Below are 71910 nucleotides of genomic sequence, written 5' to 3' on the forward strand. Positions count from 1 at the left end.
GGGGCGGCGCCATGCAGGGACAGCAGGCAGCGGGGGCGGCGCCATGCAGGGACAGCAGGCAGCGGGGGCGGCGCCATGCAGGGACAGCAGGCAGCGGGGGCGGCGCCATGCAGGGACAGCAGGCAGCGGGGGCGGCGCCATGCAGGGACAGCAGGCAGCGGGGGCGGCGCCATGCAGGGACAGCGGGGGCGGCGCCATGCAGGGACGGCGCCATGCAGGGACAGCAGGCAGCGGGGGCGGCGCCATGCAGGGACAGCAGGCAGCGGGGGCGGCGCCATGCAGGGACAGCAGGCAGCGGGGGCGTCGCCATGCAGGGACAGCAGGCAGCGGGGGCGGCGCCATGCAGGGACAGCAGGCAGCGGGGGCGGCGCCATGCAGGGACAGCAGGCAGCGGGGGCGGCGCCATGCAGGGACAGCAGGCAGCGGAGGCGGCGCCATGCAGGGACAGCAGGCAGCGGGCGCGGCGCCATGCAGGGACAGCAGGCAGCGGGCGCGGCGCCATGCAGGGACAGCAGGCAGCGGGGGCGGCGCCATGCAGGGACAGCAGGCAGCGGGGGCGGCGCCATGCAGGGACAGCAGGCAGCGGGGGCGGCGACATGCAGGGACAGCAGGCAGTGGGGGCGGCGCCATGGAGGGACAGCAGGCAGTGGGCGCGGCGCCATGCTCTGTGGTGGTGATACAGATGGCGGGAAGCGCCATGACCGTGAGGGTGGCACATGCTGCGGTACCTTTGCTCAGGTTGAGTTTATCAGACAGCTTCAGCTGCAGCAGTTCTTGTCTCAGGGACCCTGTGGTGGAGGATGGGGGGACACAGGAGGTCACAGCGAAAGCATGAACCCACAGACCCCCGCAATACAGAAGTGCACAACCCTGGAAGGTGACCCCCTAACACCACCTACCACAGCTCTCCACGTGCCGCCAGGAGGGGGCGGGGGGCTTCTGCTGTCGGGAGAGGAGGGGGGGCTTCTGCTGTCAGGAGAGGGGGGGCGGGGGTCTTCTGCTGTCAGGAGAGGGGGGGGTCTTCTGCTGTCAGGAGAGGGGGGGTGGGGGGGCTTCTGCTGTCAGGAGAGGGGGGGTGGGGGGGCTTCTGCTGTCAGGAGAGGGGGGGTGGGGGGGCTTCTGCTGTCAGGAGAGGGGGGGTGGGGGGGCTTCTGCTGTCAGGAGAGGGGGGGTGGGGGGGCTTCTGCTGTCAGGAGAGGGGGGTGGGGGGGCTTCTGCTGTCAGGAGAGGGGGGGTGGGGGGGCTTCTGCTGTCAGGAGAGGGGGGGTGGGGGGGCTTCTGCTGTCAGGAGAGGGGGGGTGGGGGGGCTTCTGCTGTCAGGAGAGGGGGGGTGGGGGGGCTTCTGCTGTCAGGAGAGGGGGGGGTGGGGGGGCTTCTGCTGTCAGGAGAGGGGGGGTGGGGGGGCATCTGCTGTCAGGGTCATTGAGGGTCTCGCAGTCTCCGGTAACAGCTGTTATCAGTGAAGCAGTCGCAGCCTCGGTGCCGCTCCCTCCCTCCCCGCACAGACGCCCCGTGTTCTTACCGCGGCTGGCGCTGCCCTTTTTGGCGGCCGCTGCACTCCTCCGGGCCCGCGGCATGGTTCTGAGCAGCAGCTGTTAGAGTGTGCCACTCTAGACCGGGGTTCGACCTCCGCACAGGCTGCTGGGAAGTGTAGTTTTCTGAATACCAGCTGCATTCACCGACCCACCACAAGAACCACAGCTCCCGGCAGCACCTGGGACTGTGATCTCCGGCGCGCCGCACTGAGCGCCGAGCATGCTGGGAACTGTAGTTGATATTCGACAGAAGTAACTACATCTACCAGAGTGCAACGCGGCACCGCGGACCGTCTCTTAGCAACCAAGGGCGGGAAAACCTATCGGAGATGGGGAAAAACAAACGTTCTGAGGAGGAGGAACGTCCATCCTGAAGAGCAGGAACGTCCATCCTGAAGAGCAGGAACGTCCTGAAGAGGAGGAGGAACGTCCTGTCCATCCTGAAGAGGAGGAAAATCCCATCCGTCCTGAAGAGGGGGAGGAACGTCCTGTCCGTCCTGAAGAGGAGCAGGAACATCCTGAAGAGGAGGAGGAACGTCCTGTCCATCCTGAAGAGGAGGAGGAACGTCCTGTCCGTCCTGAAGAGGGGGAGGAACGTCCTGTCCGTCCTGAAGAGGGGGAGGAACGTCCTGTCCGTCCTGAAGAGGGGGAGGAACGTCCTGTCCGTCCTGAAGAGGGGGAGGAACGTCCTGTCCGCCCTGAAGAGGGGGAAGAACGTCCTGTCCGTCCTGAAGAGGGGGAAGAACGTCCTGTCCGTCCTGAAGAGGAGGAGGAACGTCCTGAAGAGGAGGAGGAACGTCCTGTCTGTCCTGAAGAGGAGGAGGAACGTCCTGTCCGTCCTGAAGAAGAGGAGGAGGAACGTCATGTTCGTCCTAAAGAGGAGGAACGTCCTGTCCGTCCTGAAGAGGAGGAGGAACGTCCTGTCCGTCCTGAAGAGGAGGAGGAACGTCCTGTCCGTCCTGAAGAGGAGGAGGAACGTCCTGTCCGTCCTGAAGAGGAGGAGGAACGTCCTGTCCGTCCTGAAGAGGAGGAGGAATGTCCTGTCAGTCCTGAAGAGGAGGAGGAACTTCCTGTCCGTCCTGAAGAGGGGGAGGAACGTCCTGTCCGTCCTGAAGAAGAGGAGGAGGAACGTACTGTTCGTCCTAAAGAGGAGGAACGTCCTGTCCGTCCTGAAGAGGGGGAGGAACGTCCTATCCGTCCTGAAGAGGAGGAGGAACGTCCTGTCCGTCCTGAAGAAGAGGAGGAGGAACGTACTGTTCGTCCTAAAGAGGAGGAACGTCCTGTCCGTCCTGAAGAGGAGGAGGAACGTCCTATCCGTCTTGAAGAGGAGGAGGAACGTCCTGTCCGTCCTGAAGAGGAGGAGGAACGTCCTGTCCGTCCTGAAGAGGAGGAACATCCTGTCCGTCCTGAAGAGGAGGAACGTCCTGTCCGTCCTGAAGAGGAGGAACGTCCTGTCCGTCCTGAAGAGGAGGAACGTCCTGTCCGTCCTGAAGAGGAGGAACGTCCTGTCCGTCCTGAAGAGGAGGAGGAACGTCCTGTCCGTCCTGAAGAGGAGGAGGAACGTCCTGTCCGTCCTGAAGAGGAGGAGGAACGTCCTGTCCGTCCTGAAGAGGAGGAGGAACGTCCTGTCCGTCCTGAAGAGGAGGAGGAACGTCCTGTCCGTCCTGAAGAGGAGGAGGAACGTCCTGTCCGTCCTGAAGAGGAGGAGGAACGTCCTGTCCGTCCTGAAGAGGAGGAGGAACGTCCTGTCCGTCCTGAAGAGGAGGAGGAACGTCCTGTCCGTCCTGAAGAGGAGGAGGAACTTCCTGTCCGTCCTGAAGAGGGGGAGGAACGTCCTGTCCGTCCTGAAGAGGGGGAGGAACGTCCTGTCCGTCCTGAAGAGGGGGAGGAACGTCCTGTCCATCCTGAAGAGGAGGAGGAACGTCCTGAAGAGGAGGAGGAACGTCCTGTCAGTCCTGAAGAGGAGGAGGAACGTCCTGTCCGTCCTGAAGAGGAGGAGGAACGTCCTGTCCGTCCTGAAGAGGAGGAGGAACGTCCTGTCCGTCCTGAAGAGGAGGAGGAACGTCCTGTCCGTCCTGAAGAGGAGGAGGAACGTCCTGTCCGTCCTGAAGAGGAGGAGGAACGTCCTGTCCGTCCTGAAGAGGAGGAGGAACTTCCTGTCCGTCCTGAAGAGGGGGAGGAACGTCCTGTCCGTCCTGAAGAGGGGGAGGAACGTCCTGTCCGTCCTGAAGAGGGGGAGGAACGTCCTGTCCATCCTGAAGAGGAGGAGGAACGTCCTGAAGAGGAGGAGGAACGTCCTGTCAGTCCTGAAGAGGAGGAGGAACTTCCTGTCCGTCCTGAAGAGGGGGAGGAACGTCCTGTCCGTCCTGAAGAGGGGGAGGAACGTCCTGTCCGTCCTGAAGAGGGGGAGGAACGTCCTGTCCGTCCTGAAGAGGGGGAGGAACGTCCTGTCCGTCCTGAAGAGGGGGAGGAACGTCCTGTCCGTCCTGAAGAGGGGGAGGAACGTCCTGTCCGTCCTGAAGAGGGGGAGGAACGTCCTGTCCGTCCTGAAGAGGGGGAGGAACGTCCTGTCCGTCCTGAAGAGGGGGAGGAACGTCCTGTCCGTCCTGAAGGGGAGGAGGAACGTCCTGTCCGTCCTGAAGAGGAGGAGGAACGTCATGTCCGTCCTGAAGAAGAGGAGGAACGTCCTGTCCGTCCTGAAGAGGAGGAGGAACTTCCTGTCCGTCCTGAAGAGGGGGAGGAACGTCCTGTCCGTCCTGAAGAGGAGGAGGAACGTCCTGTCCGTCCTGAAGAGGAGGAGGAACGTCATGTCCGTCCTGAAGAAGAGGAGGAACGTCCTGTCCGTCCTGAAGAGGAGGAGGAACTTCCTGTCCGTCCTGAAGAGGGGGAGGAACGTCCTGTCCGTCCTGAAGAGGGGGAGGAACGTCCTGTCCATCCTGAAGAGGAGGAGGAACGTCCTGAAGAGGAGGAGGAACGTCCTGTCAGTCCTGAAGAGGAGGAGGAACTTCCTGTCCGTCCTGAAGAGGGGGAGGAACGTCCTGTCCGTCCTGAAGAGGGGGAGGAACGTCCTGTCCGTCCTGAAGAGGGGGAGGAACGTCCTGTCCGTCCTGAAGAGGGGGAGGAACGTCCTGTCCGTCCTGAAGAGGGGGAGGAACGTCCTGTCCGTCCTGAAGAGGGGGAGGAACGTCCTGTCCGTCCTGAAGAGGGGGAGGAACGTCCTGTCCGTCCTGAAGAGGGGGAGGAACGTCCTGTCCGTCCTGAAGAGGGGGAGGAACGTCCTGTCCGTCCTGAAGAGGGGGAGGAACGTCCTGTCCGTCCTGAAGAGGGGGAGGAACGTCCTGTCCGTCCTGAAGAGGGGGAGGAACGTCCTGTCCGTCCTGAAGAGGGGGAGGAACGTCCTGTCCGTCCTGAAGGGGAGGAGGAACGTCCTGTCCGTCCTGAAGAGGAGGAGGAACGTCCTGTCCGTCCTGAAGAGGAGGAGGAACGTCCTGTCCGTCCTGAAGAGGAGGAGGAACGTCCTGTCCGTCCTGAAGAGGAGGAGGAGGAACGTCCTGTCCGTCCTGAAGAGGAGGAGGAACGTCCTGTCCGTCCTGAAGAGGAGGAGGAACGTCCTGTCCGTCCTGAAGAAGAGGAGGAACGTCCTGTCCGTCCTGAAGTGGAGGAGGAGGAACGTCCTGTCCGTCCTGAAGAGGAGGAGGAATGTCCTGTCCATCCCGTGTTATATAATTTACTTCTTTGTGTCGTTATTATAGAATACGTATGTTTGTGAACTGTTTGGCTCTGGATTCTCTGAGGTGTTGGATGTTGCTGTGTCCGCCATAATGACTGACTGGAAACGCTGTAACAAACAAACACCGTAACTGATCAAACGCTGCTGTTTGTTGTCAGTGAATGGAATGACGCTGGAAGCCTGCCCTGACCTAGTGCCGCTTACACAGCTGAGGCTTTGTAACAGTGTATCAGGCTCAGCCCACAGTTACTGGTGGATATGCCAAGAATCTGTCCGGACTTGCACAGTGATGTGGCTGCTGTAACCTATGGTCCTATCTGCCCTGCTGCGCCGTAACTGGACTTTATCTGCCCCGCCGCACCGTGTCTGGACCTTATCTGCCCTGCCGTGTCGTATATGGACCGTATCTGTCCCACCATGCTGTATCTATACCGTATCTGCCCTGCCGTGTCGTATATGGACCGTATCTGTCCCACCATGCTGTATCTAGACCGTATCTGCCCTGCCGTATCCTATCTGCACCGTATCTGCCCTGCCGTATCTGGACCGTATCTACCCTGCTGTATCGTATCTGGACCGCTGTGCCTTAGCTAGACTCTATCTGGACTGCTGTGCCTTATCTAGACCCTATCTGGACTGCTGTGCCTTAATCTGGACTGTATCTGCCGTGCCGTATCTGGACCGACATGCCTTATCTGGACCCTATCTGCCCCACTGTGCCTTATCTGGACTGTATCTGCCCCGCCGTGCCGTATCTGGACCACTGTGCCTTATCTGGACCCTACCTGCCCCGGCGTGCTTTATCTGGACTGTATCTGGACCGCTGTGCCATATCTAGACTGCCGTGCCTTATCTGGACTGTATCTGCCCCGCCGTGCCGTATCTTGACCGTGTCATGCAGCGTCTCCTTGCTGTAGCCTATGGCCGCGTCCTTTGGTCCCATCTGTAACCTCCTCTTTGGGTTGAGTGGACCTGGTGAGGAGCCGTCATCACGTCCAGGTTGCCCAGAAGATCTGATGTGGCCGGAGGCGTTGGTCGTCTTGTCCCAGACTCTGTCATTTCAGCCGCCGGTAACGTGACCTCCATTATATTTGACGCTAATAAACCGATCCTATTGAGGGAATAATAGACAAATCTGACAGAATCCTGTTAACAAATTACAGCACTGCCGGGGGATTAACATGTAGGAAAATAAATAATCTTTATTGGCAGAGTGTGGCTCTGGGGGGCATCGGGGGCGATTGTACTGGGTGTTACATGGGCTATGAATGCGCTTCCTGCTAGTATTGATGGAAATCCGCAATGTCATGCCGGGGTATTTGGAACACGTCGCTTCGCTGCTGTGATGCTGGTTTCTTCTTGCAGCCGATCCAAACTTCAGAATTGCCTGTTGCATTTGAAAACCTTGTTAAAAAGCCAAATGTATTTCCATTGAAAATTTTGTTGGTTTTTTCAGCCTCAGAAAAAGCTGCTCTTAGGATGGCCTCTGTGTTTTCTCACGCAGTTTTTGGTGTAGATTTTAGTGCCAAATCTCCATTATCGATGATTTCGTATCCTCTTTACGTTTCCTATGGATGTCAGCCTCGCACCTGTAGCTCTCGTTTTGCCGCTTTTTCAGGTGTAAAAAGAAGCTGCTCTTTAGTTTGTTTTTTTCGCACTGAATGATGAGTACTAAACCCCAAAACACGAGAGATACTGAAATCTACACCACAAACCGCACCAGAAAACTTAGTGGACATTTTTTATTTATAGGATTGTAAGTCTATAAAATCCACACTGAAAACCTGTGAACATGTCGTTAAAACACAGATTTATTTTTGCCATTCAACATCATTTAGGAGGAAAGTGATGAAAGTAAGAAGAGCTGTAAATAAGAGTCTGAATCTCGTCTCAGTGAGCGCGGCCTCCTCTCGGTTGATCTGTGTCACCCCGACATCTTTATGATTCACTGGTGTGTATCCTGATCACCACTAGGTGGCACTCTTATACTACAGTCCCATTGGCCACGGATGATGGGTCACCGCTGTGTGTTGCGGTTTCCTCGGTTTTCATTTATTGGTGGCGTTCTGCCTGTTTCACATAGAGGAGCTCATTACTGAGCAGTGAAGATGAGAGCGGCTGGAAGAAGCTCAGGTGCCCAGTGTTTACCACCATGATGCCCGCCACTCGGCAAACTGTATGCCAGTAAATCTCATTCTCCGCAGGACATCCGATGGTCGCACTGACCCCATTCTGTGGTCCCTACTTTCATCACATTCTGCTCATATTTGACACTCAGTCACGTCTTACACAACGGAGGATTACGACACGTCTAAAACAAGCAGAGGATTTCACCATGGAGTCATGTTTTGCACTTGTGACCCCCGGCGATGTATTTGTGGTGTAGATATATGGTCAGCTGCCTTTTATGTTGCTTTTCCTTTTATCTATTTCATTTCTCTTGCAGAAACAAATGGAAAATAAAATTCCCTGTGGCCGCAGTGATGACGTTGAATTCGGCCGCTCACATCCCGGCGATCATCCGGAAGCGCCTGTGTTCGGTTATCACATTTTGTCATTTACAATATTGTAACCAATAAACTAAAGATGTGCTGATAGGGAATTTACATTGTGAGCCCCATCGGGACAGCGATGATAATATGTGCAAACTGTAAAGCGCTGCGGAATATGTTGGCGCTATATAAAGCGATTATTATTATGTGCCGACCTGCCTCATCTGGGACATGCACTCTAGTAGTGAAGCGTTGTTCTGCTGCGATGATGGATGGCAGAAGTGAACGGAGCGGCCCCATGAGCGCTTCTTAGGGCCCCTGTGTGGCTTCTTGTATCAGGCACCGCTTGTCAGAAGACCACATGTAGCTCGGTTTTATGGTCCTTTCTTGGGAGGCAGATTTGCTGCAGTAATGTCACATTTCTCTCGGTGGGATTTGTAGAAAGTATTATAGTCGGGCTTGTTAGTAGCTGATCGGTCTGATTTTCCGCTCCTTCATCTTTGTGCTCGTTTTCAATCACGCCTCGTGTTGCTTGTATATGATAGATCACTTCTTTGTTTATGTGTGTGGTTATGAAATCACAGCCTGGACTTATAAATCCTAATTAATCTGTTTTCTTTTCTTCTCTTGGTCACTAGACCTCGATGCTACCGACAGAAGATTACATGAGCGTCACAGGGAAAAGGAGCAATGTCACGGGTAAGTCGTAGAAATCAGATCTTGCCATATGGTGTAGAGACGCGAGTCAGCACTCAGATCCACATCTGTCACACACGCAGTATATCTGTGCACACCATTGTTCACACCACCAGTCTTACATCCTGCGACACTACACATGGAAGCGGGGCGTCGTAATCACATGGATTAATAGTCGTTCTTTACCTTTGGGCTTGAAGATGCGTCCACACGGATCTCATCCCGCTACTCTGACGGACGACTTCTGCAGTGACGACGACGCACCGCAGGACCTCATCCTCGTGGCTGGTCCTGAAATCTGCAGTTTCTGTGTGGACAAGTCTGTAAGGTCACAACCTTGGATAGGATCTTGATGATCATCTTTACCCAGTGATCAGTGAAATATTAGTCGGCAGTTGCCATGTCTCACAAGACGGCACACCGAAGCCAAGGAGCCATGACTAGACGTGAACATTGACGAGAAGGAGCAGATCATTCCCGGGGCCGTGTCTGCCCTATATTTCGGCAGCACATGTGTAATGTGTCTGTTGTCACCCCCCGCACATGTCATGGCTCCGAGCCGCTCTCTTCTGCCTGTCTGACCGTACCACACGCACATACATGTTCCTTGGAAGACGGTCTCTACGTGTCCGGTCCAGAGCGCCCTTTGATGTGAACGTGGATGACTCAGACTTACTCTGGATCCAGACTTTTGTCTCTGATCTGCCTCCAGCTCTTTCTTCTGACATGTGCGGACTTTGTGGGCTCCAGACATCCGTGAAGGAGACATGAAAGCTCTCAGCTATAAAATATTCTCTGAAATCTATCATTAAAGAGCACTGAATGTTATCACCAAAGCCCTACCTCCAATATCTGCCATTGTACCCGCTACGTATAGGAGTGCTGATACTTGTAGTTCTGGAACAGGTGAGCACAAGCTTCTGACCTTTAGTGAAAGGGCATTACCTGACCTAAGTATGTGGATGACCAGCTCCTTGCAGACTCGTAGTGCATGCTGTGACTTGTGGTTCCCTTGCACAGGACAAGTAACAGCTCTGAAGACTATAACGGCTCCGGGCCGTATGTTTATCTGATCACAACATATCATCATAGTACAGGAGATGCTACGGCCTCAGGCACGACGCCTGGAAAGGGAAGCAATAAGCAGTAGCCACATAATGTAGTGATGGGTATCTGCAGTGATCCACGTTTGTGGCGGTGACAGAGAAACAAGTCAGAAAAAGCCGAGCATGGGGAGAAGTGTCCGCGGTGCGGCTGCCCTCTGGATCCTCGGCAGCAGTGGACTGATGAGTCTCCTCCCTGTTTCCATCTTTCTCCAATGATGGTTTTTCTTAGAAGGGTTATCTTCTATCCATAGTGTAAGGCAGTGTTCTCCAAGTCTGCTCCTCAAGAGCCACCAACAGGTCATGTTTTCAGGATTTCCTTAGTATTGCTCAGGTGATAATTGCATCACCTGGACAGGCCAGCATTCAATGACTTGTGCAATACTAAGAAAATCCTCAAAACATGACCTGTTGGTGGCTCGAGGACCGGAGTTGGGGAACACTGGTGTAAGGAATAACGTACTAATCACTGGGAATCAATCGCTTGGACCCCAGCGATCCCAAGAAGGTCAGAGCCCCCTGTGAAAGGAACGGAGGTCTACCTTTGCTGCATTCAGACAAGGCTGTGTGAGCCCCTCTCTCGGGATTGCTGGTGGTCCCAGCTGTCAGACCCGGACTGATCACTAGGCTAGTTATCCCTTACACTATGGGTAGAGGATAAGTTTCAATTTTGAGATATCCCAGCAAACTCCACTGCATTTCAGGGGAAAGCACGGCTTATTGCTACAAGGCCTCCTGTCGCCATTTCATGCTCCCTTGGTTCCCTTTATGGGGAATTCCTGCACAGAAACACTTTACAGAATAAATTATATTTGTAGAGAGACTGTAAAGTTGTGGTCTCCGGCAGCCCGAAGCATCGCACGATTCATCTGAAGAGCCCAGAAGTCAGAGCTGGGCCTCCCACTATCCACAGACGGTCCACAATAATCCACACGGCTCTAAATAATTGCTTTTATTGTGTTAACTTAATAGTTCATTTTCTGTCTCCAGTTCGCACAATATTATCCAGTACTTCTCCAACCGTGCCAGTCACCAGCCGGGCTGGACTCTTAGACCTGTAGCAGCAGAAAGGGTTAATTTATATTTAAAGATATTTACACTAATAAAAATAATCTGTCAGTACTGGGGAGGGGTCTGCCGAGGGGATGGGGGGTCTCGCTAATCTCACTGAACGCCGAGGAGTTGTGTGAAATGTAGCGGACCATGCAGTATATACTGTGCCGTGTCACTGAGCGAAGTCGCCGCTGCCAGATAAATCATTGTATTTTACAATAAAGAGTTATAGGCGGCGGCGTCTCCAGCACGAATTGTAACAACGGTGATGGACAGCTGTGTGCTGGGACGAATGCAGACAACCCTCATCATTGTATAGGACGAGCAGAGACGGAGCCCGTGTAACAGTCCTGATACCCCGGGAGCACAAGGATGGTCCCTGGCCCACAGAGAAGCCGCCGGCCACTATCCAGGAGAACAAACTTCCACCTCTTTGTTCTCTTCTCATCACTTTTTCACATCAACAATGGACACGTCTTAAGTTTTCTTCAAATTTTTGATTTGGGAGAAATTTGCTGTAATCCAAGTACGGAGATGTGAGATAACCTGAGATGGGTTCTGTGACGTTAGAAAGGTCTTTCACGATGGAGGCAGTGGAAATCGTGTGTCTCATGGATAATTTTCAGCGAGCTTCCACTTTGTCCTGTCTTGTCCCATTGTCCAGGCAGTGAGGGTCCGAGCACGGTCAGTGGTGGCAGGTATGTCATGCATCAGTTTACTTTGCGGTGTCCATCATGTTGGTGCTAATTTTTGGATTGGATTTTGCACCATGAATGGTTTGGGATTCTCTCTACAGAATAGTGGATTTCCCTAATAAACTTAGCTGTCGTTCACCTGCGGTCCTTTCACATGGGGTCTGTATTCCACAAGTGCCATCCAGTTCGGGGCCACAGCCCTTCGTCTGCATACTCAGTAACATTGCGGCTTGCTGTCGTAGGATCATTGGAGTGCTAATAAATAGGGGGATCTGGAGGGTAACCCAAGGGTTGAGCTCGTATAGGACATATTTTGTATTCCCACCTTGACCAGCAGTTATGAGGCGATGCAGCCTGTACACATCCATCGCTCCGCATTACAGTGATACAGGCCACCCTCCACCCCTCACAGGGTACCCCCTACCAGCTCTGGCACCATGTACAGTTTAGAGGTTCATAGGTCCATGAGATGTCACCATCTAACTTGGGGCACTTCTGGGTCCGCGTTCAGCCCTTTGGTGTTCATGCGTCCTGCGACTCCGCACTTTAATCTTTTCCTCCAGGTGCTTCCATTTTTGTGCTTTTGCTTTCATACTGAGGGGAGGTAGAGGCCTTCCGGGGCCCTTTAAGCCTGGTGGTATCTGTGGTGCACCCTGGGGCTCGGGAGGGTGGGATGTGTGGCCCCTACGAGCCCATAGCTCCTCACACATTTGCTCTCCTTTGGAGCCTGGCTGCTGAACGAGACGCATAAAGTCATGATACCATCTCATTTGTGATCCACGGTGAGCACCCAGCGACTCCTCGGCCCGAGAAGGTGGAATGACCTCGAGATCCAGCTGAAGAAGAAGCTGTGTAAACCCATGCTCTGAGGAATGGCAGAGATAACTCCCAGCATCACGCCTCATTACACTACGCAGCAGGACGCCACGCTCCGTCTTTATAACTCGCTCATCAAACTGCACCTGGAAAGAAACCGAAAATTACTTTTATGGAAAGGAACAAACGGAGCGGCAGAGATGGGTCCTGTGGGCTGACCCCTCATATAGATGTGACTGCATCATGAGACAGAAGTAAAACTAGTGCAACGTACATAAAGCAGAGGTATATAACATTGTATGTAGATTATATCATCATATGAGGACTATGGAGAAAGCAACGGGCTGTGGTGGCCGGAGACAACCAGGACGTGGAGCCACGGATCGCACTGAAGGCTTCATCAATCTACTTACTTGGCAAGGGAAATATGAAGGATGGGGGTTCCTACCTCTTTTCTTGGCGTTTCGGGTGCCTTTTGGTGGATCCATGTCACTTGAGCCCGTAAAGATTTGGGGAGACACTCGAGGAAGACTGTGCTCCCCTCCACGCCGTACAGGCGCTTCTTCTGGATGCTGAGCCTCTGCTGCTCTGTATGGAGAAATTGTGATGAAAGAACGGGAATCTATCACAACGTCATCACATACAGTAGTAATAATACTGCAGGATGGCCGAGCCCAAGTGGTGACCCCCAGAGCCAGTGTGGTGGCACATGGAGACATCCGCCCTGTGTACAGGCTCAGCCCATGGCTGTCTATAGATGTGGGATAACGACTCCCAAGTCATCTCCCAGAAATGCTGAAATCAGGCGACACTTAACCTGCATACGGGGCGAATAGAGAGGTGCGTAAAACTCACCTCCAGAACACAGCGAATTGGGGTCCCCATTCCTGACGTCCTGACGGCGAGACCTCCTGCGTGAGACATGATGAATACATGGTTGTGATGGTGGCTCATCTGCCCTGGCAGTACTAGTTGCTATATGGGTATGTTAGGGTTGCATTATTAGTCTGGGGGGTGGTATAGTTTTGGCTTCAGTCTTTACCTCTTGGTGTTGGGCAGATAACGGGTGCAGCTGGTGCCGTCCCAGGCACAATATGGATCCCTGGCCAAGCAGCACTCGGCACAAGCCTTCCCGTAGATCCCACAGCGATGTAGGGGCACCTGGGAGACGCCGCTCGCTGACCCCACATATAGTTGTTGCTGTGGAGAAGGTAAAAGCAATGTGAAGACGGGAGAACCACACATTGACCAAGAGAACTGCAAACGGCGAAATCCTTCTTACCCGCTTAGATGAGAGCTGCATGCTGGTGACGGGGGACGCGTTCTGCACCAAGGGAGGAAGAGGCAACCATGTCAGGAACAACCAAACACGTCTTTACCCCCAAAACATCTAGTCACTATGTCTGCATTACATTATAACCAATAACATCTGTCATTAGAGCACCACCAATAAGAGGGGCCCCCAAACTTGTGTGCTTGCATCAGACCACCTGGAACCCTTGTGTCTTTACCTTGAAGACCTGAAGCTCCTCCAGCACCAGCTCTTCCCTCTCGTTCCAGCTCTGTTTAGGCACAGAAATCACTTTCAGTACGGTGCCCACATCTAGCAGAGCGAGAAATCACAGTGTGAGAGGTAGAGGCACCAGGGGACATTACTGACATAACGAGGCGGCGGCCGGAGCTTTCACCTGTGCCGATGAACATGACGTCATATTCTCCATCAGCTGCCGTCACTCTGTCCACAGCAAGCTGGGTGGAGGTGAAGTCGGCATGACTGTGCAGGAAGATCGGCTTCCCAGTGCCAGGAGTTACAGGGTTAAACATGAGCGGGTGATTCCGTGCAAACTGCAGCACATCGTCTGGAAAGTTCTTAGTGGATTCAAAACTTCCGAATGTTTTACTAGGACACTAGAAACAGCGGAGACCATTGAACACGGCGCTGCAAAACCTGCGACCCAGAAACCATCAGTCTCCCTCTGATCACTTACCATCCCTGGGCGAGGATAGGGCACCCTGCCCTGATAGGACACCCACTGGTAGTTCGGCCCTTCCTTGTGTGCAAAGGGCCCCAGGAAAGCTCTGCGGACATCATTCATGGTGTAGACACAGATGGCAGAACCTCGAAATACTGAACTGAGGGCAAAAAGCGGAACATAACTCGGGAGCAGTAATATGTGTACACAGCGACTGCACCAGCAGAATAGTGAGTGCAGCTCTGGAGGATAATACAGGAGGTAACTCCAGATCAGTAATGTAATGTATGTACACAGCGACTGCACCAGCAGAATAGTGAGTGCAGCTCTGGAGGATAATACAGGAGGTAACTCCAGATCAGTAATGTAATGTATGTACACAGCGACTGCACCAGCAGAATAGTGAGTGCAGCTCTGGAGGATAATACAGGAGGTAGCTCCAGATCAGTAATGTAATGTATGTACACAGTGACTGCACCAGCAGAATAGTGAGTGCAGCTCTGGAGGATAATACAGGAGGTAGCTCCAGATCAGTAATGTAATGTATGTACACAGTGACTGCACCAGCAGAATAGTGAGTGCAGCTCCGGAGTATAATACAGGATGTAACTCAGGATCAGTAATGTAATGTATGTACACAGTGACTGCACCAGCAGAATAGTGAGTGCAGCTCTGGAGTATAATACAGGATGTAACTCAGGATCAGTAATGTAATGTATGTACACAGTGACTGCACCAGCAGAATAGTGAGTGCAGCTCCGGAGTATAATACAGGATGTAACTCAGGATCAGTAATGTAATGTATGTACACAGTGACTGCACCAGCAGAATAGTGAGTGCAGCTCCGGAGTATAATACAGGATGTAACTCAGGATCAGTAATGTAATGTATGTACACAGTGACTGCACCAGCAGAATAGCGAGTGCAGCTCTGGAGTATAATAAAGGAGGTAGCTCCAGATCAGTGATGTATGTACACAGGATCTGGGTAATATCTGACCCTTCCTGGGGGTTGCGGCCTCTTACCTGGCGGTGGAGAACAGGGCATATATCAGTGGGTTCCTCCTGTCCCGTGTTGGCAGCAGGAATACGTCCTCTGTAGGAGATGAGCACAAGCCTCAGTCATTCCTATGATTTTGGGCTGGTTTCAGATTATTGTGCAGCAATATTAATGTCGCAGTGAATAATCCCTGTACTACGGAGGATGGGTGTTTACACCAAGTATATTTTTTGCCTTTCTCGTGTCGTCTTCACATTGTGAATCTATGTAACATCTGTGATTGCCGCTTCACAGCTTTAGCTACTTCTTTCCATGTCCTTTATGACTATCCAGACACTACAAGTCCCAGCAACATGCCCTTGTCCGGTGAGCGGGGTTGTGATCTGTTGCAGTCATTGCAGGCGATGCCTCGTGTTTAGTCCTGGTTATATTCTTACATTATTTATGGAGCACATATAAGTAATGTTTAACCTCGGCGCCATAAAAGCCGTCAGCCGCGTCCTCACGACCTCGTATTACATAGTTACTGCCAACAAACCCTGAACAACAACTCACTCAGCTCGTCAAAGTAAGTGTCGCCCCCTGCCTCCTTCCCGGGCACACTGCACACGAGGCGCGCCTTCAGGAACGTGGTCCATTTATTCACAAGGGTCCGCTGGCCACCCATGTCGTTCTGTAAGATACAATGGACCCCAATCGATGACTGCTACATTAGACGGAGCGGGGTGACGAGACGGCAGGTTACAGATTAGCCATAGGTTACTATCTAGTAATTACCCGACAGATCTGCCCTATCCGGGCGTAGGACTGCTTCACCCCTCCCAGGGCCTCCACCGGTGTCTCCCGAAAAAAGAAGTAGATTTTATCATCGTCTGGGTTCTCACTCTCCGGAATCCAGAAAACTTTTACAAACTTTGGTTCTAGAAGGAGATAGTTAGACAGGGCGTCTTACAGAAGAGTATGGTGACATGTAGTAATCACCTGATCGCTCCCAGACAGGCACTTGGCACTCAGTGAGTAAGAGCCTCTCCAGCACCCACTCCACAGTGAGGCGCTCTCCACCACTGCGTCCTCCACATTCCACTCCACAGTGAGGCGCTCTCCACCACTGCGTCCTCCACATTCCACTCCACAGTGAGGCGCTCTCCACCACTGCATCCTCCACATTCCACTCCACAGTGAGGCGCTCTCCACCACTGCGTCCTCCACATTCCACTGCACAGTGAGGCGCTCTCCACCACTGCGTCCTCCACATTCCACTCCACAGTGAGGCGCTCTCCACCACTGCATCCTCCACATTCCACTCCACAGTGAGGCGCTCTCCACCACTGCGTCCTCCACATTCCACTGCACAGTGAGGCACTCTCCACCACTGCGTCCTCCACATTCCACTGCACAGTGAGGCGCTCTCCACCACTGCGTCCTCCACATTCCACTGCACAGTGAGGCGCTCTCCACCACTGCGTCCTCCACATTCCACTGCACAGTGAGGCGCTCTCCACCACTGCGTCCTCCACATTCCACTCCACAGTGAGGCGCTCTCCACCACTGCGTCCTCCACATTCCACTGCACAGTGAGGCGATCTCCACTGCGTCCTCCACATTCCACTGCACCACCGCCCCTAGATCTACCCTGGGCCACACCGCCCTCCAGGAGATGACAGCTCACCGTTCAGCCAGCGCGAGTCGTGCTGCTCCGTGCGCAGAGGTGGTCTGCGGCCCAGGCTCCTGAAGATGGTGAAATCTCGCCCCATAAGATCAGTGGCCACCCCAGAATACAGCTCATCTCCTATAGGGACCAAGAGTGGGGAAGAAACGGTTAAATCAGCTGAGATTCCTAGGAATGCAGAAAAGATTAATGCACCGACATGTTATCATCAATATATAGGGAATACAGTGCAGAGTATATATATTATAGTAATGTGCTACATGTATATAGCGGATACAGTGCGGTGTATATATTATAATAATGTACTACATGTATATAGGTGATACAGTGCAGAGAATGTGTATATTATATCTATATGCTGTGTACATTTGTACTTTATATATACGCTGCACTGTATCTATATCTGTGTGTATTGTAGCGGAGCCACATAGGACAGAGTCCTAGCTCTGTGGGAGTTTATCAGATGCACCTGCCCATCTTTTTGCTAGAACCAGGGCCTGTGGTCACTAGATGTCAGTCTGCTGGATGATACAAGGTTAAGTGTGTTGAAGCTGGTGAGTGACCAGCCAAAATGTGAGCTTTAGCTGGGAGATGTGGCGGGGTCACCCTGAATGGAGACTGCACGGGTCAGCTAGGAAAGCTGAGCAGTCTGAGTGGAAGCTGCAGCCTGTTCAGTGTGAACTGTGCCCGGAGTTGAACACTTCTGTTTGGTAGTGAAGGTGAAACCGATACTGGGGGGTCGGCCTCTTCTGCGTATGAAGTCTGCTCCTGGAGAAAGGACTGTACTGTGTTCGGGTGAGCTGCACTGATGTATACAGGAGCTTCTCACAAAACTAGAATATCATCAAAAAGTGAATTTATTTCAGTTCTTCAATACAAAAAGTGAATCTTGTACATTCTATAGAGTCATTACACACAGTGATCTATTTCACGTGTTTATTTCTGTTAATGTTGATGATTATGGCTTACAGCCAATGAAAACCCAAAAGTCATTATCTCAGTAAATTAGAATACTTTATAACACCAGCTTGAAAAATGATTGTAAAATCTGAAATGTTCCCTACTGAAATGTATGATCAGTAAATGTCCTCAGTCAGGTACGGACTGGGACTGAAATTCAGCCCTGGCATTTGAAATCACACAGGCCCATGCTGTCACTGTCCCCAACCACTAGATGGAATATATTACTAATATTACCATGGATGGTGGAGGAAAGCAAGATTTACTACAAGACCAATATTTCTAATGATGCCAGAGGCCTGCTGTAGTAATTGACAGAGTCACGTATTTGTGCTTCATCACAACTCTTAACAGTATGGGGGTCTTGAGAACAACGATTCTGTTAACAACATAGTAGACAAGGCAGCCCACGACCAGACAGGCCCTTCTGGCATTTGCCAGATGGCCAGTCCGGCCCTGCCCTCAGTACTTGGTCGGGATCCTTGTGCATCAGTTACTGCATCAATGCGGCGTGGCATGGAGGCGATCAGCCTGTGGCACTGCTGAGGGGTTATGGAAGCCCAGGTTACTTTGATAGCAGCCTTCAGCTCGTCTGCATTGTAGGGTCTGGTGTCTCATCTTCCTCTTGACAATACTCCATAGATTCTCTATGGGGTTAAGATCAGGCGAGTTTGCTGCCAATCAAGCCCAGTGATGCTGTTGTTTTTACACCAGGTATTGGTACTTTTGGCAGTGTGGACAGGGCCAAGTCCTGCTGGAGAATGACATTTCCATCTCCAAAAAGCTTGTTGGCAGAGGGAAGCATGAAGTGCTCTACAATGTCCTGGTAGACGGCTGAGCTGACTTTGGTCTTGATAAAACACAGTGGACCTACACCAGCAGATGACATGGCTCCCCAAACCATCACTGATTGTGGAGACTTCACACTAGACCTCCAGCAGCTTGGATTGTGGCCTCTCCACTCTTCCTCCAGACTCTGGGACCTTGATTTCCAAGGTCTAGTGTGAAGTCTCCACAATCCGTGATGGTTTGGGGAGCCATGTCATCTGCTGGTGTAGGTCCACTGTGTTTTATCAAGAGCAAAGTCAGTGCAGCCGTCTACCAGGACATTAGAGAGCACTTCATGCTTCCCTCTGCCGACAAGCTTTTTGGAGATGGAAACGTAATTGTCCAGCAGGACTCAGAGCCCAGGAACAGTATCACTGGGCTTGATTGGCAGCAAACTCGCCTGACCTTAACCCCATAGAGAATCTATAGAGTATTGTCAGAGGAAGATGAGACACCAGACCCAACAATGCAGATGAGCTGAAGGCTGATATCAAAGCAACCTGGGCCTCCATAACCCCCCAGCAGTGCCACAGGCTGATCGCCTCCATGCCACGCCGCATTGATGCAGTAATTGATGACAAAGGAGCCGCGACCAAGTACTGAGGGCATTTACTGATCATACATTTCAGTAGGGAACATTTCAGATTTTACAATCATTTTTCAAGCTGGTGTTATAAAGTATTCTAATTTACTGAGATAAGACTTTTGGGTTTTCATTGGCTGTAAGCCATAATCATCAACATTAACAGAAATAAACACGTGGAATAGATCACTCTGTGTGTAATGACTATAGAATATAGGAGATTCACTTTTTGATGATACTCTCATTTTGTGAGAAGCTCCTGTATATCTGCTGCTGGATGAACTGGTGTTTTGCTGTTTTCTTTGTTCCCAGAAGAGACTGGTTTTCTGTTTTGTTTTTGGCTTTGAATTCCTCGTAGTTTTATGAAAGCAATAAGCTGCACCTGTGTGAACACTGCCTAATGCCTACCTGACAGCGTGAATTGCTCCTATATATATTTCGGCAGCGGGGGTTGTGCCGGGTGTATATAGCCATACGCTGGGTGTATATAGTAGCATGGTGCAGGGTATACGGACGTATACTGGCTGTAGACAAGGGACGCACCTCGTTGCTGCATGTAGCCGAGTCGGCGTGTGTATTTTGGGGTGATCACACCGTATGTGGCCCTCCTGCTGGGGTCGGTGGGGGACGGGGGATCGTCCTGTGAGATGTGGTCCGCAGTGTGTGCACCGTGTGGGGCTTTATAGAACATCACAGATCATAAATGAAGTTTCTTAGGAGTCAGAATCATTTCTTCTCACCCACAAGTATGGCGGCTGCGGCATGTTTGGGGTCATACGGGCAGCGTCCCTTCCCGTCCTCCAGCCTCTTGGTGTCCAGCTTAAACACGGCGTCCTGCAGAAAAGACGCCGCACGTTACCGGTGTCCTCGTAGCTGCACAGAACGGCGGTGCGGCCGTAGTCGTCATTTGTCTCATTTCTTTCTGGTGTTATTGCTACAAATGAATGCGGCTACCAAAGTCCTGGAGTGACAAGTCTGCGTCTCTTCATTACAGGCGCTGCCTCCACAAATATGGCTACTTACATCGGCTCGCTGTCCCACGTGCAGGAAGCCACAGACCGGGTGAAACGCGCCCGTCCCACAGGTGAACAGGTGAGTGCGGTTATATAGCTGCAGGACTTTCACATAGTTCATACATTCCAGCTGCAAGAGGAGAAATGGAATGAGGCTGCAATGTCGCAACTTGTAGAAAATGACAATTTACAGCCCTGAGAGCCAGCTGGTGCCATATAGAGCGAGCCGTCCCTCCCCCGCGTCTTACAGATCACCGGCATAACTCACAAGGAAAGGACCCCACTGATTAAGAGGAGGGGGAGTCACACCGTCACTGGAATGCACTAAATCACAGACACCCCCCATACCTGACCTTCAATGCTCATCCCCTGCAGGGAATGCAGGATGCTGGGGGCTTGTCTCCATGCTAAGTACTACCTCTGGCATCGAGGGGGGACACCGACATCGAGGGGGAACGCCGACATCGAGGGGGAACGCCGACATCGAGGGGGAACGCCGGCATCGAGGGGGAACGCCGACATCGAGGGGGAACGCCGACATCGAGGGGGGACACCGACATCGAGGGGGAACGCCGACATCGAGGGGGAACGCCGACATCGAGGAGGGACGCCGACATCGAGGGGGGACGCCGACATCGAGGGGGGACGCCGACATCGAGGGGGAACGCCGACATCGAGGGGGAACGCCGGCATCGAGGGGGGACGCCGACTTTGAGGGGGGACGCCGACATCGAGGGGGAACGCCGACATCGAGGGGGAACGCCGGCATCGAGGGGGAACGCCGACATCGAGGGGGAACGCCGACATCGAGGGGGGACGCCGACATCGAGGGGGGACGCCGACATCGAGGGGGAACGCCGGCATCGAGGGGAAACGCCGGCATCGAGGGGGAACGCCGACATCGAGGGGGGACGCCGACATCGAGGGGGGACGCCGACATCGAGGGGGGACGCCGACATCGAGGGGGAACGCCGACATCGAGGGGGAACGCCGACATCAAGGGGGACGCCGACATCGAGGGGGGACGCCGACATCGAGGGGGGACGCCGACATCGAGGGGGGACGCCGACATCGAGGGGGAACGCCGACATCGAGGGGGGACGCCGACATCGAGGGGGGACGCCGACATCGAGGGGGACACCGGCATCGAGGGGGAACGCCGACTCCTGGCACTGCTATGGCCACTGCCACAGATGGGTTAGAGGCAGGAGCCATTGCCGCCCATAGCGTTTCTTATATCCAGTCTAACCTCTGAGCCGGGACCTGCTGTCCTAGATGGGACTCATATCCTTCCATCACCTGCATGTTTACTTCATCGTATGCTCTTTAACCCACTGAACCTATTAATGGCCCAGAAAGTAAACAGACCGCCCAGCTTGCTGGTGGATGGGGTGTGAGCCGCTCAGACGTGATAAGTGTCGCCTCACATCACCTCAGGGTTAAATCTGCCTCACCGGCAAAATTGGAGCAAAAGGGGTTATGTGTAATGAAAAGCTCTGACTAATCTTCAAGGGGCATTTAGTTTCTATTACGTTTCAAGGTCTTTTCTTGCTGTCAGAGCCGGGTTATTGCAGAAAACTCAGGATCGGGACTTTTTTAGCATTTGGATATCAGCAATAAATGGTTCCTTGGGTACCACAAGGTTCTGTCCTGGCCCCAGTGTTACAAGTGGGGACCACAAGGCTCTGTCCTGGGCCCAGTGTTACAAGTGGGGACCGCAAGGCTCTGTCCTGGGCCCAGTGTTACAAGTGGGGACCGCAAGGCTCTGTCCTGGCCCCAGTGATGCAAGAGGGGGACCACAAGGCTCTGTCCTGGGCCCAGTGTTACAAGTGGGGACCGCAAGGCTCTGTCCTGGGCCCAGTGTTACAAGAGGGGGACCACAAGGCTCTGTCCTGGCCCCATTGATGCAAGAGGGGGACCACAAGGCTCTGTCCTGGGCCCAGTGTTACAAGTGGGGACCGCAAGGCTCTGTCCTGGGCCCAGTGTTACAAGAGGGGGACCACAAGGCTCTGTCCTGGCCCCATTGATGCAAGAGGGGGACCACAAGGCTCTGTCCTGGCCCCAGTGTTACAAGCGGGGACCACAAGGCTCTGTCCTGGCCCCAGTGATGCAAGAGGGGTACCACAAGGCTCTGTTCTGGCCCCAGTGTTACAAGTGGGGACCACAAGGTTCTGTCCTTGCCCCAGTGTTACAAGTGGGTACCACAAGGCTCTGTCCTGGCCCCAGTGTTACAAGTGGGTACCACAAGGCTCTGTCCTGGCCCCAGTGTTACAAGTGGGGACCACAAGACTCAACATTAAGTGATCTAGATAAGGGAAATGAAGGTAAACTAATTACAACTGCAGATAATGCAAAACTAGGAGGGATAACTAACACTTGATAAGACAGAGAAAAGATTCAAGAGAAGCTTGAACAAAGAGCAGTGACTAATAGAATGATATTTACCAGGGAGAAATGCAAGATTCTACATCTGGGCAAGAAAAACGAACATTACATCTATAGAATGGGAGGAATAGAACTAAGCAGCAGCACGTGTTTATACTAGTAGATCACAGACTGCACAGGAGTCAACAGTGTGATGCAGCAGCAAAAAAGGCAAACGAAGTTGTAGGATGTACTAAGAGAAGCACAGAGTCCAGATCACGTGAAGTAATTATCTCCCTCTGCTCCTCCTTGGTCAGGAATCATCTGGATCCTGGGTCCAGTTCTGGGCTCCACATTATAATAAAGACATTGAAAAGCTGGAGCAAGTTCAGAGAAGAGCGACCAGGATGGTGAGCGGACGGCAAAGTATGTCCTATGAGGAACGGTTACAGGATCTGGGAATGTTTAGCTGCAAAAAAGAAGACTGAGAGGAGACTTAATAGCCGTCTACAAATATCTGAAGGGCCGTCACAGTGTAGAGGGATCATCATTATTCTCATCTACACATGGAAACACAGGAAGCAATGGAAGGAAACTGAAAGGGAGAAGATCCAGATTATATATTAGAAGGCTGACAGGGCGATCAATGAGTGGAACAGGCGGCCACGAGAGGTGGTGAGTTCTCCTTCAATGGAAGTCTTCACACAGAGGCTGGACAGACATCTGTCTGAGATGGTTTAGTGACTCTTGCATTGGGGGGGGGGGGGGTTGGACACGATGACCCCGGGGGTCCCGTCTGACTTTAACATTCTAGGATTCTGACAGGAGAGTCGTTGAAAACCTCGTAAAAAAAAGTTTAAGGGAGTTGCAAAGCTTCATATGATCGGATGATTCAGCTTTATGTACATAATTGGTAGACGTCTGATTCACCGGTGACAATGTGAATACTAATATCTGGGAGGTTGACTGGACGAGCCCTAGTGTGCCGGCAGGCTCTCGGGGCATGATGGGAGTTGTAGTTCTGAAGCTGCTGCAGAGTCGGCAGTTGGGAACACTAAGGTGCAGCGCTGAGTTATAGAAGGTCCCACAGCTGGTAACCCGCAGAATATATCCTCCCAGTAGGGGGCGCCGGCGCTTGTGCACTCACATTAATGTCCTTTCCTGCCCAGTTGCACTCTTCCCTCCACTCTACGGGCGCGTGCCACGGAATCTGCGGGGAGGAAAGGTCGCATTATTACGTATCAGCGACGACTACTGCAGCAGCGCATGTACGATGGGAATCTACCGTCTGCTCCGGTCACACAGCGCTGTCCTGCAAACCCCTGAGCAGCACATGACATGGCGGCAGAGCTGGCATCATACTGCCACATGTGGGGCATCCATACAGGTCACTGGTAATAATGAAGCCAGCGGATCTTACCAGCAGCTCGTTCTGTGTGATGTTATCCAGACTCAGCGACAGCAGGTAATTCTTACCCCCCACAAACAGGCGGCTGCGCTCCTCGTCCAGCAACAGCACATCGAAACAGCAGGAGCGAGTGATGGTGTACGTGCGCAGACCGTGGAGAGACAGATCTGGGGACACAGGAAATCACAGGGTTCAATATATCCCTGTACAAAGGCATCCGTGTACAAAGGCATCATGAGCCATGGGGAATATTACTATACTCCAGTCACCTCCAGAGCTGCAGTCCCTATTCTGCTGTTACATTGCTTCTTATTCTCCGGTCGCCTCCAGAGCTGCAGTCACTATTCTGCTGTTACATCGTGTCTTATTCTCCAGAGCTACAGTCACTATTCTGCTGTTACATTGGGTCTTATTCTCCAGTCACCTCCAGAGCTGCAGTCACTATTCTGCTGTTACATTGCGTCTTATTCTCCGGTCGCCTCCAGAGCTGCAGTCACTATTCTGCTGTTACATAGTGTCTTATTCTCCGGTCGCCTCCAGAGCTGCAGTCACTATTCTGCTGTTATATTGCGTCTTATTCTCCGGTCGCCTCCAGAGCTGCAGTCACTATTCTGCTGTTATATTGCGTCTTATTCTCCGGTCGCCTCCAGAGCTGCAGTCACTATTCTGCTGTTACATTGGGTCTTATTCTCCAGTCACCTCCAGAGCTGCAGTCACTATTCTGCTGTTACATTGCGTCTTATTCTCCGGTCGCCTCCAGAGCTGCAGTCACTATTCTGCTGTTACATTGTGTCTTATCCTCCAGTCACCTCCAGAGCTGCAGTCACTATTCTGCTGTTACATTGCGTCTTATTCTCCGGTCGCCTCCAGAGCTGCAGTCACTATTCTGCTGTTACATTGCTTCTTATTCTCCGGTTGCCTCCAGAGCTGCAGTCACTATTCTGCTGTTACATAGTGTCTTATTCTCCAGTCACCTCCAGAGCTGCGGTCACCTTCAGGTCTGCATAGACTCTGATGGAGTCACATCGGTTCCATAGTCTGTGTTGCCGGCAGAATACCACAAGATAAAGTAAGAAGTGGCGCAGCAGCTGTGCACTGTTCAGTGCCGACGTTCACCATTTCTAGTCTTTCCCCATAAGTCATTTACAGGTCAGAGGTGAAGTGTGCGCGGTCTGTGAGCCGAGTGTCATTCATGATGGTGCTTTATGTCCCCCCTATTGCTGCATCAGTGCTCTCTATAAGATGAATGGCGGACCCCCCTATACAGCCACTCGCCCAAAGAGCAAACAGACAGACGTGATCCGCCAAGAGGGATCGTAGAAAGGAAAATCCTAAAGGGTCAGTCCTGACGTCGCCCTCGTCTGTCACACTGCTAAACCTGGGAGAACCGAGTGACACCCGGCGCGGCCAGCGTTCGCACTCCCACGGTCACCAGCGTTCCTAGCAATAACTAAGAATGACGCATGTCATGTACAGGGGTCACTGTACTCACCCTGGTAGGACAGCTTCAGGCGCGGGGTCACTGTACTCACCCCGATGGGACAGCTTCAGGCGCGGGGTCACTGTACTCACCCTGATAGGACAGCTTCCGGTTCGGGGTCACTGTACTCACCCTGGTAGGACAGTTTCAGGCGCGGGGTCACTGTACTCACCCTGATAGGACAGCTTCAGGCGCGGGGTCACTGTACTCACCCTGGTAGGACAGCTTCAGGCGCGGGGTCACTGTACTCACCCCGATGGGACAGCTTCAGGCGCGGGGTCACTGTACTCACCCTGATAGGACAGCTTCAGGCGCGGGGTCACTGTACTCACCCTGATAGGACAGCTTCCGGTTCGGGGTCACTGTACTCACCCTGGTAGGACAGTTTCAGGCGCGGGGTCACTGTACTCACCCTGATAGGACAGCTTCAGGCGCGGGGTCACTGTACTCACCCTGGTAGGACAGCTTCAGGCGCGGGGTCACTGTACTCACCCCGATGGGACAGCTTCAGGCGCGGGGTCACTGTACTCACCCTGATAGGACAGCTTCCGGTTCGGGGTCACTGTACTCACCCTGGTAGGACAGTTTCAGGCGCGGGGTCACTGTACTCACCCTGATAGGACAGCTTCAGGCGCGGGGTCACTGTACTCACCCTGGTAGGACAGCTTCAGGCGCGGGGTCACTGTACTCACCCCGATGGGACAGCTTCAGGTTCGGGGTCACTGTACTCACCCTGGTAGGACAGCTTCAGGCGCGGGGTCACTACTCACCCTGATAGGACAGTTTCAGGCGCGGGGTCACTGTACTCACCCTGATAGGACAGCTTCAGGCGCGGGGTCACTGTACTCACCCTGATAGGACAGCTTCAGGTTCGGGGTCACTGTACTCACCCTGGTAGGACAGCTTCAGGCGCGGGGTCACTGTACTCACCCCGATGGGACAGCTTCAGGCGCGGGGTCACTGTACTCACCCCGATGGGACAGCTTCAGGCGCGGGGTCACTGTACTCACCCCGATGGGACAGCTTCAGGCGCGGGGTCACTGTACTCACCCTGGTAGGACAGCTTCAGGCGTGGGGTCACTGTACTCACCCCGATGGGACAGCTTCAGGCGCGGGGTCACTACTCACCCTGATAGGACAGCTTCAGGCGCGGGGTCACTGTACTCACCCTGATAGGACAGCTTCAGGCGCGGGGTCACTGTACTCACCCCGATGGGACAGCTTCAGGCGCGGGGTCACCATACTCACCCTGATAGGACAGCTTCAGGCGCGGAGTCACTGTACTCACCCCGATGGGACAGCTTCAGGCGCGGGGTCACTGTACTCACCCCGATGGAACAGCTTCAGGCGCGGGGTCACTGTACTCACCCTGATAGGACAGCTTCAGGCGCGGGTTCACCGTACTCACCCCGATGGGACAGCTTCAGGCGCGGGTTCACCGTACTCACCCCGATGGGACAGCTTCAGGCGCGGGTTCACCGTACTCACCCTGGTAGGACAGCTTCAGGCGCGGGGTCACTGTACTCACCCTGGTAGGACAGCTTCAGGCGCGGGGTCACTGTACTCACCCTGATAGGACAGCTTCAGGCGCGGGGTCACTGTACTCACCCCGATGGGACAGCTTCAGGCGCGGGGTCACCATACTCACCCTGATAGGACAGCTTCAGGCGCGGGTTCACCGTACTCACCCTGGTAGGACAGCTTCAGGCGCGGGGTCACTGTACTCACCCTGATAGGACAGCTTCAGGCGCGGGGTCACTGTACTCACCCTGATAGGACAGCTTCAGGCGCGGGGTCACTGTACTCACCCTGATAGGACAGCTTCAGGCGCGGGGTCACTGTACTCACCCTGATAGGACAGCTTCAGGCGCGGGGTCACTGTACTCACCCTGATAGGACAGCTTCAGGCGCGGGGTCATCGTACTGTTCCCTCTGACACCCCAACACAGTAAAATGCTGATCAGCAGGTGACTGCGGAAAACTTTCATCTTAAAGGCGCCGGTGAATCTCCAATCTGCAAGAAACAAGGCGGCCATCATTGCAGAGCCAGCAAAGCATCGCTTCATTATTTCCTGTGAGATCTCTGATCGGACAGACGCCTCCCCCAGTATTACACCGTCTCCAGCACGAGCCGCTCGTTTCTGCGTGTGGCCCTGAGCCAGCATACTCCTCATCACAACACATCCCTGGACGCCCTCCAGCCAGGATTCCCCGGGGGCACAGCGTGGTCATCGCCAGAGCCGTACTATACACGTAGCGATGGTCTCCACCGGACAACCGGGAGCCCTCGCGACCCACCGTCAGCTGCAGGCTACACCTCATGTGCACACTCTATAACATGAGGGCATTGCTAAAACTTACAGCTAAGACTCCTGGAATTAAAACCGTCATTCTTTACACTGCGGGCTGCATCCAAGCCTGTTTACAACAAGGTTTACGCCTTGAATCCTCATTCTATTTCTTTTTTAGAAATTAAACGTTTGACATTTCTGAATTTTTATTTTTGTGCCAGATACATTGTAATTTTTCACCAATTTTGCAACTTTTTTTAATTATTTTTTTTTTTTGCTTTTCTATTCTCCAAATCAATTTTTTTTCGCAATTGAAGATTAATTTGCAGCATTTTAAAATGTAGTAAAACGTTTGTGCAACATTTCACTCGAAGAAGATACAAAAGAACAAACAAAAAAAGCGTGTTAATTTGCGGCAAATTTCTTAAACCTTTTTGCTCCATTTTGATGATTTTGGCACAGAAGGTGAGTGAGCGATGGTTGTCGTATGGAGGGCGGCCGTGGGTGTAATGGACGGTACAAGAGGAGCAGGTTCTGGGATTTATAGGGCGACCAGGATAAAGGAACGTCGATGTGTGGAGCCAGTGACCAAATCAGGCATTATATACCACAAGCTACCGGGGAAACTCGTGTCATGGAGGCAGGTGGGAAACCACAGGACCGAGATCACAGGTGTAAGGTGACACGGACCCCTGCAGCGGGCGGGGGATGGGGAGATAGCCCGCCGAGGTTTGGGATCCAGTAACATAAAGACCAGTGTTTACTCTGCAGATAGCGAGGGCGGCAGATGGAGAACTGCGGCTTTTGAAGAAATCTCAATATAAGTTTCAAAGCGAGATTCCCCTTTTGATGTCCTGGTGAAGTGTAGCGGGCGCTGGCGGCCGTCCAGCCATCACTGTAACCCTTCTTTATTAGCGCAATATAAAACACGATCAGAAAAAAAGAGAGATTAATGCAGAACAGAGAGCGGGGCCAGCGGACGAGCGCCATGATTAATGACAGGCGGAGGGGCGAGAGCCACCCAAAACACTGGGGACCATGGAGTCATGAGAGAGGCCAATGTATGGGGATAACGGGGCCCTGAGAGGCCACATGTATGGGGGATAACGGGGCCCTGAGAGGCCACATGTATGGGGGATAACGGGGCCCTGAGAGGCCACATGTCTAGGGAGGGATAACAGGGACCTGAGAGGCCACATGTACGGGGGGGATAATGGGGCCCTGACAGCCAACATGTATGGGGGGATAACGGGGTCCTGAGAGGCCACATGTATGGGGGATAACTGGGTCCTGAGAGGCCACATGTATGGGGGATAACGGGGCCCTGAGAGGCCATATGTCTAGGGAGGGATAACAGGGACCTGAGAGGCCACATGTACGGGGGGGATAATGGGGCCCTGAGAGCCAACATGTATGGGGGGATAACGGGGTCCTGAGAGGCCACATGTATGGAGGATAACTGGGCCCTGAGAGGCCACGTATGGGGGATAACGGGGCCCTGAGAGGCCACATGTATGGGGGATAACGGGGCCCTGAGAGGCCATATGTCTAGGGAGGGATAACAAGGCTCTGAGAGGCCTCATGTATGGGGGATAACGGGGCCCTGAGAGGCCATATGTCTAGGGGGGGATAACTGGGTCCTGAGAGGCCACATGTATGGGGGGATAGGGGATAACAAGGCTCTGAGAGGCCTCATGTATGAGGGGGATAGGGGATAATGGGGCCCTCAGAGGCCACATGTATGGGGGGATAACGGGGCCCTGAGAGGCCACATGTATGGGGGGATAGGGGATAATGGGTCCCTGAGAGGCCTCATGTATGAGGGGATAATGGGGCCCTGAGAGGCCACATGTATGGGGGGATAGGGGATAACGGGGCTCTGAGAGGCCTCATGTATGGGGGGATAACGGGGCCCTGAGAGGCCACATGTATGGGGGGATAGGGGATAATGGGTCCCTGAGAGGCCTCATGTATGAGGGGATAATGGGGCCCTGAGAGGCCACATGTATGGGGGGGATAGGGGATAACGGGGCTCTGAGAGGCCTCATGTATGGGGGGATAACGGGGCCCTGAGAGGCCACATGTATGGGTGGGGGGATAGGGAATAATGGGGCCCTGAGAGGCCACATGTATGGGGGGATAACGGGGCCCTGAGAGGCCACATGTATGGGGGGATAGGGGATAATGGGTCCCTGAGAGGCCTCATGTATGAGGGGATAATGGGGCCCTGAGAGGCCACATGTATGGGGGGGATAGGGGATAACGGGGCTCTGAGAGGCCTCATGTATGGGGGGATAACGGGGCCCTTAGAGGCCTCATGTATGAGGGGATAGGGGATAATGGGGCCCTTAGAGGCCACATGCTGAGGGAGGGGATAAGGGGGCCTTGAGAGTGGTCTCATGTCTGGGGGAGGAATAGGGGATAATGGGGTCCTGAGTGGCCACAATTACAGGTCGGGGGGATAGCGGGGCCCTGACAGTGACCACCCTTACAGGTCTTCGGTGCATTCTTTGTACTTTGGACCCAAAATCTGTTGTGGATTTTGCAATAAATTTGGTTGTAAATCCGCATAAAAATCTGGATTTTACTTTCTGCTTTGTGAAGGGTGATATCTACAGAAATCGCTGTTTTCACGTCTGCCGCGCCGCAGGTGACTTTTCCCGTAGATTTTCCTGCAGTGTATGGATAGGATGTGACATCTCGTGTGCTGCAGCATTGTACTGGGTGTGAACAGAGCCCTGCGCACTTTCTGCAGCCGCCGAGGATCCGGCACCTTCATCCTGTCCCAGTGAAGGGCTTTTGTACTGTGTTGTGCGCACCGCCGGCTCTGCTACATACACCATCACAATGATTGCTGTGCAGCAGACAATTCCCTGTGTCATCTGGTCCAGATTTCCGGATGATGCACAGACGAAGGTTTCGGCTTTTATAATAACGCAGACCTCATATCTTAACTAATTAGCGCACATAACGAGCTATTGTTGCTGGGTCGGCCGACGTCACGTACAACAACAGGGTCTTTGAGGATGAATTGGTGGTCACCCGGCACATATGTGACCGCACATGGGAGCCGCGCCGAGATCAGGAGAACAGTATTAGCCGCTAATTCCTGCATCTCCATTATTTCCAGATTAGCATCGTCCAAGAATGTTTCTCTCTTTCCTCGTAGCTCTACGGTTATGAAAATTCCAGAGATTGTAACCCTGCGGATTAGAAACTGGTCCGCCTGGAAGTGGCCCCTCCAGGCCACCGCACCTGAGAGGTCCGAGTGCAGCAGGACGTAAGAGGGATGAATCCGAGTGCAGCAGGACGTAAGAGGGATGAATCCGAGTGCAGCAGCGCGATGGAGCCAGGTGGTACCTGACCACAGACAGAGGTATGCCCCAGGTAACGGGCTAGAGGGGGCGATGTCACGTGACCTGCAGGAGCAATGGCGCAAATGTCTGGAGGGCAGTGATCGATGCAGGAGTGTGGGAGGGGATGCAAAGGCACTTTTTAAAAAAAGTTTCTCTTTTTTTTTTTTTTTATTAAGTCCAAATATTTTATAAAACCGGGAGCCACCGGCACTCCCCTTATCAGCGACATTCCCACGCTGCAGATCTGGTACCGAACCGATGATTCTCAGCTGCAGAAAATTCCACCTCTGAATTTGGAGCTTTGGTTCTGATCGATGGGAAAGTCGCAGAACAAAACCTGCAATGTGGGGATTCGCCGCTATGGTTTAACAACGCGGATTAGTTTCAGAAATATAAACTAGACAACATTAATCCTGAGTTTGAAGAAATGCCGAATAGATGAGCTGCGAGGCATTTACAGCATTTGCCATCACTGAGCTACTGATTTGTCCCAAACCGCACGCGGACGAATCTGCGCCAACCGTGTGCTGTCCTCATAAATGGCACAAAGTCTGCAGGAACCGAGCTCGGTGCGGAGGCCGCCATCCCCGACAGCAGAAACCTCACAGCACAAGCTCAGCTTCCACATGTTATCCTTCCTGAATAGAAAACTTTGCCCTCACTATAAATCGGTGTTCGTGCGGTGTCCGTGTAGTGTCCGTGCGGTGTGCGTGCGGTGTGCGTGCAGTGTCTGCGCAGTGTCAGTGCAGTGTTCGCGCAGTGTCCGTGCAGCGTCTATGTGGTGTCCCTGCAGTGTCCATACGGTGTCCGTGCAGCGTCTGCGCAGTGTCCGTGCGGCATCTGTGTGGTGTCCATGCAGCGTCTGCGCAGTGTCCGTGCGGCGTCTGTGTGGTGTCCGTGCAGCGTTCGTGCGGTGTCAGTGCAGTGTCCGTGCGGTGTCTCTGCTGTGTCCGTGCAATGTCAATGCGGTGTCCGTGCAGTGTTCGTGCGGTGTCTCTGCTGTGTCCGTGCAGTGTCAATGCGGTGTCCGTGCGGCGTCCGTGCGGTGTCCGTGCAGCGTCCGTGCGGTGTCTGTGCAGCATCTGTACGGTGTCCGTGCAGTGTCTGTGCGTTGTCTCTGCTGTGTCCGTGCAGTGTCAATGTGGTGTCCGTGCAGTGTCTGTGCGACATCCGTGCGGTGTTTGTGCAGTGTCCGTGCGGTGTCCGTGCAGCGTTCGTGCGGTGTCTGTGCAGCATTTGTACAGTGTCCGTGCGGTGTCCGTGCAGTGTCCATACTGCATCCGTGCAGCATCTGTACAGTGTCCATGCAGCATCTGTACAGTGTCCGTGCAGCATCTGTACAGTGTCCGTGCAGCGTTTGTGCGGTGTTCTTGCAGTGTCCGTGCAGTGTCTGTGCAGCATCTGCACAGCGTCCGTGCGGTGTTTGTGTAGCGTCCGTGCGGTGTTCGTGTAGTGTCCATGCAGTGTCTGCGCAGTGTCCGTACAGCATCTGCACAGCGTCCGTGCAGCGTCCGTGCGGTGTTCGTGTAGCGTCCGTGCGGTGTCTGCGCAGTGTCCGTGCAGCATCTGTACAGTGTCCGTGCAGTGTCCGTGCAGCATCTGTACAGTGTCCGTGCGCTGTCCGTGCAGTGTCCGTGCGTTGTCCGTGCAGCATCTGTACAGTGTCCGTGCAGCACACCTGCCGAGTGTTTACAGAATGCGTGCAGGTTGCAGCACGAACACCGGATCATTCACACCGCGGCGTCTGACGTCCAGAACAGGACAAACAAAACTCCCACAGATATGCGAAGGAGAAGGACACGTCGTAAGGAAGCCATCATATAACGCTATGGGGTCAGTGAGATCGCACGCTGGGTATGATGGGGGTAGTAGTACACCCAGCTCTATAAACACACACTGGGGTAGGTCGCAGTCTCCTCACTGCTCACATGTAAAGCAAAGGTCACATTATACACACAGCACAGTACAGCGCCACAGCCTCAGTGTGCGACACCGCACAATATGCACCTGCACACCGAGCTCCCTCCTCACAGCCATAAGCACTGCGTCCCCGAGAGCTGACAGTCCCAGCATGGACATACACGACGCCTTGTCATCCCAGAGCACAGCTTACCTGCTCCTGCTACTCCAGGGGAAAGAAAGGGTTAAGCAGCAGATGAGAGCGGTGGTCCTGTGCCTGCTGCTGTGGGGTCTGCTGTGGGGTCCGCTGCCAGCCCTGAGGTGAGCACTTCACTTCTTCATCTGAGAGGCTCCCACTCCCCTCCCACTTGTCCGTACCATTCCCAGCCCCAGCGAGACAGCGAGAGGGAGGAGAGACAGCAGCGAGGACACGAGAGTGCAGGATTGTGAGAGGTCCACTGTCCCAGCACCCGAGGGTCCTGCTTTTATATAGATTGTCGGACATGGTCACATTTGGGGTCGTTTTCACCATCTCCAGGACCTCCGCTCACTATCAGTGGCTGGGAACGCTCCCGTACACCCCTGAGGTTGTGGACAGAATTGTGCGCCCATATCACGGAGGACGGGACGGTCCCGGCCCCACCGCGGGCCCAAGGATCTGAACCGGCAGCGTCACAGGGATCCTGCCGTAGGTAGTGTATGTTCACACATGGCGTTTTTGCAGCAGGTTTTTTGGTGCTGACAGAATACGCACGTTTGTCACATTTTTACTTGCGATTTTCAGTAAAAATCAATCTGCTGCGTCTTGGTAAAAACACCGGAGGTTTCAAGATACACGCAGGAAATTGTGTCCACGAGAGGTGACGACTCTGTGTGATTGTGCCGGACTTTACCCCCCAAATACACTGCCTAAAGAACCGCAGCAAAATCTCCATGTGTGAACGGGCCCCACCAGTGCCAGCGACGAGCCCAGCCTGGACCCCTCTGCCGGATGTGTGCGTCAGATGGAGCAGGCTGGAGGCCTCACTAATGTCCAGGCTGGATACACGGTAACAAACCCTCAGCTGTGAGAAGTAAGAGGTTAAGGGAAGAGTCTCTGCGTTTGGGTGGTCTGACATGTTGGCAGTACTGCTGTGGCACCGGGCAGGCACTGACACATTCCTTGTCAGCTGTGGCACCGTGGACCCCTGGAGGAAAGTCCGCTCGGTCCCTTCTATCCCCTGATGTCCGGGCCGTGCACGAGCCTTAGACCAGCTGCGCCAGACACATGGCCACCAGCCACAAATTCTCAGCATGCCCTCCATTCCCACAACGCCCACCGCCTGGCAGAATATGGCGGCACATTTGTGCACATAGCAAAAAAATAACCCAAAGAGTCAACTCCTAATACAGAGGATGGGGGGCAAACAGTGGAGGCCACCACCCCAATGTGCTGCGGAGCCCCGAACACTGACCGGCCCGGTATCACAGGTGGAGCAGGCCCGGTATCACAGGAGGGGCAGGCCCGGTATCACAGGTGGAGCAGGCCCGGTATCACAGGAGGGGCAGGCCCGGTATCACAGGAGGGGCAGGCCCGGTATCGCAGGAGGGGCAGGCCCGGTATCGCAGGAGGGGCAGGCCCGGTATCCCAGGTGGAGCAGGCCCTGTATCACAGGAGGGGCAGGCCCGGTATCCCAGGAGGGGCAGGCCCGGTATCCCAGGAGGGGCAGGCCCGGTATCCCAGGAGGGGCAGGCCCGGTATCCCAGGAGGGGCAGGCCCGGTATCGCAGGAGGGGCAGGCCCGGTATCGCAGGAGGGGCAGGCCCGGTATCCCAGGAGGGGCAGGCCCGGTATCCCAGGAGGGGCAGGCTTGGTATCACAGGAGGGGCAGGCCCTGTATCACAGGAGGGGCAGGCCCGGTATCACAGGTGGAGCAGGCCCTGTATCACAGGAGGGGCAGGCCCGGTATCCCAGGTGGAGCAGGCCCTGTATCACAGGAGGGGCAGGCCCGGTATCGCAGGAGGGGCAGGCCCGGTATCACAGGAGGGGCAGGCCCGGTATCCCAGGAGGGGCAGGCCCGGTATCCCAGGAGGGGCAGGCTCGGTATCACAGGAGGGGCAGGCTGGCACATGATGGGGCGCAGCCCCCCATGCCCGTGTGTAATGTGCATTCCTACATGCCCGTGAGGGGGTCACACAAGAGGCGGCAGCGTCCGGAGTCACACGCGGCACAGAAAGAGGCGCATTCCTGCCAGTGACAAGTGTGGTCCCCATTCACCCCAAAACAAAGGGATCGAGCTGGGGGGACAAGTAATGAGAGGAGCCGACCCTTACAAAGAAGGCTGGGAAGATGGAGGGGGTAGGAAGTAATTGATGTGGAACGTAAAGCCAAAATCAACAGCAACTGGGGCGATAATTAGTAATAGACGAAGACCCCAAGGATGAAAAGAAGGCGGAAATAACAGCGGGGAAAGGGCTCCCTACTAAAGATGGCGGCAATTATTGGGCACAGGTCGCTGTGATGTACAGAATTCACTAGTAAATCCTGTGACTGGCCCGTCATTGTGCTCGTATGTATGGCGGACGGCCACGCCATTTCCCAGCGGTCACTTCTGTAACGCCACCAACGCAGGGCAGGACGCGGATATTTACTGCACGAGTCTGAAGAGAATAGTGTAAAACGAGATGCAAAGCATACGGAGGACAAGCATACGGAGGGCAAGCATACGGAGTGTAGGGATTCACGCTCTCGGGCATTAGGTAGTGTTCACCCAGGCAGTGCAGTTTTTTCAAAACAGGTGCAGTTTTATTGCTTTCATAAAACACCAAGGGATTCACAACCAAAACAAAACCACAGTACAGTACAGTCCTTTCTTCAGGAGCAGACTTCATACGCAGAAGAGGCCGACCCCCCAGTATCGGTTTCACCTTCACTACCAAACAGAAGTGTTCAACTCCGGGAATAGTTCACACTGAACAGGCTGCAGCTTCCACACAGACTGCTCAGCTTTCCTAGCTGACCCGTGCAGTCTCCATTGAGGGTGACCCCGCCACGTCTCCCAGCTACAGCTCACATTTTGACTGGTCACTCACCAGCTTCGCCACACTTAACCCTGCGTCATCCAGCAGACTGACATCTAGTGACCACAGGCCCTGGTTCTAGTACAAAGCTGGGCAGGTGCATCTGATAACCTCCAGCTAGAATTTAACCCTGTCCTGTCTGGCTTTGCTGCGGGAGGTATCGGCCAATAGAGGCTTACAGGGGACGTGAACAGCCTGTAAACCCACCCGTCACCTCGTATCCGCCTCACGTGTACACAGAGGCCCGCGGTACAGAACATGGGAAGCACGATCGTTCTGTTATCAGCCATTACTGGGGGAGGCTCTCTGCTAACCTGATATCTCTGCTTGCTGTCAGTGAACAGTAGCATTGGTTGCATTGTGTCATGAATACTGAAAGTTGGTTTTGGCAGGGGTCTGGCGGCGGCTTGTGTCCCTGTGGGGCACACATTGCCCCTCGGCCTGGTGGTCTCATGTACGGTGGGTGCAGGTGTGGTACGGGGGACATGGGGGATGAGCAGGTGCTTTAGGGTGGGGGAGGGGAGACGCTTACAGAGCATTTCCCTGCTTGTTGGACACAGGATATATTAGGTGTCGCTCCGGGATCACAGGTCATTTACTGTGCATTTAGCGCATTATCACCCCGGTGACCCGCAGCAGTGAGTGGGGTCAGAGGTGGCGGCTCCTGGTGACCCGGCCACTCTCCATCCACAGCAGGGCAGCGCTGGGTGCAGGGGTCGGCGGGCCCTATTCTCACATTAAGGTGACAGTAATGCCCGGCAGGTACCTCCAGAGCCTCGCTCACACGTTGTGTCCTCCGTCTCCCCCCGCAGCTGCCGCACACATGCCTGGATCTCCCCCAGCAACTTACAAAGAACATTCTTTTGATGCCTCGGATTTTCCAGCCTCTTTTTCCAGCAAGTGCAAAATCAGAAACAACCGAGCGCTCTCCATTCCCAGAAAGTCCCCCCCTCCGGCGACATGAGCACCCCCAGCCCTGCGGCAGCGCCCTTGTGTGCCTGTCATCTGCGGGGGCAAAGTCCAACTAATGAAGAAAGCGGGGGAGGCGGAAACGATGATGTCACCATGATGTCACTGTCCGACCTGTGACCTCGCTCCCGAGATGAGTGACTACTGTGGAGCCAAGGTCGGCCCCGTCCATCTGTACGGGGCCACAGAATATGTTGGCGCTATAGAAGTGCTGTTATGGCTCCTCTTCTACAATGTACGGGACTGGGGGGGCTGTTGGTAGCAGCGGTGCTGTGACTGATGTACGCTGTGCGGCCCCCCATCCTCGGTACACTCCTCAGCGTACGTCACAGAAATGAGGGGCTATGACTAAGGCGAGACCCTTAACACGACGCAGTGGGGGCGTCTCCAGCGATACCATCTCGCAGTCCGATAATCGACTGATAGCGGCTCATAAACCCAAATAATCAGCGGCTTCTCCTTGACATATACGTGTATGTATAAGACAGTCTGTCCTCGGCCGTCTGCACCCGCTCAGGGTCACGTCATTAACTCCTTCCCTGCTCACGTTCCCTGACTTATATTCAGCGGCGCTGCGGAATATGCTGGCGCTATATATGTACGGAATAATGACATCCAGCATCCTGAGCGTTAACGCCGCCGCCAGTGTCCAGGCAATGATTGGGTTAACCTGTCAGCAGTGAAGGCCACGGTCCGCACCGGACACCACACATGTGCCAGGGCCACATGGCCGCCGGCGGGCACCTAACCCTGCAGATGCCGGGACGGCCGCAGCTGAAAGCCCTTATCGGCCCGGTGTACCTCGCGCCATTGGCAGCTTTGTGGTTCAACGAAGAATATTTTCATTCATTGACAGCAAGCAGATGTCTGGAAAATGGTGACCGCACAAAGCGGCAGATTACTCTGACAAATGCGACCAATTGTGAAACTTCTCGGGTCAGGCGCCAGATTCGTATTTATAAATCTTCCCCCAAATCATTACGTTTCCTGTGTGACGAAGGCACAGAGTCGTCCCTGTGTCAGATCCGCCATGTCTCTGTGGTGTTCGGGTGTCAGGCTGATTGCTCTGGTGTCGCCCCCGCCCCACACTCATCATCACGCGGTTTCCCCAGACGTTTAACATCAGTTACACATTAATAAAATTAACAGCTAATTCAAGAGCTGCGATCAATTACAGAAGCCGATCCCACGAGCCTCGTACACCGCAGATCACAAGCCGCAGTCCTTCCTGTCCAATCCACACACACGAACGGGGGCGAGAACTGTCTGCAAGACCCTCCGAGACCCCCCGATCATATCTGTACCTGCTGACATGGCCATACAGACCCCAACTAGCGAGAGAATGCAAATTCCCCAGTCTGAGACAGCTGATAACAGGGAGTAATAGATTGTAGTCTCCTGTCCTACAGTCACCTCCCCAGTAATGGCTGATAACAGGGAGTAATAGATTGTAGTCTCCTCCCCCAGTAATGGCTGATAACAGGGAGTAATAGATTGTAGTCTCCTCCCCCAGTAATGGCTGATAACAGGAAGTAATAGATTGCAGTTTCCTGTCCTACAGTCTCCTCCCCCAGTAATGGCTGATAACAGGGAGTAATAGATTGTAGTCTCCTCCCCCAGTAATGGCTGATAACAGGGAGTAATAGATTGTAGTCTCCTCCCCCAGTAATGGCTGATAACAGGAAGTAATAGATTGCAGTCTCCTGTCCTACAGTCTCCTCCCCAGTAATGGCTGATAACAGGGAGTAATAGATTGTAGTCTCCTCCCCCAGTAATGGCTGATAACAGGAAGTAATAGATTGCAGTTTCCTGTCCTACAGTCTCCTCCCCCAGTAATGGCTGATAACAGGGAGTAATAGATTGTAGTCTCCTGTCCTACAGTCTCCTCCCCAATAATGGCTGACAACAGGGAGTAATAGATTGTACTCGCCTGTCCTACAGTCTCCTCCCCAATAATGGCTGATAACAGGGAGTAATAGATTGTAGTCTCCTCCCCCAGTAATGGCTGATAACAGGGGGGAGTAATAGATTGTAGAATGATCCGCAGATTCGGTAACAGGTGGGAGAATGCAGCACGTTGCGGGATCAGTGGGGTCTCGTTCTGACAATCATACGGCTTTGTCACAATGTGGATGATTGATTTGTCACTACGTCTGCTACTTGTACAATATGGCTGACACAACCTGACACATTCCTGCCTTTCTGCTGTGGAATAGTCCTTAGCGCCTGTGTCTGGCTGCTGGCGGTCGGAGGCCGGGTTGCATAGATTACCCAGGGATCAGATCCGTCGGACAGACCCTCTTCCCCTCGCCGTTCCCGTCGTCTCTCCTCGTCTCCCTGTTGTCTCCCCTCACCGTCCTGTCATCTCCCCTCGCCGTCCATTCATCTCCTCTTGCTGTTCCCTCACCGTTCCCTCGTCGTCCCCTCGTCTACCTTCGCTGTCCCCTCATCTCCCCTCGCTGTCCTATTGTCTCCCCTCGCTGTCCTATTGTCTCCCCTCGCTGTCCTCTTTTCTCCCCTCACTGTCCCCTCATCTCCCCTCACTGTCCCCTCGTCTCCCTTCGCTGTCCCCTCGTCTTCCCCCGGAGTCCCTTCGTCTCACCTCGCCGTCCCGTTGTCTCCCCTCGCTGTCCCCTCGTCTCCCCTCGCCGTCCCCTCATCGCCCCTCTCTGTCCCCGCTTCTCCCCTCGCCATCCCCTCGCTTCTCCTCGCTGTCCCCTCGTCTCCCCTCGCTGTTCCCTCGTCTCCACTCGCCATCCCATCGTCTCTGTTATGACCCCAATGGCGAGGGTCTCAAAGGAACAAGTAAGTCTGCGACGTACAAAAATCCAGCTCATAGGGCTGTGGTAACTGGGTTGACCATATATCTACTCCTAACGCCAACACTAGAAGTAGCCGGGGAACATGCCTACGTTGGTCGCTAGATGTCTCGCGCCAGCCGTAGGACTAACTACCCCTAGAAGAGGAAAACAAAGACCTCTCTTGCCTCCAGAGAATAGACCCCAAAAGTCGGATACAAGCCCCCCACAAATAATAACGGTGAGGTAAGAGGAAGAGACAAACACAGAGATGAACTAGGTTTAGCAAAGAGAGGCCCACTTACTAATAGCAGAATGTAGTAAGATAACTTATATGGTCAACAAAAACCCTAACAAAATTCCACACTGGAGATACAAGAACCCCCGAACCGTCTAACGGCCCGGGGGGAGAACTCCAGCCTCCCTAGAGCTTCCAGCAAGGTTAGGATACAGATTATGTACAAGCTGGACAAAAATGCAAACAAAAACAAATAGCAAAAAGCAAGAAAGCAGACTTAGCTTAATTTAGCAGGAACCAGGATCAGTAGACAAGAGCACAACAGATTAGCTCTGATTACAACGTTGCCAGGCATTGAACTGAAGGTCCAGGGAGCTTATATAGCAACACCCCTGACCTAACGACCCAGGTGAGCATACAAGGGATGAATGACATACCCAGAGTCAAATCACTAGTAACCACTAGAGGGAGCCAAAAGGTAAATTCACAACAGTACCCCCCCCTTAGTGAGGGGTCACCGAACCCTCACCAAGACCACCAGGGCGATCAGGATGAGCGGCGTGAAAGGCACGAACTAAATCGGCCGCATGCACATCAGAGGCGACCACCCAGGAATTATCCTCCTGACCATAGCCCTTCCACTTGACCAGGTACTGAAGCCTCCGCCTGGAGAGACGAGAATCTAAGATCTTCTCCACCACGTACTCCAACTCGCCCTCAACCAACACCGGAGCAGGAGGCTCAGCAGAAGGAACCACAGGCACAACGTACCGCCGCAACAAGGACCTATGAAATACGTTGTGAATGGCAAACGACACCGGAAGATCCAGGCGAAAGGATACAGGATTAATGATTTCCAATATCTTGTAAGGACCAATGAAGCGAGGCTTAAATTTGGGAGAGGAGACCTTCATAGGAACAAATCGAGAAGACAGCCATACCAAATCCCCAACGCGAAGTCGGGGACCCACACCGCGGCGGCGGTTGGCAAAACGCTGAGCCTTCTCCTGTGACAACTTCAAGTTGTCCACCACATGACTCCAGATCCGCTGCAACCTATCCACCACGGAATCCACCCCAGGACAGTCAGAAGGCTCCACATGTCCCGAGGAAAAACGAGGATGGAAACCAGAGTTGCAGAAAAATGGCGAAACCAAGGTGGCGGAACTAGCCCGATTATTAAGGGCAAACTCAGCCAACGGCAAGAAGGTCACCCAATCATCCTGATCAGAAGAGACAAAACACCTCAAATAAGCCTCCAGAGTCTGATTAGTTCGCTCCGTTTGTCCGTTAGTCTGGGGATGGAAAGCGGACGAAAACGACAAATCAATGCCCATCCTACCACAAAAGGATCGCCAGAACCTGGAAACAAACTGGGATCCTCTGTCCGACACAATATTCTCAGGAATGCCGTGCAAACGAACCACGTTCTGGAAGAACACAGGAACCAGATCAGAAGAGGAAGGCAGCTTAGGCAAAGGAACCAGATGGACCATCTTGGAGAAACGATCACATATCACCCAGATGACAGACATGCCCTGAGACACCGGAAGATCCGAAATGAAATCCATAGAGATGTGTGTCCAAGGTCTCTTCGGGACAGGCAAGGGCAAGAGCAACCCGCTGGCACGAGAGCAACAAGGCTTAGCTCGGGCACAAGTACCACAGGACTGCACAAATGACCGCACATCCCTTGACAAGGAAGGCCACCAAAAGGACCTGGCCACCAGATCTCTGGTGCCAAAAATTCCCGGGTGCCCTGCCAACACCGAGGAATGAACCTCGGAAATGACTCTGCTGGTCCATCTAGCAGGCACAAACAATCTGTCAGGTGGACAAGAGTCAGGCCTACCAGCCTGAAATCTCTGCAACACACGTCACAGATCTGGAGAAATAGCAGACACGATAACTCCTTCCTTAAGAATACCCACAGGTTCAGCCACTCCAGGAGCATCAGGCACAAAGCTCCTAGACAGAGCATCGGCCTTCACATTCTTAGAACCTGGTAAATACGAGACCACAAAGTCAAAACGGGAGAAAAACAATGACCAGCGGGCCTGTCTAGGATTCAGGCGTTTAGCAGACTCGAGATACATCAGATTTTTGTGATCAGTCAAGACCACCACACGATGCTTAGCACCCTCGAGCCAATGACGCCACTCCTCAAATGCCCACTTCATGGCCAACAACTCCCGATTGCCCACATCATAATTTCGCTCTGCCGGCAAAAACTTCCTAGAGAAAAAGGCACAAGGCCTCATAGTAGAGCAACCAGGGCCTCTCTGCGACAAAACGGCCCCTGCCCCAATCTCCGAAGCATCCACCTCAACCTGAAAGGGAAGTGAGACGTCAGGCTGGCACAAAACAGGCGCCGAAGTAAATCGGCGTTTCAACTCCTGGAAAGCCTCCACGGCAGCAGGAGCCCAGTTAGCTACATCAGAGCCTTTCTTGGTCATATCCGTCAGCGGTTTAACAACGCTAGAGAAATTTGCGATAAAACGACGGTAGAAGTTAGCAAAACCCAAGAACTTCTGAAGACTCTTAACTGACGAGGGTTGAGTCCAATCATGAATAGCTCGGACCTTGACTGGATCCATCTCCACAGCAGAAGGGGAAAAAATGAACCCCAAAAAGGGAACCTTCTGTACACCAAAGAGACACTTTGAGCCTTTTACAAACAAAGAATTTTCACGCAGAATCTCAAAAACCATCCTGACCTGCTCCACATGCGAGTCCCAATCATCAGAAAAAACCAGAATATCATCCAGATAAACAATCAAAAATTTATCCAGATACTTCCGGAAAATGTCATGCATGAAGGACTGAAAAACTGAAGGGGCATTAGAGAGCCCAAATGGCATCACCAAGTACTCAAAATGACCTTCGGGCGTATTGAATGCGGTTTTCCATTCATCGCCTTGCCTAATGCGCACAAGGTTGTACGCACCACGAAGGTCTATCTTGGTGAACCACTTGGCACCTTTAATCCGGGCAAACAAATCTGACAACAGCGGCAAAGGATACTGAAATTTGACAGTGATCTTATTTAAAAGCCGATAGTCAATACAAGGCCTCAAAGATCCGTCCTTTTTGGCCACAAAAAAGAATCCCGCACCAAGAGGGGAAGAAGAAGGACGGATATGCCCCTTCTCAAGAGACTCCTTGATATATGAACGCATCGCGGTATGTTCAGGTACCGACAGATTAAACAGTCTTCCCTTAGGAAATTTACTGCCTGGGATCAAATCTATAGCACAGTCACAGTCCCTATGAGGAGGCAGTGCACTGGACTCAGACTCACTGAAGACATCCTGATAATCAGACAAATACGCCGGAACTTCCGAAGGCGTAGAAGAAGCAATAGACACAGGCAGGGAATCCCCATGAATACCACGACAGCCCCAACTAGACACTGACATAGCCTTCCAGTCCAAGACTGGATTATGGGTCTGTAACCATGGCAACCCCAAAACAACCAAATCATGCATTTTATGCAGAACAAGAAAACGTATTACCTCCCGATGTTCGGGAGTCATGCACATGGTAACCTGTGTCCAAAACTGCGGTTTATTTTTTGCCAATGGCGTAGAATCAATACCCCTAAGAGGGATAGGATTTTCCAATGGCTCAAGAACAAATCCGCAGCGCTTGGCAAATGACAGATCCATAAGGCTCAGGGCAGCACCTGAGTCCACAAACGCCATGACAGGATACGATGACAGTGAGCAAATCAAAGTTACAGATAGAATAAACTTAGGTTGCAAATTACCAATGGCGACCGGACTAACAACCTTAGTAAGACGTTTAGAGCATGCTGAGATAACATGTGTAGAATCACCACAGTAGTAACACAAGCCATTCTGGCGTCTATGAATTTTCCGCTCATTTCTAGTCAGGATTCTATCACATTGTATTAAATCAGGTGCCTGTTCAGACAACACCATGAGGGAATTTGCGGTCTTGCGCTCCCGCAACCGCCGGTCGATTTGAATAGCCAGGGCCATAGTATCATTCAGACCTGTGGGAATGGGAAAACCCACCATCACATTCTTAATGGCTTCAGAAAGGCCATTTCTAAAATTTGCAGCCAATGCACACTCGTTCCACTGGGTCAGCACGGACCATTTCCGAAATTTTTGGCAATACACTTCAGCCTCGTCCTGGCCCTGAGACATCGCCAGCAAGGCTTTTTCTGCCTGAATCTCAAGATTGGGTTCCTCATAAAGCAAACCAAGCGCCAGAAAAAACGCATCAATGTCAGCCAATGCCGGATCTCCTGGCGCCAGCGAGAAAGCCCAATCCTGAGGGTCGCCCCGTAAAAAAGAAATAACAATTTTTACTTGCTGAGCGGAGTCTCCAGATGAACAGGGTTTCAGGGACAAAAACAATTTACAATTATTCCTGAAATTTCTAAATTTAAATCGGTCTCCGGAAAACGGTTCAGGAATCGGTATCTTAGGTTCTGACACAGGATTTCTGATAACATACTCTTGTATGCCCTGCACACGAGCAGCAAGCTGATCCACACTTGTAATCAAGGTCTGGACATTCATGTCTGCAGCAAACACAAGCCACTCAGAGGTAAAGGGGAAAAGAAAAAAAAAAAGAGAGAGAGAAAAAAAAACTCAGAACTTTCTTTCTTATAATCCCTCTTCTGCAATGCATTTAACATTTAATACTGGCCTGGCAAACTGTTATGACCCCAATGGCGAGGGTCTCAAAGGAACAAGTAAGTCTGCGACGTACAAAAATCCAGCTCATAGGGCAGTGGTAACTGGATTGACCATATAACTACTCCTAACACCAACACTAGAAGTAGCCGGGGAACATGCCTACGTTGGTCGCTAGATGTCTCGCGCCAGCCGGAGGACTAACTACCCCTAGAAGAGGAAAACAAAGACCTCTCTTGCCTCCAGAGAATAGACCCCAAAAGTCGGATACAAGCCCCCCACAAATAATAACGGTGAGGTAAGAGGAAATGACAAACACAGAGATGAACTAGGTTTAGCAAAGAGAGGCCCACTTACTAATAGCAGAATGTAGTAAGATACAAGAACCCCCGAACCGTCTAACGGCCCGGGGGGAGAACTCCAGCCTCCCTAGAGCTTCCAGCAAGGTTAGGATACAGATTATGTACAAGCTGGACAAAAATGCAAACAAAAACAAATAGCAAAAAGCAAGAAAGCAGACTTAGCTTAATTTAGCAGGAACCAGGATCAGTAGACAAGAGCACAACAGATTAGCTCTGATTACAACGTTGCCAGGCATTGAACTGAAGGTCCAGGGAGCTTATATAGCAACACCCCTGACCTAACGACCCAGGTGAGCATACAAGGGATGAATGACATACCCAGAGTCAAATCACTAGTAACCACTAGAGGGAGCCAAAAGGTAAATTCACAACACGTCTCCCCTCGCCGTCTCCTTGTCTCCCCTTGTCCCCTCGTTTTCCCTCGCCGTCCCTTCGTCTCCCCTCGCCGTCCTCTCGTCTCCCCTTGCTGTCCCCTCGTCTCCCCTTGCTGTCCTCTCTTCTTCCTTCACCGTCCCCTCATCATCCTGTCGCTGTCCCCTCGCCGTCCCCTCGTCTCCCCTCGCCGTCCCCGCTTCTCCCCTCGCCGTCCCCTCGCTTCTCCTCGCTGTCCTCTCGTCACCCCTCGCTGCCCCCTCGTCTCCACTCACCATCCCGTCCTCTCCCCTCGCCGTCCCCTCGTCTCCCCTTGCCGTCCCCTCGCCGTCCTCTTATCTTCCTTCGCCGTCCCCTCATCATCCTGTTGCTGTCCCCTCATCTCCCCTCGCCATCCCCTCTTCTCCCCTCTCCGTCCCCTCGTCTCTATTCGCCAGCCCCACGTCTCTCCACGCCATCCCCTCACCGTCCCCTCGTCTCCCCTCGCCGTCTCCTCTTCTCCCCTCACTGTCCCCTCGTCTCTTCTCGCCATTCTCTTGTCGTTCCCTCGCCATCCCCCTCGTCTCCCCTCGCCGTCCCCTCGTCTCCCCTCGCCGACCCCTTGTCTCCCCTTGTCTCCCTTCGCCGTCCCTTTGTCTCCCCTCGTCTCCCCTCGCCATCCCTTTGTCTCCCCTCGCCGTCTCCCCTCGCCATCCACTCGTCTCCCCTTGTCTCTTCTCACCGTTCCCTCGTCATTCCCTCGCTATCCCCTTGTCTCTTCTCGCTGTTACCTTGCTGACCCCTCGTCTCCCCTTGTCTCCCTTCGCCGTCCCTTTGTCTCCCCTCGTCTCCCCTCGCCATTCCTTTGTCTCCCCTCGCCGTCTCCCATCGCCATCCACTCGTCTCCCCTTGTCTCTTCTCGCCATTCCCTTGTTGTTCCCTCGCCATCCCCCTCTTCTCCCTTCGCCATCCCCTCGTCATTCCCTCGCTGTCCCCTCGTCTCTTCTCGCTGTTACCTCGTCGTCTCTTCTCGCCATTCTCTTGTCGTTCCCTCGCCATCCCCCTCGTCTCCCTTCGCCGTCCCCTCGTCTCCCCTCGCCGACCCCTTGTCTCCCCTTGTCTCCCTTCGCCGTCCCTTTGTCTCCCCTCGTCTCCCCTCGCCATCCCTTTGTCTCCCCTCGCCGTCTCCCCTCGCCATCCACTCGTCTCCCCTTGTCTCTTCTCACCGTTCCCTCGTCATTCCCTCGCTATCCCCTTGTCTCTTCTCGCTGTTACCTTGCTGACCCCTCGTGACCCCTCGTCTCCCCTTGTCTCCCTTCGCCGTCCCTTTGTCTCCCCTCGTCTCCCCTCGCCATTCCTTTGTCTCCCCTCGCCGTCTCCCATCGCCATCCACTCGTCTCCCCTTGTCTCTTCTCGCCATTCCCTTGTTGTTCCCTCGCCATCCCCCTCTTCTCCCTTCGCCATCCCCTCGTCATTCCCTCGCTGTACCCTCGTCTCTTCTCGCTGTTACCTCGTCGTCCCCTCGTCTCCCCTCATCTCTTCTCGCCGTTCCCTGTCGTTCCCTCGCCATCCCCCTCGCCTCCCCTTGCAGTCCCCTCGTCTCCCCTCGCCGTCCCCTCCTCTCCCTTTGCTGTCCCCTCGCCCGCCATCGTTCAGTAGGTGATCATTGTATCATCCCTGAGAGCAGGATATATTCCGTTCACTGGCAGGATGCAGAGATCCTGCTTATGATTAGGATCCATGACTAGCGCTGTCGGTGACGACTCCTCATTTTAGGGGTGCGCTTTGCTGTCGTTGCAGATGCAGCAGGGCTGGTGCGTCACCCTCTCGTCCGTGTGTCGTCGTGTGCTGGGCTGTAATTCGCCACATACCTGGTGCTGGTGTGACCGCGGCCATCCCTGCGGAGAGCTCCTAGGACATCGAGGTCTGGGGGGCAGTGTCTGATCGAGGGGTCTTGGACTTGTCGCTGCCTGTTCGCCCCTAGGGAGGGACATCTGGTGGTTTCCTAAGGAGAGGCGGAAAGCGAGGTTCTTCTCCTTCCCGACTCACATGAATTTACCTGCAAGGTAAAAACACAGGAGATAAGATTCCTGACAGCAAAGAAGAACAATGCAAGGGGAGGCTGCTTAACCTGTGCACTGCCGGCGGAGGCTGATTAACCTGTGCACTGCCAGCGGAGGCTGATTAACCTGTGCACTGCCGGGGGGGACACTGCTTAACCTGTGCACTGCCGGGAGAGGCTGCTTAACCTGTGCACTGCTAGGAGAGGCTGCTTAACCTGTGCACTGCCGGCGGAGGCTGATTAACCTGTGCACTGCCGGGGGACGCTGCTTAACCTGTGCACTGCCGGGGGACGCTGCTTAACCTGTGCACTGCCAGAAGAGGCTGCTTAACCTGTGCACTGCCGGGGGACGCTACTTAACCTGTGCACTGCCAGGAGAGGCTGCTTAACCTGTGCACTGCCGGGGGACGCTGCTTAACCTGTGCGCTGCCGGGAGAGGCTGCTTAACCTGTGCACTGCCAGGAGAGGCTGCTTAACCTGTGCACTGCCGGGGGACGCTGCTTAACCTGTGCGCTGCCAGGAGAGGTTGCTTAACCTGTGCACTGCCAGGGGACGCTGCTTAACCTGTGCACTGCCAGGGGACGCTGCTTAACTTGTGCACTGCCAGGGGACGCTGCTTAACCTGTGCACTGCCGGGGGACGCTGCTTAACCTGTGCACTGCTAGGAGAGGCTGCTTAACCTGTGCACTGCCAGGGGACGCTGCTTAATCTGTGCGCTGCCAGGAGAGGCTGCTTAACCTGTGCACTGCCAGGGGACGCTGCTTAACCTGTGCACTGCCAGGGGACGCTGCTTAACCTGTGCACTGCCAGGGGACGCTGCTTAACCTGTGCACTGCCAGGGGACGCTGCTTAACCTGTGCACTGCTAGGAGAGGCTGCTTAACCTGTGCACTGCCGGGGGACGCTGCTTAACCTGTGCACTGCTAGGAGAGGCTGCTTAACCTGTGCACTGCCAGGGGACGCTGCTTTACCTGTGCACTGCCAGGGGACGCTGCTTAACCTGTGCACTGCCAGGGGACGCTGCTTAACCTGTGCACTGCCAGGGGACGCTGCTTAACCTGTGCACTGCCAGGGGACGCTGCTTAACCTGTGCACTGCCGGGGGACGCTGCTTAACCTGTGCACTGCTAGGAGAGGCTGCTTAACCTGTGCACTGCCAGGAGAGGCTGCTTAACCTGTGCACTGCCGGCGGAGGCTGATTAACCTGTGCACTGCCGGCGGAGGCTGATTAACCTGTGCAGTGCCGGGGGGACACTGCTTAACCTGTGCACTGCCGGGAGAGGCTGCTTAACCTGTGCACTGCTAGGAGAGGCTGCTTAACCTGTGCACTGCCGGCGGAGGCTGATTAACCTGTGCATGTGCACTGCCGGGGGGGACACTGCTTAACCTGTGCACTGCCGGGAAAGGCTGCTTAACCTGTGCACTGCCGGGGGACGCTGCTTAACCTGTGCACTGCCGGGGGACGCTGCTTAACCTGTGCACTGCCAGGAGAGGCTGCTTAACCTGTGCACTGCCAGGGGACGCTGCTTAACCTGTGCACTGCCAGGAGAGGCTGCTTAACCTGTGCACTGCCGGGGGACGCTGCTTAACCTGTGCGCTGCCGGGAGAGGCTGCTTAACCTGTGCACTGCCAGGAGAGGCTGCTTAACCTGTGCACTGCCGGGGGACGCTGCTTAACCTGTGCACTGCCAGGAGAGGTTGCTTAACCTGTGCACTGCCAGGGGACGCTGCTTAACTTGTGCACTGCCGGGGGACGCTGCTTAACCTGTGCACTGCTAGGAGAGGCTGCTTAACCTGTGCACTGCCAGGGGACGCTGCTTTACCTGTGCACTGCCAGGGGACGCTGCTTAACCTGTGCACTGCCAGGGGACGCTGCTTAACCTGTGCACTGCCAGGGGACGCTGCTTAACCTGTGCACTGCCAGGGGACGCTGCTTAACCTGTGCACTGCCGGGGGACGCTGCTTAACCTGTGCACTGCTAGGAGAGGCTGCTTAACCTGTGCACTGCCAGGAGAGGCTGCTTAACCTGTGCACTGCCGGCGGAGGCTGATTAACCTGTGCACTGCCGGCGGAGGCTGATTAACCTGTGCAGTGCCGGGGGGACACTGCTTAACCTGTGCACTGCCGGGAGAGGATGCTTAACCTGTGCACTGCTAGGAGAGGCTGCTTAACCTGTGCACTGCCGGGGGACGCTGCTTAACCTGTGCACTGCCAGGAGAGGCTGCTTAACCTGTGCACTGCCGGGGGACGCTGCTTAACCTGTGCACTGCCAGGAGAGGCTGCTTAACCTGTGCACTGCCGGGGGACGCTGCTTAACCTGTGCGCTGCCGGGAGAGGCTGCTTAACCTGTGCACTGCCGGGGGACGCTGCTTAACCTGTGCACTGCCAGGAGAGGTTGCTTAACCTGTGCACTGCCAGGGGACGCTGCTTAACCTGTGCACTGCCAGGGGACGCTGCTTAACCTGTGCACTGCCAGGGGACGCTGCTTAACCTGTGCACTGCCGGCAGACGCTGCTTAACCTGTGCACTGCCAGGGGACGCTGCTTAACCTGTGCACTGCCGGGGGACGCTGCTTAACCTGTGCACTGCCAGGAGAGGTTGCTTAACCTGTGCACTGCCAGGGGACGCTGCTTAACCTGTGCACTGCCAGGGGACGCTGCTTAACCTGTGCACTGCCAGGGGACGCTGCTTAACCTGTGCACTGCCGGCAGACGCTGCTTAACCTGTGCACTGCCAGGGGACGCTGCTTAACCTGTGCGCTGCCAGGAGAGGCTGCTTAACCTGTGCACTGCCAGGGGACGCTGCTTAACCTGTGCACTGCCGGCAGACGCTGCTTAACCTGTGCACTGCCAGGAGAGGCTGCTTAACCTGTGCACTGCCAGGAGAGGTTGCTTAACCTGTGCACTGCCAGGGGACGCTGCTTAACCTGTGCACTGCCGGGGGACGCTGCTTAACCTGTGCATTGCCAGGGGACGCTGCTTAACCTGTGCACTGCCAGGGGACGCTGCTTAACCTGTGCACTGCCGGCAGACGCTGCTTAACCTGTGCACTGCCAGGGGACGCTGCTTAATCTGTGCGCTGCCAGGAGAGGCTGCTTAACTTGTGCACTGCCGGGGGACGCTGCTTTACCTGTGCACTGCCGGGGGACGCTGCTTAACCTGTGCACTGCCGGGGGACGCTGCTTAACCTGTGCACTGCCGGAGGACGCTGCTTAACCTGTGCACTGCCGGGGGACGCTGCTTAACCTGTGCACAGCCTGGAGAGGCTGCTTAACCTGTGCACTGCCAGGAGAGGCTGCTTAACCTGTGCACTGCCAGGGGACGCTGCTTAACCTGTGCACTACCGGGGGACGCTGCTTAACCTGTGCACTGCCGGCAGACGCTGCTTAACCTGTGCACTGCCGGGGGACGCTGCTTAACCTGTGCACTGCCGGGGGACGCTGCTTAACCTGTGCACTGCCAGCGGACGCTACTTAACCTGTGCACTGCCGGGGGACGCTGCTTAACCTGTGCACTGCCGGGGGACGCCGCTTAACCTGTGCACTGCTGGGGGACTCCGCTTAACCTGTGCACTGCCGGCATGCTGAAGTCATAGGACACCCACCCACCTGAGCAGAGAGATACCAGGGGCATCACGCAAACGTAACAGGTGGGAAACAGCAGCCAGATATTGGTACTGACCCCCCACCACGCAAGATACAGGAGGCTCCGCATACAGTATCACACGTCATAGGCTTAGATACAGCGGCTCAGTATCACACGTCATAGCCTTAGATACAGCAGAATAGTGAGTGCAGCTCTGGGGTATAATACAGGATGTAACTCAGGATCAGTAATGTAATGTATGTACACAGTGACTGCACCAGCAGAATAGTGAGTGCAGCTCTGGGGTATAATACAGGAGGTAACTCAGGATCAGTAATGTAATGTATGTACACAGTGATTGCACCAGCAGAATAGTGAGCGCAGCTCTGGGGTATAATACAGGAGGTAACTCAGGATCAGTAATGTAATGTATGTACACAGTGACTGCACCAGCAGAATAGTGAGCGCAGCTCTGGAGTATAATGCAGGAGGTAACTCAGGATCAGTAATGTAATGTATGTACACAGTGACTGCACCAGCAGAATAGTGAGTGCAGCTCTGGGGTATAATACAGGATGTAACTCAGGATCAGTAATGTAATGTATGTATACAGTGACTGCACCAGCAGAATAGTGAGTGCAGCTCTGGGGTATAATACAGGAGGTAACTCAGGATCAGTAATGTAATGTATGTACACAGTGACTACACCAGCAGAATAGTGAGTGCAGCTCTGGGGTAGAATACAGGTTGTAACTCAGGATCAGTAATGTAATGTATGTACACAGTGACTGCACCAGCAGAATAGTGAGTGCAGCTCTGGAGTATAATACAGGATGTAACTCAGGATCAGTAATGTAATGTATGTACACAGTGACTGCACCAGCAGAATAGTGAGTGCAGCTCTGGAGTATAATACAGGAGGTAACTCAGGATCAGTAATGTAATGTATGTACACAGTGACTGCACCAGCAGAATAATGAGTGCAGCTCTGGGGTATAATACAGGATGTAACTCAGGCTCAGTAATGTAATGTATGTACACAGTGACTGCACTAGCAGAATAGTGAGTGCAGCTCTGGGGTATAATACAGGATATAACTCAGGATCAGTAATGTATGCACACAGTGACTGCACCAGCAGAATAGTGAGTGCAGCTCTGGGGTATAATACAGGATGTAACTCAGGATCAGTAATGTAATGTATGTACACAGTGACTGCACCAGCAGAATAGTGAGTGCAGCTTTGGAGTATAATACAGGATGTAACTCAGGATCAGTAATGTAATGTATGTACACAGTGACTGCACCAGCAGAATAGTGAGTGCAGCTCTGGGGTATAATACAGGATGTAACTCAGGATCAGTAATGTAATGTATGTACACAGTGACTGCACCAGCAGAATAGTGAGTGCAGCTCTGGGGTATAATACAGGAGGTAACTCAGGATCAGTAATGTAATGTATGTACACAGTGACTGCACCAGCAGAATAGTGAGTGCAGCTCTGGAGTATAATACAGGATGTAACTCAGGATCAGTAATGTAATGTATGTACACAGTGACTGCACCAGCAGAATAGTGAGTGCAGCTCTGGAGTATAATACAGGAGGTAACTCAGGATCAGTAATGTAATGTATGTACACAGTGACTGCACCAGCAGAATAGTGAGTGCAGCTCTGGGGTATAATACAGGAGGTAACTCAGGATCAGTAATGTAATGTATGTACACAGTGACTGCACCAGCAGAATAGTGAGTTCAGCCCTGGGGTATAATACAGGAGGTAACTCAGGATCAGTAATGTAATGTATGTACACAGTGACTGCACCAGCAGAATAGTGAGTGCAGCTCTGGGGTATAATACAGGATATAACTCAGGATCAGTAATGTAATGTATGTACACAGTGACTGCACCAGCAGAATAGTGAGTGCAGCTCTGGAGTATAATACAGGATGTAACTCAGGATCAGTAATGTAATGTATGTACACAGTGACTGCACCAGCAGAATAGTGAGCGCAGCTCTGGGGTATAATACAGGATGTAACTCAGGATCAGTAATGTAATGTATGTACACAGTGACTGCACCAGAAGAATAGTGACTGCAGCTCTGGGGTATAATACAGGATGTAACTCAGGATCAGTAATGTAATGTATGTACACAGTGACTGCACCAGCAGAATAGTGAGTGCAGCTCTGGAGTATAATACAGGAGGTAACTCAGGATCAGTAATGTAATGTATGTACACAGTGACTGCACCAGCAGAATAGTGAGTGCAGCTCTGGGGTATAATACAGGAGGTAACTCAGGATCAGTAATGTAATGTATGTACACAGTGACTGCACCAGCAGAATAGTGAGTTCAGCCCTGGGGTATAATACAGGAGGTAACTCAGGATCAGTAATGTAATGTATGTACACAGTGACTGCACCAGCAGAATAGTGAGTGCAGCTCTGGAGTATAATACAGGATGTAACTCAGGATCAGTAATGTAATGTATGTACACAGTGACTGCACCAGCAGAATAGTGAGTGCAGCTCTGGGGTATAATACAGTGCTGTATGTACACGGTGTCTCTGTGGTGATGGATTATAACCTGTGATGTGAGGATTACAGTTGAGCAGACGTTGTAGTGACCGTGGTTGTTGTTAGCAGATAGCTTTCCATGTGGTTGTGTGGATATAATATTGGGGGCTGTGGGGGGATGCAGAGGATTGTTATGGCATGATAGTCCATGAGCCGGGCCAGATATCGGTACCACCCGGAGTGACTAATTTTCTTTGGTATTTTTAGGTAGATGCATGTCTGTAGTTTATTTTTTGATATGATAGCCCTTACATATACGTAGCTTATTAACCCCTTCAGCCCTAGGCCTATTTGTACCCAAGTGCCTAAGCCAATCTGACCTGTGCCACTTCATGGGCTAATAACTTTGGAACGCTTTCACCTATCCAAGCCATTCTGAGATTGTTTTCTCGTGACATATTGTACTTCACGTCAGTGCTAAATGGGAGTCAATATATTTTACCTTTCTATATAAAAAAATGCTAAATATTCGGAAATTTTGGAAAAATCGGCAATTTTTTAACTTTGAAATTCTCTGCTTTTTACAAAAATACTGATACCCCCCATAATAGTTATTAATTTACACTCCCCACATGTTTACTTCATATTGGCATCATTTTGAAAATGAAACCTTATTGTTTTACGACGTAATAGGGCTTATAGTTTTATGCGCAATTTTTCACATTTACAGCAAAACCCACTTTTCAAAGGACCAAGTCACTTCTGAAGTCACTTTAAGGGGCTTACATAACAGAAACCACCCATAAATTACCCCATTTTGCAAACTACACCCCTCAAGCTGTTCAAAACTCATTTTTAAAAACTGTTAACCCTTTAGGTGTTCCACAGGAATTTTAGCAGAATGAAGGCGAAATTTCAAAATTTCATTTTTTTTCCAGATATTACATTGTAATCCAATTTTACCTGCAACCTAGCAAGGGTTAACGGCAAACCCAAACTTGGTTACCCTAATTCTGCAGTTTATAGAAACACCCCACATGTACTCGTAAACTAAAGTATGGGCACACAGCACAGCTCAACACGGAAGGAGCGCTATGTGGTTTTTGGGTGGCGGATTCACTGGAAGAAATCTAGGGGGCCATGTCACATTTGAAGGCTGCCTGAGGTACCCCCACAGTGGAAACCCCAAAAAGTGACCCTATTTTGGAAACTACACCCCCAAGGAATCTTTTAGGGGGTATAGTGACCACTTTGACCCAACCAGTGTTTCACAGTAGTTGGAAACACTTGGTTGAGAAAATGGAAAAAGTGCATTTTTTACATGAAGGTGTCATTTTAGGCTCATTTTTTTATTTTTAAGAGGTGTACCAGCAAAAAATGCACCCCACTATTTGTTCACCAATCTCTCCCGAACACAACAACACCCGATATGTTGTCGTACACTGCAGTATTGGGGAACGGCAGGCCTCGGAAGGGAAGGAGCGCCAAATGACTTTTGGAGTGCAAATTTTACTGGAAGAAATCTAGGGGGCTATGTCACATTTGAAGACACCCTGAGGTGCCCCAACACACGCACACACACTGACACATACACGTTCTGTGCTGAACAGGACTCTCCGGTCTTCTCTGCAGAGCTCCTATCTCCCTCTGTAGAGGCTGACACCTCCCAGGCAGAGCAGTGAGACTACACAAGCTGGTCTATGAAGCACTTATGAGGCTTGCTTGGAAAAACTTCCTTCCATGGCTAGAAGAAAACCATGCAAGGGACCTTCACCATCTGGATGAAACACTGAAGAACATCACAAACTTTCGCATCAGTGTGTCGCAGGGATCCTTCGAAAAGCTCTTGGATAATGAATCTTGCACACTTACCCTGAAGCTCTTTCAAGTTTATCTTGAGACCCTCAGAAATGAACAACTCTCAGCATTCTGGATGTCATACTTGGACATGGTCGAGACCATGCTGGCCCTGGTTCGAGCTTCAAGAGAAGGCAACTGGATGCTTCACCTAGGAGCAATCCGACAGATGATACCATGGTGTTTTGCCTATGACAAGGTCAACTATGCCCGATACCTAACCTATTACTATGCCACAATGTCTCGGCTGCCCATAGAACACCCAGAGGTCCATGAATACTTCATGCAAGGTGGCTTTTCGGTCCAGATCGGTAGCAAGAATCCTTTTGGACGAATTCCTGTGGACCAGACCATTGAAGAGACAATCAACAAAGACACCCAGACACCAGGGGGCACAAAAGGCTTCAGCCTCAAAGTTGGAGCTGTTTCCAGGTTCTACCTGACATCAGAGTACCGCAGTATGTACTTGAGGCAGCTGAGGGCCCTGGTAGGCCAACAATATACTGACTTCAGCCATTCAGACCTACAGGTGTCTAGGATTAGAAGAGATGAAGCCGATGTCCAATCTTTCGTTCAACTGCTGGAGACAGGTTGGGTGAACCCCTTCAACAAAGAGCATAATGGTGAACTTATCAGTTTGTCAACAGCGACTGTAGCACCACCAGATGTAGCCAAAGACCTTCAAGGGGCATACAGTATAGGAGAGGATGCATATCAAACATTCAAGGATGAGCGTTTGGGTACCGATAAGCCAACTACATTGTTTCATGACAAGATGACGAAGAACAAACTTAAAACGTTCTCTAACATCCAAATGAAGACACGCAGACAAGGTCTTGGCAAGGAGGTAATTTTGAAGGCTGACAGAAACCTATTTGGCCAGATGATACTTGTAGCTGAGAACAGAAAGCTACAAATGAGTGATGTCTTGACTCATCCCCTGGGTCCATTGCCATGGGCACTTGCCAATGGTGATGGGTCTATCCGCAAGACCAACAAGGCTGCCCTCGCAAGGGAGTTGGAGAGGAATGCTCGTCCTGCAGAAGTGATCCCCGAGCCCTCTGCAACCATCATTGATGGGATGAGCCTGGTTCAGAAACTGAAGGGAAACAATGCAACATTTGGCCAGCTAGCAGGCACAGCAATGAGTCGCGCTATCCATGAGGGTGCTAAGAGCAAGCGCATTGATATTGTCTTTGACGTCTACAAGGAGACATCCATCAAAGATACAGAAAGAGTCAACAGATATGAAGGCACAGGGATCCATTTCAAGAACATTCAACATGGGCACAACATCCAGCAGTGGAAAAAGCTTCTAAGTAGTTCCTCCAACAAGGCAAGTCTCATAAAGTTTCTGGTAGAAGAATGGAAGGCGAAACACCACAGGGAGAAGCTTGAGGAGAAGGAGCTGTATGTCACATGTGAGCAGCTCTGCTTTAAGATCACCAAAGAACAGTGGGAAGAGGCTGCTGACCTTAAGTCAAATCAAGAAGAAGCAGACAAACGCCTCCTTCTCCATGCTCTTCATGCAGCAGAATCTGGTTACAAGTCGGTCATCATCACTTCGGAGGATACTGATGTCATGGTCCTGTGTCTGGGCATGTGCCACAAAATCCCATCCCACCTGTTCCAGAAATGCGGTACACAGAACCGGACAAGATTCCTGGATATCACCACTCTGAGCCGAACATTGGGAGGCAGCGTATGTGATTCATTGATTGGTATGCATGCATTTACAGGCTGTGACACCGTCAGTGCATTCGCTGGCCGTGGGAAGATGACGACACTCAAGCAGTTGAAGATGAACAAGACATACCAGGATGCCTTTCAGGAAGTTGGTCGTTCATGGGAAGTGTCTACCGAACTTTTTGAGAAGTTACAGGAAATCACCTGCCACATGTACCTGCCAACTACCCAAACAACTGAGGTAAACAGGCTCCGTTATCAGCTGTTCTGTGCCAGACGTGGAGTGGTAGAGTCAAGTCAACTCCCTCCTTGCCAGGACTGCCTTTTCATGCATGCACTGCGTGCAAACTACCAGGCTGCGATCTGGAGGAGAAGTCTGCAGAGCCAGCCATGGGTTGCAAACCCAACAGACTGCGGTTGGATGATAGATAACGACGGAAAGCTTGTTGTCAAGTGGATGCAAGGGGCACCAGCACCAGAAGCTATTATACAGCTACTGTCCTGCAAGTGTGTGCGGTCATGTGAACTTCCTCAGTGTACTTGCCTCAGCAATGGCCTGAAGTGCACAGACATGTGCAGATTACAGACATGCCAGAACAAGGGTACTGAAGACGAGCCAGTAGAACAACAGTCAGATTCAGAGTCCGATGTTGAAGATATTATGGAGTAACATATATATATATATATATATATATATATATATATATATATATATATATATATATATATATATGCACATGACATGTTCAGTGTGTATTTACATAACTTGGATTAAATTTTGTTACAAATACTACATCTAGTCACTCCGGGTGGTACCGATATCGTCATATTTGGTTCTTGGCTCATGCTAAAATTCCTGTGGAACACCTAAAGGGTTAACAGTTTTTAAAAATGAGTTTTGAACAGCTTGAGGGGTGTAGTTTGCAAAATGGGGTAATTTATGGGTGGTTTCTGTTATGTAAGCCCCTTAAAGTGACTTCAGAAGTGACTTGGTCCTTTGAAAAGTGGGTTTTGCTGTAAATGTGAAAAATTGCGCATAAAACTATAAGCCCTATTACGTCGTAAAACAATAAGGTTTCATTTTCAAAATGATGCCAATATGAAGTAAACATGTGGGGAGTGTAAATTAATAACTATTATGGGGGGTATCAGTATTTTTGTAAAAAGCAGAGAATTTCAAAGTTAAAAAATTGCCGATTTTTCCAAAATTTCCGAATATTTAGCATTTTTTTATATAGAAAGGTAAAATATATTGACTCCCATTTAGCACTGACGTGAAGTACAATATGTCACGAGAAAACAATCTCAGAATGGCTTGGATAGGTGAAAGCGTTCCAAAGTTATTAGCCCATGAAGTGGCACAGGTCAGATTGGCTTAGGCACTTGGGTACAAATAGGCCTAGGGCTGAAGGGGTTAATAAGCTACGTATATGTAAGGGCTATCATATCAAAAAATAAACTACAGACATGCATCTACCTAAAAATACCAAAGAGAATTAGTCACTCCGCTTGGTACCGATATCGTCAAATTTGGTTCTTGGCTCATGGACTATGAGCGGTGCAGCAGGGGATCATCCAGGGGTTGCAGATCTGCTATAGTCATCACATGTACAGGTCAGTGACCGGCTGATGCCAGGCTTCTCGGCCTCCTCCATCTCTTCTCGAGTTGTTTTCCTCCTTTTTTTCTTTCCTTCTTTCTTTCTGAATATTTGACACAGATTGAAAAGTAATCATTGACGTGTTCCTGACCTCATTGTACAACTATGTGTGCTCCCTGCAGAGCATTGCTCCTGTGCACACTATCCCGTCACATGCCATGTGTACGCTGCCGGTGCCAACCTCCGCCCCACCAACAAGGCCAGCAATAGCAGGCAGAGTGGCAACATGGCCTCCTCGTATACACCGAAGGGAATATACACCATAACTGCACAGGACGGACTGTGTACATGTAAGCACATATACCTGAGTGGTGCCAGCACCCCCGACCCTCCCCGGAGCGGGCACTGCGATATTACAGGACGGACTGTGTACATGTAAGCACATATACCTGAGTGGTGCCAGCACCTCCGACCCTCCCCGGAGCGAGCACTGCGATATTACAGGACGGACTGTGTACATGTAAGCACATATACCTGAGTGGTGCCAGCACCTCCGACCCTCCCCGGAGCGGGCACTGCGATATTACAGGATGGGCTGTGTACATGTGGCACATATACCTGAGTGGTGCCAGCACCTCCGACCCTCCCCGGAGCGGGCACTGCGATATTACAGGACGGACTGTGTACATGTAAGCACATATACCTGAGTGGTGCCAGCACCTCCGACCCTCCCCGGAGCGGGTACTGCGATATTACAGGATGGGCTGTGTACATGTGGCACATATACCTGAGTGGTGCCAGCACCTCCGACCCTCCCCGGAGCGGGTACTGCGATATTACAGGATGGGCTGTGTACATGTGGCACATATACCTGAGTGGTGCCAGCACCTCCGACCCTCCCCGGAGCGGGCACTGCGATATTACAGGACGGACTGTGTACATGTAAGCACATATACCTGAGTGGTGCCAGCACCTCCGACCCTCCCCGGAGCGGGCACTCCGATATTACAGGACGGACTGTGTACATGTCAGCACATATACCTGAGTGGTGCCAGCACCTCCGACCCTCCCCAGAGCGGGCACTGCGATATTACAGGACGGACTGTGTACATGTAAGCACATATACCTGAGTGGTGCAGGCACCCCCGACCCTCCCCGGAGCGGGCACTGCGATATTACAGGACCGGCTGTGTACATGTAAGCACATATACCTGAGTGGTGCCAGCACCTCCGACCCTCCCCGGAGCGGGCACTGCGCTGTTACAGGACGGGCTGTGTACATGTAAGCACATATACCTGAGTGGTGCCAGCACCTCCGACCCTCCCTGGAGCGGGCACTGCGCTATTACAGGACGGACTGTGTACATGTCAGCACATATACCTGAGTGGTGCCAGCACCTCCGACCCTCCCCGGAGCGGGCACTGCGATATTACAGGACGGGCTGTGTACATGTCAGCACATATACCTGAGTGGTGCCAGCACCTCCGACCCTCCCCGGAGCGGGCACTGCGATATTACAGGATGGGCTGTGTACATGTGGCACATATACCTGAGTGGTGCCAGCACCTCCGACCCTCCCCGGAGCGGGCACTGCGATATTACAGGACGGACTGTGTACATGTAAGCACATATACCTGAGTGGTGCCAGCACCTCCAACCCTCCCCGGAGCGGGTACTGCGATATTACAGGATGGGCTGTGTACATGTGGCACATATACCTGAGTGGTGCCAGCACCTCCGACCCTCCCCGGAGCGGGCACTGCGATATTACAGGACGGACTGTGTACATGTCAGCACATATACCTGAGTGGTGCCAGCACCTCCGACCCTCCCCGGAGCGGGCACTGCGATATTACAGGACGGACTGTGTACATGTAAGCACATATACCTGAGTGGTGCCAGCACCTCCGACCCTCCCCGGAGCGGGCACTGCGCTATTACAGGACGGGCTGTGTACATGTCAGCACATATACCTGAGTGGTGCCAGCACCTCCGACCCTCCCCAGAGCGGGCACTGCGATATTACAGGACGGACTGTGTACATGTAAGCACATATACCTGAGTGGTGCAGGCACCCCCGACCCTCCCCGGAGCGGGCACTGCGATATTACAGGACCGGCTGTGTACATGTAAGCACATATACCTGAGTGGTGCCAGCACCTCCGACCCTCCCCGGAGCGGGCACTGCGCTATTACAGGACGGGCTGTGTACATGTAAGCACATATACCTGAGTGGTGCCAGCACCTCCGACCCTCCCCGGAGCGGGCACTGCGCTATTACAGGACGGACTGTGTACATGTCAGCACATATACCTGAGTGGTGCCAGCACCTCCGACCCTCCCCGGAGCGGGCACTGCGATATTACAGGACGGGCTGTGTACATGTCAGCACATATACCTGAGTGGTGCCAGCACCTCCGACCCTCCCCGGAGCGGGTACTGCGATATTACAGGACGGACTGTGTACATGTCAGCACATATACCTGAGTGGTGCCAGCACCTCCGACCCTCCCCGGAGCGGGCACTGCGATATTACAGGACGGGCTGTGTACATGTCAGCACATATACCTGAGTGGTGCCAGCACCTCCGACCCTCCCCGGAGCGGGCACTGCGATATTACAGGACGGACTGTGTACATGTAAGCACATATACCTGAGTGGTGCCAGCACCTCCAACCCTCCCCGGAGCGGGCACTGCGATATTACAGGACGGACTGTGTACATGTAAGCACATATACCTGAGTGGTGCCAGCACCTTCGACCCTCCCCGGAGCGGGCACTGCGATATTACACTACGGACTGTGTACATGTAAGCACATATACCTGAGTGGTGCCAGCACCTCCGACCCTCCCTGGAGCGGGCACTGCGATATTACAGGACGGACTGTGTACATGTAAGCACATATACCTGTGTGGTTCCAGCACCTCCGACCCTCCCCGGAGCGGGCACTGCGATATTACAGGACGGGCTGTGTACATGTAAGCACATATACCGGTGTGGTTCCAGCACCTCCGACCCTCCCCGGAGCGGGCACTGCGATATTACAGGATGGGCTGTGTACATGTGGCACATATACCTGAGTGGTGCCAGCACCTCCGACCCTCCCCGGAGCGGGCACTGCGATATTACAGGACCGGCTGTGTACATGTAAGCACATATACCTGAGTGGTGCCAGCACCTCCGACCCTCCCCGGAGCGGGCACTGCGCTATTACAGGACGGGCTGTGTACATGTAAGCACATATACCTGAGTGGTGCCAGCACCTCCGACCCTCCCTGGAGCGGGCACTGCGCTATTACAGGACGGACTGTGTACATGTCAGCACATATACCTGAGTGGTGCCAGCACCTCCGACCCTCCCCGGAGCGGGCACTGCGATATTACAGGACCGGCTGTGTACATGTGGCACATATACCTGAGTGGTGCCAGCACCTCCGACCCTCCCCGGAGCGGGCACTGCGCTATTACAGGACGGGCTGTGTACATGTAAGCACATATACCTGAGTGGTGCCAGCACCTCCGACCCTCCCCGGAGCGGGCACTGCGCTATTACAGGACGGGCTGTGTACATGTAAGCACATATACCTGAGTGGTGCCAGCACCTCCGACCCTCCCTGGAGCGGGCACTGCGCTATTACAGGACGGACTGTGTACATGTCAGCACATATACCTGAGTGGTGCCAGCACCTCCGACCCTCCCCGGAGCGGGCACTGCGATATTACAGGACGGGCTGTGTACATGTCAGCACATATACCTGAGTGGTGCCAGCATCTCCGACCCACCCCGGAGCGAGCACTGCGATATTACAGGACGGACTGTGTACATGTAAGCACATATACCTGAGTGGTGCCAGCACCTCCGACCCTCCCCGGAGCGGGCACTGCGATATTACAGGATGGGCTGTGTACATGTGGCACATATACCTGAGTGGTGCCAGCACCTCCGACCCTCCCCGGAGCGGGTACTGCGATATTACAGGACGGACTGTGTACATGTAAGCACATATACCTGAGTGGTGCCAGCACCTCCGACCCTCCCTGGAGCGGGCACTGCGATATTACAGGACGGACTGTGTACATGTCAGCACATATACCTGAGTGGTGCCAGCACCTCCGACCCTCCCCGGAGCGGGCACTGCGATATTACAGGACGGACTGTGTACATGTAAGCACATATACCTGAGTGGTGCCAGCACCTCCGACCCTCCCCGGAGCGGGCACTGCGCTATTACAGGACGGGCTGTGTACATGTCAGCACATATACCTGAGTGGTGCCAGCACCTCCGACCCTCCCCAGAGCGGGCACTGCGATATTACAGGACGGACTGTGTACATGTAAGCACATATACCTGAGTGGTGCAGGCACCCCCGACCCTCCCCGGAGCGGGCACTGCGATATTACAGGACCGGCTGTGTACATGTAAGCACATATACCTGAGTGGTGCCAGCACCTCCGACCCTCCCCGGAGCGGGCACTGCGCTATTACAGGACGGGCTGTGTACATGTAAGCACATATACCTGAGTGGTGCCAGCACCTCCGACCCTCCCCGGAGCGGGCACTGCGCTATTACAGGACGGACTGTGTACATGTCAGCACATATACCTGAGTGGTGCCAGCACCTCCGACCCTCCCCGGAGCGGGCACTGCGATATTACAGGACGGGCTGTGTACATGTCAGCACATATACCTGAGTGGTGCCAGCACCTCCGACCCTCCCCGGAGCGGGTACTGCGATATTACAGGACGGACTGTGTACATGTCAGCACATATACCTGAGTGGTGCCAGCACCTCCGACCCTCCCCGGAGCGGGCACTGCGATATTACAGGACGGGCTGTGTACATGTCAGCACATATACCTGAGTGGTGCCAGCACCTCCGACCCTCCCCGGAGCGGGCACTGCGATATTACAGGACGGACTGTGTACATGTAAGCACATATACCTGAGTGGTGCCAGCACCTCCAACCCTCCCCGGAGCGGGCACTGCGATATTACAGGACGGACTGTGTACATGTAAGCACATATACCTGAGTGGTGCCAGCACCTTCGACCCTCCCCGGAGCGGGCACTGCGATATTACACTACGGACTGTGTACATGTAAGCACATATACCTGAGTGGTGCCAGCACCTCCGACCCTCCCTGGAGCGGGCACTGCGATATTACAGGACGGACTGTGTACATGTAAGCACATATACCTGTGTGGTTCCAGCACCTCCGACCCTCCCCGGAGCGGGCACTGCGATATTACAGGACGGGCTGTGTACATGTAAGCACATATACCGGTGTGGTTCCAGCACCTCCGACCCTCCCCGGAGCGGGCACTGCGATATTACAGGATGGGCTGTGTACATGTGGCACATATACCTGAGTGGTGCCAGCACCTCCGACCCTCCCCGGAGCGGGCACTGCGATATTACAGGACCGGCTGTGTACATGTAAGCACATATACCTGAGTGGTGCCAGCACCTCCGACCCTCCCCGGAGCGGGCACTGCGCTATTACAGGACGGGCTGTGTACATGTAAGCACATATACCTGAGTGGTGCCAGCACCTCCGACCCTCCCTGGAGCGGGCACTGCGCTATTACAGGACGGACTGTGTACATGTCAGCACATATACCTGAGTGGTGCCAGCACCTCCGACCCTCCCCGGAGCGGGCACTGCGATATTACAGGACCGGCTGTGTACATGTGGCACATATACCTGAGTGGTGCCAGCACCTCCGACCCTCCCCGGAGCGGGCACTGCGCTATTACAGGACGGGCTGTGTACATGTAAGCACATATACCTGAGTGGTGCCAGCACCTCCGACCCTCCCCGGAGCGGGCACTGCGCTATTACAGGACGGGCTGTGTACATGTAAGCACATATACCTGAGTGGTGCCAGCACCTCCGACCCTCCCTGGAGCGGGCACTGCGCTATTACAGGACGGACTGTGTACATGTCAGCACATATACCTGAGTGGTGCCAGCACCTCCGACCCTCCCCGGAGCGGGCACTGCGATATTACAGGACGGGCTGTGTACATGTCAGCACATATACCTGAGTGGTGCCAGCATCTCCGACCCACCCCGGAGCGAGCACTGCGATATTACAGGACGGACTGTGTACATGTAAGCACATATACCTGAGTGGTGCCAGCACCTCCGACCCTCCCCGGAGCGGGCACTGCGATATTACAGGATGGGCTGTGTACATGTGGCACATATACCTGAGTGGTGCCAGCACCTCCGACCCTCCCCGGAGCGGGTACTGCGATATTACAGGACGGACTGTGTACATGTAAGCACATATACCTGAGTGGTGCCAGCACCTCCGACCCTCCCTGGAGCGGGCACTGCGATATTACAGGACGGACTGTGTACATGTCAGCACATATACCTGAGTGGTGCCAGCACCTCCGACCCTCCCCGGAGCGGGCACTGCGATATTACAGGACGGACTGTGTACATGTAAGCACATATACCTGAGTGGTGCCAGCACCTCCGACCCTCCCCAGAGCGGGCACTGCGATATTACAGGACGGACTGTGTACATGTAAGCACATATACCTGAGTGGTGCCAGCACCTCCGACCCTCCCCGGAGCGGGCACTGCGATATTACAGGACAGACTGTGTACATGTAAGCACATATACCTGTGTGGTTCCAGCGCCTCCGACCCTCCCCGGAGCGGGCACTGCGATATTACAGGACAGACTGTGTACATGTAAGCACATATACCTGAGTGGTGCCAGCACCTCCGACCCTCCCCGGAGCGGGCACTGCGATATTACAGGACGGACTGTGTACATGTAAGCACATATACCTGAGTGGTGCCAGCACCTCCGACCCTCCCCGGAGCGGGCACTCCGATATTACAGGACGGACTGTGTACATGTCAGCACATATACCTGAGTGGTGCCAGCACCTCCGACCCTCTCCGGAGCGGGCAGTGGGATATTACAGGACGGACTGTGTACATGTGGCACATATACCTGAGTGGTGCCAGCGCCTCCGACCCTCCCTGGAGCGGGCACTGCGATATTACAGGACGGACTGTGTACATGTAAGCACATATACCTGAGTGGTGCCAGCACCTCCGACCCTCCCTGCAGCGGGCACTGCGATATTACAGGACGGACTGTGTACATGTAAGCACATATACCTGAGTGGTGCCAGCACCTCCGACCCTCCCCGGAGCGGGCACTGCGATATTACAGGACGGACTGTGTACATGTCAGCACATATACCTGAGTGGTGCCAGCACCTCCAACCCTCCCCGGAGCGGGCACTGCGATATTACAGGACGGGCTGTGTACATGTAAGCACATATACCTGAGTGGTGCCAGCACCTCCAACCCTCCCTGGAGCGGGCACTGCGATATTACAGGACGGGCTGTGTACATGTAAGCACATATACCTGAGTGGTGCCAGCACCTCCGACCCTCCCTGCAGCGGGCACTGCGATATTACAGGACCGGCTGTGTACATGTATGCACATATACCTGAGTGGTGCCAGCACCTCCGACCCTCCCTGGAGCGGGCACTGCGATATTACAGGACGGACTGTGTACATGTAAGCACATATACCTGAGTGGTGCCAGCACCTCCGACCCTCCCTGGAGCGGGCACTGCGATATTACAGGACCGGCTGTGTACATGTAAGCACATATACCTGAGTGGTGCCAGCACCTCCGACCCTCCCCGGAGCGGGCACTGCGATATTACAGGACCGGCTGTGTACATGTAAGCACATATACCTGAGTGGTGCCAGCACCGCCGACCCTCCCCGGAGCGGGCACTGCGATATTACAGGATGGGCTGTGTACATGTAAGCACATATACCTGTGTGGTGCCAGCACCGCCGACCCTCCCTGGAGCGGGCACTGCGATATTACAGGATGGGCTGTGTACATGTAAGCACATATACCTGTGTGGTGCCAGCACCGCCGACCCTCCCTGGAGCGGGCACTGCGATATTACAGGATGGGCTGTGTACATGTAAGCACATATACCTGAGTGGTGCCAGCACCTCCGACCCTCCCCGGAGCGGGCACTGCGATATTACAGGACGGACTGTGTACATGTAAGCACATATACCTGAGTGGTGCCAGCACCTCCGACCCTCCCCGGAGCGGGCACTGCGATATTACAGGACGGACTGTGTACATGTAAGCACATATACCTGGGTGGTGCCAGCGCCTCTGACCCTCCCCGGAGCGGGCACTGCGATATTACAGGACGGGCTGTGTACATGTAAGCACATATACCTGAGTGGTGCCAGCGCCTCCGACCCTCCCCGGAGCGGGCACTGCGATATTACAGGACGGACTGTGTACATGTAAGCACATATACCTGAGTGGTGCCAGCACCTCCGACCCTCCCCGGAGCGGGCACTGCGATATTTCCCTGTTCTCAGGATCTCCGCTTGCTGTTAGTGAATGATAAGACACAGATCATGATGAGATCCCGTCCTGCCCCGGAGGGCTCGGTACATGTATGAGGGCGGCTAGGAGCTTAGAGCCTGGGGCCCCTGGCTGTAAGCAGGAGAGGCTACTTTCACTAACAGCAAGCAGAGATGTATTAGGGCGGTGATGACGCGTTTTACATCGGCTGCCGCTGTTAGATTTTGGGTGAACCCCCTTTCTGTGGACTGAGGAGACTGGGATCATCCTCTCCATGAGTCTCTATAGAGTGTAAGCTTCTGGGCCCAGGATTATATTGGTGACTCATCTGTGAGGAGCGGCGCCCCCGGGGGTCCTCCACCAGTCACTTCTTGTACAGCGGCGTGGGGTGAAAAGTGCACCTGAAAAGTATCACCTGCGGAGGCAGAATTCCGAGCGGAGCGCTATCAATCACACGCGTGACGGCGTCCACATCAGATGAGCAATGCCATTGTGTACCGCTGATGTGCCCCCCCCGACATGTACCGCTGATGTGCCCCCCCCGACGTGTACCGCTGATGTGCTCCCCCCCGACGTGTATCACTGATGTGCCCCCCCCGACGTGTACCACTGATGTGCCCCCCCGACATGTACCGCTGATGTGCCACCCCCGACGTGTACCGCTGATGTGCTCCCCCCCGACGTGTACCGCTGATGTGCTCCCCCCGACATGTACCGCTGATGTGCCCCCCCGACATGTACCGCTGATGTGCTCCCCCCGACGTGTACCGCTGATGTGCTCCCCTCGACGTGTACCGCTGATGTGCTCCCCCCCGACGTGTACCGCTGATGTGCTCCCCCCCGACATGTACCGCTGATGTGCCCCCCCAACATGTACCGCTGATGTGCCCCCCCCGACATGTACCGCTGATGTGCTCCACTCGACATGTACCGCTGATGTGCTCCCCCCCGACATGTACCGCTGATGTGCTCCACTCGACATGTACCGCTGATGTGCTCCCCCCCGACGTGTACCGCTGATGTGCTCCCCCCCGACGTGTACCGCTGATGTGCCCCCCCGACATGTACCGCTGATGTGCCCCCCCCGACGTGTACCGCTGATGTGCCCCCCGACATGTACCGCTGATGTGCCCCCCCGACATGTACCGCTGATGTGCCCCCCCGACGTGTACCGCTGATGTGCCCCCCCCGACGTGTACCGCTGATGTGCCCCCCCCCCCGACATGTACCGCTGATGTGCCCCCCCCCCCGACGTGTACCGCTGATGTGCCCCCCCCCGACGTGTACCGCTGATGTGCCCCCCGACGTGTACCGCTGATGTGCCCCCCCGACATGTACCGCTGATGTGCCCCCCCCGACGTGTACCGCTGATGTGCCCCCCCCGACGTGTACCGCTGATGTGCCCCCCCCGACGTGTACCGCTGATGTGCCCCCCGACGTGTACCGCTGATGTGCCCCCCGACATGTACCGCTGATGTGCCCCCCCCGACGTGTACCGCTGATGTGCCCCCCCCCCCGACGTGTACCGCTGATGTGCCCCCCGACGTGTACCGCTGATGTGCCCCCCGACGTGTACCGCTGATGTGCCCCCCGACGTGTACCGCTGATGTGCCCCCCCCGACGTGTACCGCTGATGTGCCCCCCGACATGTACCGCTGATGTGCCCCCCCCGACGTGTACCGCTGATGTGCCCCCCGACGTGTACCGCTGATGTGCCCCCCGACGTGTACCGCTGATGTGCCCCCCCCGACGTGTACCGCTGATGTGCCCCCCGACATGTACCGCTGATGTGCCCCCCCCCCGACGTGTACTGCTGATGTGCCCCCCCCCCGACGTGTACCGCTGATGTGCCCCCCGACGTGTACCGCTGATGTGCCCCCCGACGTGTACCGCTGATGTGCCCCCCGACGTGTACCGCTGATGTGCCCCCCCCCGACGTGTACCGCTGATGTGCCCCCCGACGTGTACCGCTGATGTGCCCCCCCGACATGTACCGCTGATGTGCCCCCCCCGACGTGTACCACTGATGTGCTCCCCCCCGACGTGTACCGCTGATGTGCCCCCCGACGTGTACCGCTGATGTGCCCCCCGACGTGTACCGCTGATGTGCCCCCCCGACATGTACCGCTGATGTGCCCCCCCCCGACGTGTACCGCTGATGTGCTCCCCCCCGACGTGTACCACTGATGTGCTCCCCCCCGACGTGTACCGCTGATGTGCCCCCCGACGTGTACCGCTGATGTGCCCCCCCCCGACGTGTACCGCTGATGTGCCCCCCCCGACGTGTACCGCTGATGTGCTCCCCCCCGACGTGTACCACTGATGTGCTCCCCCCCGACGTGTACCGCTGATGTGCCCCCGACGTGTACCGCTGATGTGCCCCCCCGACATGTACCGCTGATGTGCCCCCCGACGTGTACCGCTGATGTGCCCCCCCCCGACGTGTACCGCTGATGTGCCCCCCCGACGTGTACCGCTGATGTGCCCCCCGACGTGTACCGCTGATGTGCCCCCCGACGTGTACCGCTGATGTGCCCCCCTGACATGTACCGCTGATGTGCCCCCCGACGTGTACCGCTGATGTGCCCCCCCCCGACGTGTACCGCTGATGTGCTCCCCCCCGACGTGTACCGCTGATGTGCCCCCCCCCCCGACATGTACCGCTGATGTGCCCCCCCCCCGACGTGTACCGCTGATGTGCCCCCCTGACATGTACCGCTGATGTGCCCCCCGACGTGTACCGCTGATGTGCTCCCCCCCGACGTGTACCGCTGATGTGCTCCCCCCCCGACGTGTACCGCTGATGTGCATCGAGCACGGGGAGGAGATGGGAGATCATAGACGTCTGTGCGATGTGTGGAGCCCGGCAGGGGCCGTGTCTGAGGCAAAGAGGCAACACATGGGCTGCACACCCGCACTGACACAGCTGGGGGGCTGTTACAGTGTGTCAGTGTAGGCAGTCCTATGACAGCTAAGCACAGCAGTCTCCTGATAATCTGCTACAATGTGTCAGGATCGGCACCTAGACTGGATACAACTGTAACAAATCCTCAGCTGTGTGATCGACCAGGACAGGATTTTTGTTTTCTACCTTTTTTCGTAGTCGCGCGTTCTTCTATAATAATATAATATATTATTCTTCTATTATGCTGCAAACTTTCCTGAAAAATTTGTGTCGTCCATAAAACCACTTTGGGGGAGAGGAAGCAGCCGAAACCGTCTGTAAGCCCCCGACCGCGATGGTGAGCGTAGAGTATAGACTTCAGGAAGGCGCAAATTAACGCAGCAATTGGCGAAAATCACAAGCGGGTGAAAAACAGGAAAAAGTCGGAAACCACATGGAAATAATGATGCATGAGTCTGCAGGACATGGGTGGGACGTGGTCGGGGGTCTCCAGCAGCACCCTGAGGTGCGCCATGCTGGTTACGGCCCCGGCCCTCCGGCAGTATGGCTGAGTTCACTTCAGTTCACAGCCGCTGGTGCCCCCGTCCGATCCTCCTCCTCTGTGGTGCCCCCGTCCGATCCTCCTCCTCTGTGGTGCCCCCGTCCGATCCTCCTCCTCTGTGGTGCCCGGCCGCACAGCCCCCCTCGCCCACCAGCGGGATCTCTCATTAATCACTTAAAACGGTCCAAGAGGGGGATAGAGGAAGGGGATTCCTGTGCCCCCCTCCAAAGCTCCATGGCACCGCGTCTCCCCTCCAAGGAAACAGCAGCTCTGCCCCGACCAATCCTGGGCTGGGACCGGAACAGGCCACGCAGCCACCCACTGCCACAGCCACACCTGCAGAGCATCGCACCCTACAGCTGCCCCACACAGTGCTGCACATAATACGAGCAACCGCGGGAGCACATTATAGCCATAGAATACACGGGTCACTATATAATATGTAACATTATAGCCATAGAATACACGGGTCACTGTATACTATGTAACATTATAGCCATATAATACACAGGTCACTGTATACTATGTAACATTATAGCCATAGAATACACGGGTCACTGTATACTATGTAACATTATAGCCATAGAATACACGGGTCACTATATAATATGTAACATTATAGCCATAGAATACACAGGTCACTGTATACTATGTAACATTATAGCCATATAATACACGGGTCACTGTATACTATGTAACATTATAGCCATAGAATACACGGGTCACTATATACTATGTAACATTATAGCCATATAATACACGGGTCACTGTATACTATGTAACATTATAGCCATAGAATACACGGGTCACTATATAATATGTAACATTATAGCCATAGAATACACGGGTCACTATATAATATGTAACATTATAGCCATAGAATACACGGGTCACTATATAATATGTAACATTATAGCCATAGAATACACGGGTCACTGTATACTATGTAACATTATAGCCATATAATACACGGGTCACTGTATACTATGTAACATTATAGCCATAGAATACACGGGTCACTATATACTATGTAACATTATAGCCATATAATACACGGGTCACTGTATACTATGTAACATTATAGCCATAGAATACACGGGTCACTGTATACTATGTAACATTATAGCCATAGAATACACGGGTCACTATATAATATGTAACATTATAGCCATAGAATACACGGGTCACTATATAATATGTAACATTATAGCCATAGAATACACGGGTCACTGTATACTATGTAACATTATAGCCATATAATACACGGGTCACTGTATACTATGTAACATTATAGCCATAGAATACACGGGTCACTATATACTATGTAACATTATAGCCATATAATACACGGGTCACTGTATACTATGTAACATTATAGCC

General features: G+C 53.6%; 2 protein-coding genes across 6 annotated transcripts in view; both read right to left on the reverse strand.

Moving 5' to 3' along the window:
- Positions 1-1696, reverse strand: part of IFRD2 (interferon related developmental regulator 2) — a 12017-nt gene extending 10321 nt beyond the window's left edge. The window contains exons 1-2 of one of the 2 annotated variants that reach the window (XM_077277081.1): positions 1523-1696; positions 729-788 (exon numbers count right to left, since the gene is read on the reverse strand). In XM_077277081.1, coding sequence (XP_077133196.1) covers positions 729-788; positions 1523-1577 — 115 coding nt within the window. In that variant the 5' untranslated portion in view covers positions 1578-1696. The remainder of the gene's footprint in view (positions 1-728; positions 789-1522) is intronic. The other variant, XM_077277082.1, reaches the window with a different exon arrangement.
- Positions 1697-10495: 8799 nt separating this feature from the next.
- Positions 10496-47453, reverse strand: SEMA3B (semaphorin 3B). Of its 4 annotated transcripts, none has more exons than XM_077277076.1 (18): positions 47262-47453; positions 27286-27411; positions 23930-24084; positions 23657-23719; positions 20156-20275; positions 19873-19966; positions 16762-16881; positions 15870-16012; positions 15648-15765; positions 15119-15188; positions 14109-14253; positions 13809-14028; positions 13632-13723; positions 13403-13444; positions 13163-13320; positions 12976-13031; positions 12569-12708; positions 10496-12266 (listed from the first exon to the last, which is right to left on the reverse strand). In XM_077277076.1, exons 1-18 carry the CDS (start codon positions 47284-47286, stop codon positions 11784-11786), a joined length of 2370 nt encoding a protein of 789 aa, XP_077133191.1. In that variant the 5' UTR covers positions 47287-47453; the 3' UTR covers positions 10496-11783. The 4 variants fall into 4 exon arrangements, with proteins under 4 accessions (XP_077133191.1, XP_077133193.1, XP_077133192.1 ...); XM_077277078.1 differs by lacking the exon at positions 47262-47453 and adding an exon at positions 36853-37002; XM_077277077.1 differs by lacking the exon at positions 47262-47453 and adding an exon at positions 33158-33294.
- Between the last annotated feature and the right edge of the window lie 24457 nt (positions 47454-71910).

Source organism: Ranitomeya variabilis, chromosome 8 (genome assembly GCF_051348905.1).
Source record: "Ranitomeya variabilis isolate aRanVar5 chromosome 8, aRanVar5.hap1, whole genome shotgun sequence".
NCBI lineage: Eukaryota > Metazoa > Chordata > Amphibia > Anura > Dendrobatidae > Ranitomeya > Ranitomeya variabilis.

Excerpts from the sequence above, each read along its gene's own strand:
- SEMA3B (XM_077277076.1), bottom strand. The coding sequence starts at position 47,286 with ATGGCCGCGGTCACACCAGCACCAG. Across the intron at positions 23,720-23,929 it reads TCACACAGAACGAGCTGCTG|ATTCCGTGGCACGCGCCCGT; the intron begins GTAAGATCCGCT and ends TCCTCCCCGCAG. Across the intron at positions 20,276-23,656 it reads GGGCAGGAAAGGACATTAAT|CTGGAATGTATGAACTATGT; the intron begins GTGAGTGCACAA and ends CTCCTCTTGCAG.